The sequence below is a fragment of the Elaeis guineensis genome, chromosome 14 (genome assembly GCF_000442705.2).
Source record: "Elaeis guineensis isolate ETL-2024a chromosome 14, EG11, whole genome shotgun sequence".
NCBI classification, from domain to species: domain Eukaryota; kingdom Viridiplantae; phylum Streptophyta; class Magnoliopsida; order Arecales; family Arecaceae; genus Elaeis; species Elaeis guineensis.
This window is the reverse complement of record NC_026006.2, coordinates 54863424-54935512: the sequence shown is the minus strand read 5'-3', so window position 1 is coordinate 54935512 and position 72089 is coordinate 54863424. Positions and strand designations below refer to the sequence as shown.

Here is a 72089-nt window from a genome sequence, read left to right as displayed (position 1 = left end):
TTGTGTTTATTACGAGAAGAAGGAAAATGCCTGTCCAACCATTAATACAAAGGGACAAACCACTTTCCATCCTCCTACAATAAACACAAGCTGTGTAAGATAAGGTAGAATAAACACAAATCCCTTTAAAATAAACACAAATGCACAAACAAATTTAGAATAAATAAAAATAAAATAAACAAAAAAATTTTAAAATAAATACAAACTCTATCAGATAAATAGAAACACTCTAAAATAAATACAAAATCAATCCCATCCTATCTACATTAATGAGTTATTTTTTATATTTTTTAATCACAAATGAATAAAAAAATAACCATTAATTTTTATTTTACTACATAAAATCCATATGAATTGAAGATATCGGACGATAAAAAAACTCGATTGGATTTTGCTAGAAGTCCGATCGATCAAATGCACGTGTGTGTATGTATGTGTGTACGTATGTACATACGTATGTGTATATGTATGTACGTATGTATGTATATATATGTATGTACGATGTACGTATGTGTGTGTGTCTATATATGTATATATGTTATGTATGTAATGTATGTAACATATGTAATTAATGTATGTATGTATTTGCTTGTATGTATGTATGTATGTACTTGCTTGAATGCTGAACTTATAAATTTCTTTCCTGTCTTACATTATTACCTCATCAGCACCCATATTAATCTTCTATAGTTCTAATCACTTGTAACCATTAAGGTAGTCCTCTATTCATAATTTTCAAAAGATATTATTCATACTCAATTCACCTTTGTTTTTTAAAATGGTTACAAATATTATAATTTTATGCATTTCAACTCATGAAGGCTCACAAAAGTTGACCATCAGGGTTGCAATGGAGATTATACACATACATATGATTCTTCTTGAATTATTAAGCAGTCACTCAGTTTTCAACGAGAATGAAGCTCGTTGCATATAAATTACCCCTTACAGCACTAACTTGTACATTTACCTCCTACTTGAAAATAAACAAATATACTCTTTTCATAATTGCAACAACATACACATGCAAAAGGAACATACTACATCTTTTTCGCATCAGGCGGGACCTTCACACCCATGAGTCCAAGCACGTTGGAAGCCGGTCCCGCAAGGCCTTGTTGTGAAGAAAATGAATCAAGAAAGCTCTTCACAAGGTTTACATCCACATCCACAGGGGTTAATTCCTCATCCGTGTCCTTGCCAGCATTTGACGGCCCCTGAAATTACAATATTACAATTTAATAAAATATGAACAATTGCGATAAAAACCTTCCATCCAATTTTGACACACAACCAACTGGTTAAGCTGGACTTGGTGAATTGCATTTAAATAAATAAAAGAAGAGGAAGTTGGACTTGGTGGCATGGAAGGTGTCGCTTATGATATGTGCAATTGAACCACATATGTAAACTCAGTTCCAGTACATTCTATACCATGTACAAGTAAATTTCCAGTAAGAGGTTAGCATTGTTTGAAGAAATAACTAGTGCATTGACTGAAATAAATTTTTAACAAGCCTCCGCCCATCAACTGTCAACAAGAATGCAAATCTAAGAAAGTAGGGCTTGAATGCTGGGGGCATCATATTTAGAGTCCATGTCATCTTTTTTTTTTTTTTTTTTCAAATTATATTTTATCGTACCTACTTCGAATTTCTAATCTCAACAACTTTAACTTGTATGCACATTACTGAGAAGATTGACACTGGTACTGACTGTTGAACAACTTTATATTTCATAACAGCACCTGTGCGCATGTGTTCATGTCATCAAAGAAAAAGAACAGTGTTTGTACCAAAGAAGAAAAGAAAAAGAACAGTGAAAAGTATGCTATATATACTAAATTCTTGAACAGACTGACAACCAAGAAGATGGATAATGCCGCCAAAAAACAATATGATGATTCTAGAAAAACAATTTCAATTTATTTTCATTCAAACAAACCAAATTTCCATTAAACAATTTAGTTCATCAAATAATAAGACATTCTTGGGGACTAAATGCAGCTTAAATATCATGCAAATTTGATGTTTAAAGCCCATCCAAATTGCACAAGACGATGTACACTTGAGGGAAAGAAATGTGTAATCAAATAAATGATAAAAAGATCCATACGCACTAACAAACATATATAATGCATATTTATGTCAGTAGGGGGAGTTCTCTCTCTCCAATAATTCAGGTATTTTTGCTTTTTGTTTCAAGCCAAAAAAGAACCCAACCATAAATAGAGGATATATTATCACAAAACATAGGGAAACCTACATAGTAAAAAGGCATAATATAAAAGAGAATCTATTTAAAGACATCCAAAGGACAAACTAGAAACAAGAGCACATAACTGCGATGTATCTGACACTACAATAAATATGAACTTCATGAATAAATATGTTGGAACTCAATCTCATTGTTTCTTCCATCCGTGATGAAAAATAACTCTCACATTTCTCCATCATACACAATGATACACCCATAAAGCCAGTGCGCCCATCAAGCATGTGAGATGCCCCTATGATCTCCAAAATTATGAACTCCCAACTTTGTCTTGTTTGACATAGAACATTAAAAAAAAAAAAAATAAATTAGAATTCTTTCTGTTTATCAGTATTTATTAATAAAAAACTCACAAAACCCTTACAGATCTTGAATTCATAATGAGTCCCTTACACATTGTTTATATTATATTAGTACAATTATATGCAGATACTAAAATTTGCAAACTGAAATATGATAAGATTAATCTTTCAAACTTTAATATTCATTTTGCTCCATCAGATCAGCAGTTGTGTTCAGTGCTTGTGTCAAAATCGGAGCACAAGACATGATCATGTGCAAGGATATGGTCAAATTTTCAGCAGACTTGCTAAACCCACAAGCCAAGGGCCCAAAACACTCTAACTTATATTCAATGGCGGCACTACAATCTATTCACTCTATAAATTTATGTTCCAGAAATGGGCCAATTTTCTTTGACAATTGCATAGAGATGACAAAACAGAACCAATCAATCAAGAAGAAATGTTTTTTTTTACGTTCTATAGACATATTAACCATCTGCAACATATGGAGCAGACAAGAATGTTAAAAAAGTCAAAAGGAATCTTCAAATTAGAAGGTAAAGAATAAGATCACCTCATTGCTATTGTTGGAGTGTTGTTGACTTGCACGAATGAAGCTTCTTTTCAGAGTAGTATCATTTAGTTCTTTGTTCAAAGCATCAGAATAGGACTGCATAAATGTATCCCCATTGCCATCTTCAGCAAGATCACCTTCATCTTCAGAACCGTCTGCAAAATCATATGGTGTTGAACACCATCCTAATTCTGATAAGAAACCAAACATTAAAGAATGGTTGGAAGAAAGACATTCATCAACCAGTACGACATGAAATGTGCAGAATGCAAGAGATGGATTTATAATTGATACCTCCAAACCTTAAAGCTAATGACCTTAAAAGTTCACTTAGCCTTCTTGACAAGCCAATGGCATGCTACCAGAATCTCCACAAACCCTTGATGTCACGACTATAACCATATTATCCAACCAACTTTTTTGGGAGAGTTATCAAGGCCACGCATCTCAGCTTGTACATGTCCTACACCATTCTTTGGTGCCTAACTATTAGCTCCCAATACTCTTCACAGTCCTGAAGATGGGGTACTAGAACTGTATGTTCCAGACTTACACTCATATCTAAATATCCTAATCACATTCTCTTCCTCAAATCTTTGACTCCATTTTTTGGAATCTGGAAAGCAAAAATAAAAAAATAAAAATAAAAAGAGCTCTGAAAGTTCAACTTTACTCCTGTGTATTTCCCTAGATCATTCCGTTGATTGGTAACTTTCAGCTCCAACATAACACAAAGGAATTTATGCTATCCATTAAAAATTCAATTTGATTTGATATCCCATTTTTGTGGTAGTGATGAAAGAATACAAGAAGAAACTTGTGTGTCAATTCAAAATGACAGTTCAACCAAAAAAGACGTGTGGATTTAAAGACCAATAACACTCGCCATTATATACTCAATCATAGCAGATTAATCAAGAAAACCAACCATGATATTAAAAACCATTGATCAACCATGTGACAGCACATTCACATCAGGTAATCTCAATCATTATTAACTTTACAAGTGGACCATAAAACACTTAAAGTGGTTGATGTTAAAGCCCTTTCAAATTAATAATTAGTAACAGGATGATATAATATTTCACTTGCAATATAACTTTCTTTCAATAGACAAACAATTCAAATATTATAACTTATAAAAAAGGATAAAGCAAAACACAAATATAAAACACAAAAAAAAAAAAAAGCAATGAAGAAAGTACCAAAATCCATATCAGATGATGAGGTATCTCCTTCAAAATCAGCATCACGGGCAATTTCTTCATGCGGTTCTTCTCCTATCACTGATCCCATGATTTTCATGAATTGATCAGCATCAAGTTCCACTGTTTTTGAGTTCCTTTCCAGAAAAAAAAAGAGAGAAATAAAGAAACAAGTTGGACACAGGCTGCCCAGAAGTTAAATGGAATTTCACAATGAAAAGCAACAAGTAAATGCAAAGCCCCAGCACTATTTGATTTGATGTTAGGCTGGTGCAAAATAATTAGGCTTTAAGCCATCTCTCAAAGAGAATATCATCACTATGATTGGCGCCAAGGTGAGACTAAATTAGCAGCAGACAGTGTTGCTGCCCTCATGTCTGAGGACTACTGCAAAATCTGCATGTAAGGATGAACAGTTCTCCTTACCCTATGGTGGCAGACCTCACTCACATTTGAATTTTGAATTGCACTCTCCTAAACCGTAAAGTTCCTAGATAGAAAATAATTTAGCATGGTCGCATAGCATATGCAAGGCTAGGTACCCTCTTGTTGGACGGATGCAATCAATCAAGCCAAAATCAGCATACACTCATGAAATCCATAATATTTAAGAATCTAGCAAAATCAAATCATAATTTTATGGAAAAACCTCCAAATACAGAATAGGCAGCTAACTTCAGATAAAATGAAGGATTTGATGATACTTTGCTCTATAGTGCTGCAGGACACATTTTTTATTAAATGCAGCAAGCACACAAGATAGCAAAAGTGAAAGTATGCAACTAAGGAATATGTCTAGAGTGTATTACGTCCCACAGTTAACAAACTAATCAAGTCAATTAGTCTAATAAACGACACATATCTACAAATAGATCTAGATAACTAATGAAGTCCCCAAAGAATATGGAAAAGAACCTGTTTGGCGGAACCTCTGCTCCTTCAAAGCTTGAAACTTTCTGCACAAATGCTTGCATAGATTCCACTATGTCTCCAAGATTGACATCATCTGAGAGTGAACTAGAACCATCAGCAATGTCTTTCTGCCGCTTATCCTTTCTGTGCTTCCTTTCAGCCTCGTAAATTTCCATCTCCTTCTGCCTCTCCAAAATGGCTGAGTTTAATTCATCTTCTCCATTATACAGCCAAGAATCATCATCATTTGGAGGAAGCTCGACACCCTCAAAATCATCAACAGAACAAGGCATCGAAAGAATTTCATCTATGCGCTGAACTGGAGCATTCATAATCTCCCTGCACCAAAATACATCATCATAGCCATCAATTTCTTCCCTGCTTCACACATCTATCTCTTATTGCATGACTACAAGTACATCTAGAAGAGGGTTTATGCTTTTTCTAAAACAAATATATGAGCGTGGGATGAAATCATGCAAAGCTTCTAGCTAGGTACTAGCATACTGGTGTTACCACAATTGTGTCAAATGGGCCATTTAACTAACCTTGATTAGCTGGTACTAAGCTTGTGCATATCTACGGAAGCTTATCAGGGTTTGGAAATAATCATGGGGAGAAAAAAAAATAAAAAAAAACTATTGCAGTAAGTCAGTACTCAACTAATACCAAAAGTTATAATTCAAATCTAGAAAAATATGTCAAATTAGCAATAAAAAGAGGGAAGAATGATGCCTTGTCCGAGAAGATAGAGAACTGTTCTTGTAATACTCCAACGCACTATCCATAATCCTCTGATACTCTTTTGATCCTGGAAGAAGGCCCTCAAAACACCCACTGTTCTCCAAACTCCGTTTGAAAGCCTCCCAAGTGGTCCCTTTTCCTTCTTTGCCAGCCCGACGCCTCTCCTGGTACATCATCTCAAATCCACAAGCTATCTTCATCCCCAATTCGACCTCCATGTAAGCCGCCGGCCCCTCCTCCCTCGATGGCATCGGATAGCACCTTGGAGCCTGGAAGTTCTGCTGCACCAATTGGGCATACATCGCTCTTGACATCCGGACTGAAATCCTAACCATCTCGATCCCTCCTCCGTTGCTTCTCAAGAACTTGTCCATCCGCGCTGCGTGCTTCATAGAATCCACATCACGGTCGTAGAACCCCTCCACCGCCAGCGAAATCAAGCAAGGCTCATGCTTTAAGACCTGGGCCACCGGCAACGGAACCCTAACCCTAACCCGGTGCGTGTTAGCCCGAGCTCTCTCCGGATAGCGGGAGATCCTCCGATTGATGGCGGCCTGGACCGCATCGGAGGCCCTGGTGTCGATGTCATCACTCCGGACCGCGTCGAGGGCGGCGGCGAGGGGCGGGTTCGAGGCGAACCGATCTCGGGGGACGATGTGGAGGTCGCCACGGCGGATGAAGACACGGTTGGTGCTGGTGTCGGGGTCCAGCCAGCGGGGGAGGGAGAAGGCAGCCTCGATGAGGAGGAATTCGCCGTCGGAGTCCCAGACGCGGGCGGAGAGGGAGGGGACGGCGCGGGAGGCCTCGAAAAGGAGGAAGACAACGAACCACTCGTCATCGAGGTTGTCGCCGAAACGGGTCTTACCGTGTAGGTGGGGGAGGGAAGGGGAACCGCAGAAGGAGCAGTGGCTGGAGGCGACCGAGGAAGAGGAGGGCAGAGAGAGGTGGAAGGGCTCGTGCTGCCAGATGTAGTCACGGAGGTGGGGGGCGAGGACGGACTGGATGAGGTGAAGGTGGAGGGAGCGGAGGGCAGCGGCGGCCTCAGCCGGCGGGAAGTCCGGCGGTAGATCCGGGTAGATGGCGTAAAAGACGGTGTCCTCGGGGATTCTCGGGTTCCGGCGAACTTCTTCCATGGAGTTCTCTCGCTCGCCAAGGGTTCCCGGGGTTTTGAGAAGGTTCTGGGTTCTGATGAACGCAAGGAGATGAAGCGGAGATTTGATGATTTATCACTCACCGTTCATTTAGGTCAGTCTCCTGTTTTCTCATGAATTTTGAACCGATGTCGGTGAAACAGCTGCAGATATTGCCTTGATGGACTTTGAACATATAGGGGCGCTAGATTCAGGTGGGTCCCACTCTTAGGCGGTGGGCGTTTCGAAGGTGACCGCTGAATCGCGGTGCTGGTAGCTTTACCAAGAAACGTGCCGTGTAAATAATACGCTAGACCATATGTAAAACCTGGACGTACACCACGCCAATCATGTAACGTCATCCATTATATATTTATTTTGATGATTAGCTCATTCAAATGAGATAAAATAAGTAATATAGTGCACATAATGTAGGATATAGTATATATGCTGCAGGGTATAATTTCTTGCCAGGGATAAACTCAACCACCCAACCTACATGATACGAGCTCGATTCCTATCAATAATATTTTTTTAAAAATAAAAATAGTATAGGAAAAAAGAGAGAAGAATTGTTAAATCTACACCGTCAAAGCCTGTTGGCAAATCTTATCATACAAAAATAATTGAATCCTTGGATCAAAGGGGCTTATATATTTCTTAGTCTAAGACTAAAATGGTATGTCTAACAAGGAATGGACTGATGCACCAATCCTGCAAATACTAGGAAACCAAATAAAATACATAATAGAAAATAAATAATAGGTTGGTTTGGATTGGGAATCTAATCTTTTATATATATATATATATATATATATATATATATATATGTGTGTGTGTGTGTGTTATATATAAAATAGTGGCATTTGTGTTGGTAGAGCTTCCATCTGCAACATATATATGGTATATTAAATAAAAATAACAAATAGCATTTAAGTATATACTTTAGAAGGATAAACAGTATTTTGTAAATATTAAGTAATATTTAGGAATGCATTTATGTCTATCTTTGCTTAAGAAATGTATTTAAAAATATATTATCATGTACTATAATTTCTACCATCATCTTATTTTTCTCTTTTTAGTTATATATTTATTTAATGCTTCCTTTGCTTTAAGTTTAGATACGGTTATGGCTGTCCATTAAGTGGGCCCATACTTCTAAGCCTTTTTCCACCCTTTGATTTACCAAATAATAGCTTTTGAGCCTTCTGTAATGTAATTTTTCTCAGATTCGATGCCATTTGATTATGATCAGACTGATGAAACCATATCTATTATCAAATTTTTATCATTGAATTAAGGTTATTGGAAAAGTCTTGTTGCGGCCAATCGCCTCGTCGCCCGATCGCCGGGGAGCGCGCACCTGCAAAAACGAGAAGTCCGCACTGACCGGAGTCGGCTCCGGCGGGGACCCTCCGACGGTCAAGTCAGGGAGGTGACTGAGCAACAGTGAAATGTAGACAGAGAGCTCGATCGAGAGAGAGAGAGGGAGAGAGGAGCGAGCCTGTGGTTTCGAAGTCGAAAAGTGGGAGTGATGGAGCGGATCCCTTGCACTGTTACCTTCCCCGATTTATATAGTGGAGCACGGTATGGCGCCGTCATTAATGGCGCAGACAAGTGAGGAACTGTCAACTCACTGTAGACTGTCAGAGCCACCGTGAAAGTGTCATGTCGCCGTGTGGCCGTCCAATCACCAGGATTGACAATGCCCTCGGCGGGACAATGCCCCTAGATAGCCGTGCCGCATGTCGCTGTCAGAGCTGACAAGGTCTGGCGGCTGTACGGCGATTGGAGGAGTCGTCCGACCCTAAGTCGGTGGCCAGCTGAGTGGCGTCGGGCCCCTCCGATGGTCGGAGAGTCTTACATGAGTCAGCAATCAGACCTCTGGGCTCAGTCGGTCGGAAAAGGTACGTCCGACATATCCTCAGTCGGTCGTGAGCCGATAATTAGCCGGTGATGGCATCCGTCAGTCGGTCGCCCCGATCGCCAATCGATCGGTCCGCCGTCGGTCGGTCGGTCGGGCCGTCAGTCGGTCGGGCCGTCAGTCGGGCAGGCGGGCCGTCGGTCGGTCGGTCCTTCCGGCAGTCGGTCGGTCGGTCGGTGGGTATCCCCCAACAGTTGCCCCCCTCCACTCCTAAGTCGGATGGTGAGCTGGCCGATGCTCTCACTCGGGCAGCAATCCCAGGCGACTAGGAGTGGGGTTGTCGTATGCACAGATCCGATCGTACCGCCGGCTGATCCGATGTCAGACGCCTCATAAAGGCCAAGCGATCTGGACGTCTAGTCGGTGTCAGAAGTCACGTCGGCGTCAGATGTCAGACGTCGCGTCTTGTCGTCGTCAGACGTTACGTCGGTGTCAGAAGATCGGGCGCCGGACGATACGGCGTCAGACGATCGGATATTCGACGCCGATCGCGGGAGTGTGGGGGCGCTGTCAGGCATCCCATCGGGAACGCGAATCGGCGCGGGCGCATAAATGCGGAACCGCATCCCCGCGTGCCACGTGTCGAAGGTGGTTGGCCGGCGCCCCCCGCATTTAATATGGACGGTGCGGCCGTCCCGGGACGGGGCGCGCCGAATCTTAAGCCACTCGGAGGTCGCCACGCGTCGCGCATCTATGGAGCTTCGGTCGGCGTGGAGTCATCTTGGCCGTCGGTCGGGCCTATATATATAGGACCTCTCGGACCCAAGACCCTACCATTGCCATTTTGCTGCCGAAACTCTGTCCGGGCGATTTCTCAGTCGTCGCGGGCAGAGCTTTCTTGCTTCCAGAAGAGCTCTCTGGTTTGTGGTCTCCTCGTCGTCCTCCTCACCTTCTTCTTCTCCTCCGTTTCTTCTTCTTCATTCGGTTCCGGTGTAATGGCCAGGAATCCGACTCAGGGAGCTCGGTCGGGGAACCCGACCGACGACTCCCGATCGACTCCGGAAGATGAGGCTTCCTCGCTTTCGGGGCCGAATGTTGATCGGCTTCGGGAGCAATACTGCATCCCGGAGCAGTTTCAACTGTCCGCCCCAAGGGCCAGCGGTCGGGTTAACAGCCCTCCGCCTGGTCAGCTGGCGCTCTATGTCGAGGACCTCCGCGCAGGTCTTCGGCTCCCGATTCCAGAGTTCGTCCGGAATCTTCTGAACTATTACGGACTCTGTCCGGCGCAACTAGCGCCGAACTCAGTCCGTCTCATCATCAGTTTTGCTTTGTTGTGTCAGCTTTTGCCGACCAACCCTCGTATTTCTCTCTTCCGGGCCTTCTTTGTGCTCCGACCCCACCCTAAAGCCCGAGGGTGGTGGCTCTTCAACCCCCGGAAGGGTCTTTCCTTTATCATCGGTCTTCCATCGTCCATTCATGGGTGGAAGAACCAATTCTTCTTTGTTTCTTCTTCATCTTCTTGGGGCTTTCCTTCTCACTGGGGCGTGCCCCGAACCGAAGCCAATGACAACAGTCGGGTGGAAGCGGACGACCGGGAGGACTTCCACCGACTGAAAGATATGTCGGTCCCGAAGCAGAGGGAGCTTGTTACCGAACAAGCTCTCTATGACGCCGGCTTAAGCTTGGTCCCCCGACTAGGTATCATCCGATTTTTCGGTCTCCTTTTCATCCGACCCTTAGTCCGGTTCTTTAGTTAACACCTTTGTCGGTATTGCAGGGACACCTCCAAGAATGCGGCCGACAGACGCGGAGATTCGGCAATTCGCGACGAGGAAGAGGCCAGCATCGGGGGCCGGACCTTCGCGCCCCCCGAAGAAGCCTGCTCCAGCGGCGCCGATCATCAAAGCATCGGTGACCGATCAATCCGAGCCCGTCATCGCGCTCGCGGCTCCGGTGACGCGTTCGGAGGAGAGGCCGATGGGTGAAGCGGCCGAAGGAACGTCGGTGGCATCACCGGAGGCGGTGGAGCCGGATGTAGTTCGGGAATCCAAACATCATCCGGCGGCGTCTGTGGCCGCAGCGGGGGGTGCTGGTTCTACTTCGAGCATCCCCTCTCTGTCGGTTTCGTCGGTCGGGGCGGTCGATCGAGGGAAAGCCCCGATGGACCCCGCAGACGAGACAAGGTCGGAGAGCCGATCCGTGCCGCCCAGCGCCCAGTATCCCGAAGGCGCGTCGGCGTTGGCCGACCACAACCTGGCGAGGAGGTTGTGCCAGGGGATTCTTCTTCCGGCCGACGTTGAGTCGCTGAGATCTCGGCAGATAACCGAGATGCTGTCCAGGTTCTATCCGACTATGGTCGAGGTAAGCTTCGCATCACCTTCTCCTTCCCTTAGAAATTTTTCTTGTTATGTGATCCTGACGAAGCATTTGCAATCGGCAGCTGATCTATACAATGTCGGAACTAGAGGCCGGGTACCGGAGGTTTGGCAATGTCCGGGCCGTTTATAAGGAGAGGTCGGCGGCGGCCGAAGCCGAGAGGGCGATGTTGGCCGACCACCTTCAGCAATCGGCCGACCGGGAGGCCAAGTTAGTAGACGAGGTCTCCCGGCTTGGGTCCGAGCTTAGGTCGGCCAAGAAGGAGGCCAGACATAAGGGTCGGGCCGTGCGTTGCCTTCGGCACGAACGGGACGACGCCACCGTCGAACTCCAAGGCGAGCACGAGCAGCTTCGGGTGAGCCTGGAGAAGCTCGCCAAGGCCGAAGAGGAGCTCTCGATCGCCCAAGCCAACGCCGACATAGCAAAGGCGGAGGCGGAGTCGGCGAAGGAATCGCTCGGCCGAGCGGAGGAAGAGGCAAGGTCGGCGAGGGAGGCGGCCGACCGGGCGGTTGAAGACTTCAGGGTCTCCGACCAATATCGGGAGGAGATGCTCGAGTCGGGTTTCGCCTCGTACCGGGTGGGGTACGAGGATGGTCGGGAGACAGTCCGGGCCTTGTATCCGGAGCTTGACCTTAGCAGCATCGTCCCACCGGAGGCCGAGGAGGAAGCCACCGAGGAGATGGCCGACCAGCCGTCGGGAGGCGCAGCTGCTGCGGAGGAAGTCATCCCGGAGGAAGCGGCGCCGACAGCCAGTCCCCCGCCGGCCGAAGGACCGGCTTCAGCCATCGACCCGGCTCCGCTCATGGCCGACACACCAATCATCCCCGATCTCCCATCGGTCGAGGAGATCGACTCAGATGGGTGATCGGGCCATACCGACTTTCTTTTACTTTTCTGTTTTTTGAAATACATGTAATCGGACTTCGACCCGACTTTGTACTTTGTGAATAAAAATTTTGAATGAAAATTTCTTCTGCTTTCCCTTTGTCTCCTTCTTCCAGTTGAATGCCTTAGTGAGTCATTAACTTGTGTAAGTTGCTAACTCATATAAGTCGGTAGGACGTTCGGCAACTCGTGCCGCTACGAAGGAAGGGTAAGTCCCGACTTTGGGTCGGCTTCTGATAGTCGAGCTCATCAGTCGGGCGCGTCTTGTTGAGTCGGGAGCCGACCGAACCTGGTAAAGGTTCGGTAGTCGGGCTTCCATAGGCGCGTTCAGTCGAATGTCGTCCGGCGCAGTGTCGGGGGAACGACAATAAGTCGGATCCCCATGCTCTTGCGTCGGGTATTCGTTCTGTATCTTTCGACATACGGTAGTAAGCCGAATATCGTCCAGCCGGCCGTAGGTCGGTCGGCAAGTCGTGGATGCGACTAAGGTCGCGTTGTGCGATAGACGGTGGCAAGCCGAATATCCCTCGACCGGCCGTGGCCTGGTCGGAAGTCGCGATGCCAGTCGCGTAGGCTCTTCGCCTCTCTTTGGTCGGGGCCCGATCGGCTTGTCGACCGATGGTTTGGCCCGAAAGTTCGACCATAGAAGGAGTGTCAACTCCCGTCCATGAGGGTGCATCGGTCCTTGTAAGGGTCCGACGTACCGTCGATCGTCGAAGGAGTGCCAACTCCCATTAATAAGGGTTCATCGGTCCTTGTAAGGGTCTGATGCGTCGTCGAAGGAGTGTCAACTCCCGTCAATGAGGGTGCATCGATCCTTGTAAGGGTCCGATGCATCGTCGAAGGAGTGTCAACTCCCGACCATGTGGATGAATCGGTCCTCGCAGGAGTCCGATGGATCCCCGGTGATAAGGCCGTTGGTTCCAGGAGGATACTAAGTCCACATCGTCATGTCGGGGCTTGAGCTTGATGAGCACCGATCATTAGTCGAAGAGTTAAAACTCCGAACTTTCAAACTGAATTTGTATTCCGACTATTGAATTACAAAATTCACTGGTAATACAGCTTCAAGTTGTCGGCGTTCCAAGTTTGGGGAATGGGTTTCCCCTCAAGGGTCTCCAGTCGGTAGGCTCTCGGTCCGTAGGTGTCTGCTACCTTGTAAGGTCCTTCCCAATTGGGAACCAGCTTCCCTTGGTCCAAGGGCTTCGACACTTCTGCCTTCCTCAAGAAAAGTTTCGGTCTGACCTTGGCGTTGTAGTACCGAGTGACCCTCTGTCGGTACGAAGCCATGCGAATTTGAGCCTCGTCTCGTAGTTCAGGGAGGAGGTCTAGGTCGGCCCTCCGACTCTCGGAGTTGTCCGGCTCTTGGTACCGCTCGATCCTTGAAGATGGCAGGCCAATCTCGAGCGGGATCATGGCCTCCGTTCCATAGGCCAAACTGAAAGGCGATTCCCCGGTCGGAACACGGGGTGTCGTTCGGTAAGCCCACAGAACGGAGCCCAGCTCGTCGACCCAGAGACCTTTGGCTTCGTTTAGTCGGGTCTTGAGTCCGTGGAGCAAGGTTCGGTTGGTCACCTCGACCTCGCCGTTGGACTGGGGGTGCCCGACCGAAGTCAGTCGGTGCCTGATGTGGAACCTGGCGCAGAAGTCTCTGAAGTCCTGGTTGTCGAATTACCGTCCGTTGTCGGTGATGATGGTGTGCGGCAATCCGAACCTGAAGATGACGGATTTCTGGATAAAGTCCTCCATCTTCCGCTCGGTGATCTGCGCCAATGGTTCGGCCTCCACCCACTTGGTGAAGTAGTCGATGGCGACGACAATGAACTTCCTCTGGCCCGATGCTGGTGGAAAAGGACCGAGAATGTCGACCCCCCATTGGGCGAAGGGCCACGAAGCGACAATAGGGGCAATTTGGCTGGCCGATTGGTGTGGATGTTGGCGTACTTTTGACATGGCTCGCACCTCCGGACCAACTCGGCCGCATCCTTCTTCATGGTAGGCCAGTAGTAGCCTTGTCGCAAGATCTTGTAGGCCAGGGACTTGCCCCCCAGGTGATTCCCACAAATTCCTTCGTGAACCTCTCAGAGAGCGTAGTCGGCATCGGTCGGTCCCAAACACCTAAGCAGGGGAAGGGAGAACGACCTCTTGTAGAGTCGGCCGTCCATGACGACATATTGTGAGGCCGACCATCGGAGTCGCTTGGCCTCCGTGGGATCTTCGGGACTGATCCCGTCGGTCAGATACCAGACGATCGGGTCCATCCAACTTGGTTCGGACGTTAGCTACCGTACTTCTTCGACCCGATCGATGCTCGGCTGCTCAAGGTTCTCCACGAACGTCCGACCCAAGGAGTCGAAGGCCGAAGTCGCCAGTCTGGAGAGTGCGTCGGCACGGGCGTTCTCCGACCTAGGGATGTGGGAAATTTTGAAATACTTGAGGCGCGCCACGAGGTCCTTCATTTTCTGAAGGTACTTGACCATGGTCGGATCTCGCGCCTCGAATTCGCCCTTGACCTGCCCTACGATCAGCTGAGAGTCGGAGAATGCCCGGAGGCTGTCGACGACCAGCTCCCTTGCCATCCTCAAGCCGGCTAGGAGTGCCTCATATTCGGCTTGGTTGTTGGAGGCCTTGAAGTCGAACCGGAGGGCGTACTCGGTGACCACCCCATCCGAATTCGTGAGCAGGAGCCCGGCCCCGCTTCCCTGAGCGTTTGAGGCTCCGTCGATGTGGAGTACCCAGGTGGAGATCGGGTCTGGCTCAGAGATCGCATCTCGCCCTGGGTCTTCAGCTCCCGACCCTTGGTCGGTTGTCGGGCATTCGGCGATGAAGTCGGCCAAGACCTGAGCTTTCAGGGCAGGCCTTGGTCGGTACTGAATGTCGAACTCACTGAGCTTCATCACCCACTTCGCGAGTCATCCAGATGTGTCGGGTCGGCGCAGTATCGCCCTCAGGGGCTGGTTGGTGAGCACCACTATGGCGTGGGCCTGGAAGTATGGATGGAGTCGTTGCACGGAGACGGTCAGGGCAAAAATCATCTTTTCCGTCTCCGAGTATCTGGCCTCTGCGCCGTGGAGCACCTTGCTGGTGTAGTAGATAGGCTGATGGGTTCGGCACTCGTTTTCTCGGACGAGCACCGAACTGATCGCCTCAGAAGATGTGGCCAAGTAGAGATACAAGGTCTCCCCGTCCTGCGGCTTTACGAGCAGCGGTGGGGAAGCCAAGTACTTCTTCGTCGATGGCCCTCTGCCTTTCTGGAGCGAAGGACCTTTTCTTCTGCCTCACCGATCTCACCGTCGGGTCGATGTTGAGTCGGTGGGTTATTGTTTCTGGGAGGATGCCCGACATATCTGCTGCCGACCAAGCAAATATGTCGGCATTGGCCGTCAGCAGCTCTGTCAGTCGGCGTCGTTCGGTGTCGGGCAATTGGGATCCGACCCAAACTTTTCTGTCGGGATTTTCTCCTATCGGGATCGCCTCGAGCTGCTCGGCCGGCGAACCTCGTTCTTCCTCCTCTCGTTGGTCCAGCTTGTCGATCGTCAGAGAACCCCTTGACTCGTCGCTTTGATCGAAGATTTGGAAGCATCGTCGGGCAAGCTGTTGATCTCCGCGCATCTCCCCGATTCTGTTTTTGGTCGGGAACCGAACAAGAAGATGGTACGTCGAGACGACCGCCTTGAGGGCGTTCAGTCCGGGTCGTCCAAGTATGGCGTTGTAAGCCGAAGGGACTTGGACAACCGCGAAAGTTAGGTGGACCGTGCTCTGCCGTGGTTCGATGCCGGCCGTCACGGGCAGGGTAATTTCTCCCTCTGTCGTGACGGCGTCTCCGGCAAAGCCGATCAAGGGCATGGAGACCCTCTTAAGTCGGTCGGTTGACAGTTGCATTCGGGAGAAGGTCGAGTAAAACAAAACATTCGTTGAACTTCCATTATCAACAAAAATTCGTTTTACATCATAATTTGCTATTGTCGCCGACACAACAACAGCATCGTCGTGGGGAGTTTGGATGCCCCGAACGTCGTCCTCCGTAAAGGTGACTATGTCGTCCGGGCGTGGCTTTTTCGTCGGCTCCCCTCCCGCAGACGTCCCCGGGCCAAGCCGCTTGGAGATCATGTTGATGACTCCGGCCGTCGGCTGATTGTTCGCCGCTTCTTCAGTCGGCTGGGGTCGTCGATCGGCAACTGGTTGGGTCGGCAGACCCTTCCGAAATTTGTTGAGATACCCCCGGCGGATGAAAGCTTCGATTTCATCCTTCAGCTGGATGCACTGCTTGGTGTCGTGACCGTGGCTTCGGTGAAATCGGCAGTACTTCCGACGGTCGAGGCCTTTTGCCTTCAGAGGCGGAGGCCGTCGCAGGTATTCTTCCCCCTCGATCTCCATTAGGATCTGCGCACGAGGAGCGAAGAGAGGAGTGTAGGAGTCATACCTGGGGCGTGCCGGCCTCGGAGTCTGTTGCCGGGGTGACTTTTGGATTCGTCGGGGTGGCGAGACCCGACTATCGGTCGGGGGCCTGCTAGATTCGGCAGGCTCCCGACCTTTCCTCCGCTTTTCTTTCGGGCCCCTGGGCTCGGCCAAGCGTCGGTCGGACGCTCCTTCGTCCGCGCGCATATACTTGTAGGCGCGCTCCAGTAGCTCGGCATATGTCCGGAGGAGGGTCTTGTCCAAAGAATAGGTGAATCGGGACGCCCTCAGGCCCCGCTTCATGGCTGAGACAGCCATGTCTTCGTTGAGGTCCCGGACCTCAAGCGTGGCCGTGTTGAATCGCGCCACGAAGTGTCGGAGCGTCTCATTTTCCCCCTGCTTGAGGGAGAAAAGGCTGTCCGACATTCGCGGCGACTTTCGACTGGTGCTGAAATGGGCCACGAACGAGTGCTCGAGCTGCCCAAAGGAGTGGATACTTCCCGATCGGAGACCGGAGTACCAGGCCCTGACAGCCTTGCGGAGCGTAGCGGGGAAGCCGATGCAAAAAAGAGCGTCGGTTGCCCCTTGAATCGTCATGAGAGCTTTATAGCCCTCGAGGTGGTCGACTGGGTCGGTGGAGCCGTCGTACGGCTCCACGTGCGGTATTTTGAACCGACTGGGAATCGGCTCGTCGAGGATCAGTCGGGAGAGAGGTTGGGCGGTCTGGAAGTCGACGTCGTTCGAAGACTTCTGGCCATCCATCTGCAACTGGGCGAGTCAGTGGTCGATCTCCTCGAACCGGCGCTCGTAGTCATCCGCTCGTCGGTGCTGGGAGACCCCGAGAGTGGAGTCTCCGGAAGATTCTGAGAGAGAGGCCGACGGCGTGCGCGGTCGTTTCTCCTTCCTTGCCCGTTCCAACGGGGAAGGAGAGGGCCGCTGGGACCGTCGGTCGTCGCGCCATGGTCGTCCCCCGTCTTCTCTGTGGGAGCGCTGTTGGGGGCGCTCGCATGGAGGCGACGGGGATCGGCGCGGTCGTCGGCGGCTGCTCCTGGAGGGCATCGGACGGGCCGCCGGTTGCTGCTGGAGGCTCTTGACTGCGTCCGTCAGTACGGTCATCTGCCGTACGATGGTCGCAATCTGCACCTCCGTGGTCACTGCAGGGCGCGGGGAGCTGGGCTCCGCCGCCGGTGGTGGCGGGGAGGCCTCTTCCCGGCGGGAAGAGTGCCTTGCCGATCCGGTGATCCTCGATCGTTGAGCTCTTGTCTTTGTCATGCTGTCCCCTACCTGGCGCGCCAATCTGTTGCGGCCAATCACCTCGTCGCCCGATCGCCGGGGAGCGCGCACCTGCAAAAACGAGAAGTCCGCACTGACCGGAGTCGGCTCCGACGGGGACCCTCTGACGGTCAAGTCAGGGAGGTGACTGAGCAACAGTGAAATGTAGACAGAGAGCTCGATCGAGAGAGAGAGAGGGAGAGAGGAGCGAGCCTGTGGTTTCGAAGTCGAGAAGTGGGAGTGATGGAGCGGATCCCTTGCACTGTTGCCTTCCCCGGTTTATATAGTGGAGCACGGTATGGCGCCGTCATTAATGGCGCAGACAAGTGAGGAACTGTCAACTCACTGTAGACTGTCAGAGCCGCCGTGAAAGTGTCATGTCGCCGTGTGGCCGTCCAATCACCAGGGTTGACAATGCCCTCGACGGGACAATGCCCCTAGATAGCCGTGCCGCATGTCGCTGTCAGAGCTGACAAGGTCTGACGGCTGTACGGCGATTGGAGGAGTCGTCCGACCCTAAGTCGGTGGCCAGCTGAGTGGCGTCGGGCCCCTCCGATGGTCGGGGAGTCTTACATGAGTCGGCAATCAGACCTCTGGGCTCAGTCGGTCGGAAAAGGTGCGTCCGACATATCCTCAGTCGGTCGTGAGCCGATAATTAGCCGGTGATGGCATCCGTCAGTCGGTCGCCCCGACCGTCAATCGGTCGGTCCACCGTCGGTCGGTCGGTCGGGCCGTCAGTCGGTCGGGCGGACCGTCGGTCGGTCGATCCTTCCGGCAGTCGGTTGGTCGGTCGGTGGGTATCCCCCAACAAGTCTCATGGACTTTTTAAAATAAAGGCCTCTGCATTAGTAGAGTCTCCAATCACCACACATATACATGGTATATTGGCAACATGTACATGAAAATGGCAAATAAAATTTAAATATATATTTTGAAAGGATAAATAGTATTTAATAAATATTAAATAGTATTTAGGAATGTATTAATGCCACATCTATATATGGAATATCTTTGCTTAAGAAATATACGTGGAAATATATTTCTATCGCTATCTTTTTTTTTTTGGTTATTTATTTATTTACTTTTTTTTTTGCTTTAGGATATATTCTTTTGTGGATAAATATCATAAAAAAGTTGGTTAATTTTTTCACTGACCAACTTATCCATATTCTTACGCTTTTCAAGATGGATAAATTATTTTTTTTATAAGTAGTATTTATCCATCAAATGAAAAAAAATCTTATCCACCAAGAAGGTGGCTAAGTCATTTTTTCATCAATCAAAAAATAACCTATTTAATTCATTCTTAATATATCCTTAACCTAATAATAATAATAATATAATATATTATTATATATAATAATATATTATATTATACTATATTATTATATATAATAATATAATATAATATATTACTATATACTATATTATTATAATATATTATAATAATAATATAATGATATAATATAATATAATATAATATATTATATTATTATATATAATAAAAGGTACTATAAGAAATATGGATAAATCTTAGTGATTTATCTAGGAAACTAGTAATGCAAAAAACACAGATAATAAATTTTTGAGTCATTTTCTAATGCATAAAAGAACATGAATAAATTATTTTTCTATCTAAATATTATTTAAAAAATATTTATTTAAAAAAATATAAATTTTTAATTAAATCTTTTATCCTCAAAAGAACATGTCCTTAAGATTAGACATGATTACGACTATCAATTGAGTGGACCCACACTCTTGAGCCTTCTTCCATGCTTTGATTCACTAAATAATAGCTCCCGAGCCTTTCCCTAACATAATATTTCACAAGTTCGATGCCGTTTGATCATGATCAAACCGACAAATTATATATATGTCAAATTTTCACCATTGAACCAAGGTTGTTGGAAAAATCTCATGATCTTTAATCATGAATAAATTTAGAAACAAGCTACAAAGCCTTCTTCATAAATATTTTTTATATTAAAAATTTTTTAAAATAATAAATAGCATTTTTTTCTTCATCGAATATTTAAAGCATGGTCATAGATAGCACAAATGTTTATGTTAAAGCTGTCTCAATTGTAAAGCCCTCCTTTTATCATGTTTATAAATAGTATATCGACCATGTGTATGTGAATTTTTTTTAAAAATGTTAGAATTTGATGTCTCGAGATTTGATCCACATTGAGCTCATAGTGAAGTCGATGATGAAAAATGGAGTCCAACGAGCTCAAGACCATCCTAAATGGAGTTCGGACGGAGAAGATACACACGATTGAAGCTGGCATGAAATTCAGAGCAGTAGAAGACCGGCAGCGGCGCGACCGCGGCCCAACGTGCAGTGCATGGCTCAGGCCCACGCGAGCCCGCACCTAGGAGCCTATAGCCCAATCCACCGTGGATCGGATGGTGTACAGAAAGGTCTGTGGACCGAGGGGGTATTTTTCTTCGATTTCTCGTGGTCCACCATGGATCGTGAGACATTTCACGCGCATTTCTCGCGATCTATGGGATTGTTTCGTAGACCATCGCTATCGGATGGCTCTGAGAGCTATCGGTCACAATTCGATGGCTCAGGAGAGTTTTTTTAGCTTCATTAGGAGTTCTTAACCTAATCTAATTGTGTTTTAAGCCTTTAAAAGGCCTGATCACGCAACAGAGAAGGTTGTGGACATGGTTTCATCAATGAAAAACCCTGATGCGAGAACAGTGGGTGTGCGGCTCGATTTTGATGATAGTGAACCATATAAAGAGAGAGAGATGTGTGATGCTGAGAGGAGGAGCAGAGAGGCTCCTGGACAGCGAACATCGGTCGCTTCAGAGGTTCAGGGAGGTATTCCTAAAGAGAGCTTTTGAGAAAGAGAACTTCCTGTGAAGAAGAAATTGGGTGTACGAAGGTTGAGAATGAGATCTTCTCTCGTAATATTTTTTTTTTCTCATAGTGAAGTTTGCATGCCCCATGGAGGCGAGCTTTTTTTTACAGATCCATGTATTTGATTATTTTTTATTTTATTTATTTTTTCTTGCTGCATCGTGCGGTATCAAAAAAATCTTGGGAGGTGGTGTCCTGGCTAGACATCTATTCAACAAGAAACATATTTAATACATATAAATATAAATGTGATATCTCGACATAATCATGGCTCTTTGCTATATTTATAAATAGTATATCCACTACATACATATAAAAATACATTCTTGAAAATGTATTGAATAAATGGTTGTTTAATTTCATATAGATATGGCTTCAATAATATAAATGCAAATGTGACATCATGAGAATAATTATGGCCCTTTGTCTCTCTTATATTTTCATAAATTTCTCTTTCTTTTCACTCTCCTTTCCTCCTTCAGTTGATCGCCCATAAATTTTAATATAAGAAAAATATATTTTTTTTAATTTCTAATCTATAAATTCTCTTACAAGCTATCGGTTAGGAGACCAGTTGATTCTTGATAGGAATCTCATAAAGCTACCTTTTATTATTGCTTCTTTTGCAAGAGATGAGAATGCAGCCACCAAAGATATCTTCTTGATTAAGTCCCGCATACTGATGTATCTCTATTTCTTTTGGAGTTCAAAAATGCCGCTGCCACATTGGAGGTAGTGATGATCCAATAAAAGAAGGTTCTTTCGATGAGTAGCATCATTAGCTTGGCCATTGAGAGAGTTAGAGGGTGCAAGAGAAGAGGATCGAAGGAGAAGAGATGAAGGTATTTAAAAATAATTTAAAAAATAAAAACAAATGAATGATTTAGGAGGGGGCTTCATGGAATTTGGACCATTATATATTCACAAGTTATGTTCAAATTTAGTAATATGCACCGTTAGAGTTTGATGTTTTTTTAATGTATTATTTTTTAAAAATATGATTAATAAAAAAATAATATTTGTGGCTGGTATATTTTTTAAATCAGAAAAAAAAATCCTGCGCGGATGATATGCTAGTTCCTTATGAAATTAGGAGCCGTATCACTCTTCTAAAAATCTAGTATTGTAGACTTGTATCGCCCATGCAATGCATTTGTAGCAGGGAAAGCGACATGAAATGAGGTTTCAACGCTCAAATGAATTCCTGCATCTAATAAACCGCAACACTTCCCAATATTCCCACTTAAAAACGGTAACAATTAGCCGCCTGCAGGATGGTAGACTGTGAAGTAGTATATCTATCAAATTTACACCAAACAATATAACCGATGAAAATTATAACTATTAATCAAATGCTCCACCCTCTTTATACGGACAGAAAATAACATCAAGAAATACAACTCTTTTTTTTAGGCTTATATCTCAGATCTACTGGATTAAATTGAATTTTTTTAAATAATTTTTAAATTATAAAAAATTAAAATTTAATTTTTAAATTATTTGAACTGATTTAATGTTGCCATCAAATACAATTTCAATAATTTTTTCTCATCAAAAATTTGATGCGACAATCTTTGATGCTAATGTAAAGTATTCTTTACTTTCGTGGCTCAATACTGACGTAATTTAAGATATTTTTAAAAAATTATTTCTGATACGGAAGAAATCTCTAATTTTAAAAACATCCTCATCTCCTCCGTCTTCTTCCCCGATTCTTCTAAATCCCAACAAATGTTTTCTCCATCTAACTCTCCTCTTCCCATCACTTTCTCTCCGATTCCAGGAACAAGTTTGGCGATAGCCTCCACGTGGTGCGTGAACAACCACAAGACCCGGACCCTCCCCTTGACCCACATTCGGGAATCCACCTCCATGGTGCCCCCGGCACCTCCTCCTATCTTTGAGTGGTGAGTGGTTGTGGGCTGGAATTTTTTTTTTATTCTACTGGTAGTGTCAGGTTATGTCTATCATTGATCTCTATGAATGGCCTTGGGGAGGACCATTTTTGTCTGTTTGAACGCTCATTTCGTCGGACCCCGAGTGTCGACGTGTTCAATGTGGTCGTCCTCCTTACAAGAGGGAAAGAGTCGACGGTAAAGCTAGTGGCCATGTGCTGGGTGCGGCTACTATTGATCTGGCCAGCGGATCGATGAACATGAAGTTGACGGTGCCATTGGCAGCGGAGAAGCCTGGTAACCAAACATCATCCATTTGGATTTTGGGGTCTCAGGGTCAAGACGAGGAAGACCGCCGTCAGTGCCACCACTATGAGGATTAGAAACACCGTCGCCACCGTGCCTTGTTGGTCTTAGTGGTTCTAGAGGAGTATAGAAGCATCATTGTGTCATTCTGACTCACCATCTCCCACTGGCACCTAAGATCATGCTCCATCACTATCAATTCCTCGATCATGTAGTGGATGCGGACATTATCGCTGGTGACCCAGTAGTCCTCGAAGAGGAAAAGCTAGGAAAATCATAGTTGTGGGAGAGTTTGCCGACAAAGGGATGGGCGGCAAAAGTGAGGATTGTCAGGAAGCAGCTTAAAGAGCTCCCCTTTAGCTCGCCGCTTTGAAGCCCACTGTCTTCTTTTGCCATCCGTAACACCATCGTTCGCTCAAAAAAAAGTCTAGCTCATCGGAGATTTAGGTGGGTTTTAGTTGAAGTATTGTTTAATTTGTCACAGGAGAGTTTGTCGACAAGAGGATGGGCGGCAAGAGCAGATCGGAGTTGGAGATTTGCTTGGAGATTTCTTGTGGGGTGTTTAGGAGGTTGGTGGTGGTGAGGATGGCAACGAGGGACATGACGGCAAGAAAGATGATGGGTAGTGGATAGAGTTAGGGGAGAGAAGGAGGACGGCCTAGCCCTGGCAGACAGAGAGGTGGGAGGAAAGAATGTTTTCTTAAAAAAGATGATGGTGTATTTTTTTTATTTTTAATTATTTTTAAATATTTTAAATTATGTCAGCATAAGTTAAGCCATTCGAGTAAAAAGGTACCATACGGGAGCATTGGAGGTTGCCGCATTGGATTTTTAATGAAAAAAATTATCGAACCATATCTGAGGATAATATTAAAATAATTTAAATAATTAAAAAATTAAATTTTAATTTTTTATAATTTAAAAATTATTTTAAAAAAAATTGATATAGTTTAGAGATTGAAAATATAATTTATCCAAAAAAAAAAAGGCTTTGTATCTTAGATAGATCCATAAAATAATTTTTTTTAAAAATTTGGAAAGTAAACAAAATTGAAGGCAAACAAAATTTTTCTAGGACATTTTTAGGTTTTTTTTTAAAAAAAATAAAAACAACCTCATGGGCTGCTAAATATTGTTAACTCCATTGGATTTGTAGATTTTTTTTTTTTTCGGTACAGAAAAGGGGTTGGGGGATCATAAGAAACAAGGGAAGCTAGAATCGTTACAAACCTTTTGTCCGAAAAAGTTGCCTGTCAAGTTTTTCTATCTCCGTATTGTGGGATAGACATCGGGAGCATCGAGCCCGAAAGTTCCATACCGGATATATTCAAGAGAGCCTACTGTTTATTAGTATGAGTTTCTCCTTTCCCACGTGAGGCACCTTTTACGGGACAAAATCGTGAGGGGCGGATGATACCGGGTCAGAAGTCCGGACTCCGCTCCGAAGCGGACAATACCTCACGATTGGGTGGAGGAGATGGTTCCGTACTAAGGGCAATAGATCTCAACAGATGGCGCCGTCCGTGGGAATCCGTCCCCTACCTGCAGCAGTACGCTCCCTTGCTGGGGGGGCTGTTGTGGGATGGGCATGGAGGGTATCGAGCCCGAAAGTCCCATACCGGATACATTCAAAAGAGCCTACTGCTTATTAGTATGAGTTCCCCCTCTCCCACGTGAGGCATCTTTTGCAGGACAAAACCGTGAGGGGCGGGTAATACCGGGTCAGAGGCCCGGACCCCGCTCCGAAGCGGACAATACCTCACGATTGGGTGGAGGAGATGGTTCCGTACTAAGGGCAGTAGATCTCAACAGATGGCGCCGTCTGTGGAAACTCATCCCCTACCTGTAGCAGTACGCTCCCTTGCTGGGAGGGCTGTTGTGGGATGGGCATCGGGGGCATCGAGTCCGAAAATTCCATACCGGATATATTCAAGAGAGCCTACTGCTTATTAGTATGAGTTCTCCCTCTCCCACGTGAGACGCATTTTGCGGGGCAAAACCGTGAGGGGCGGGTGATACTGGGTCAGAGACCCGGGTCCCGCTCCGAAGCGGACAATACCTCATGATTGGATGGAGGAGATGGTTCCATACTAAAGACAGTAGATCTCAACACTCCGTATTACTCGTACATTGGCGTCACAGTAAACAGTTTAATTAATTATCATCATTTAGAGAACTTCTTTCACCTTACTGATGTGGAAGCCATTTTGGTGAAGGGTCAAAACTGTTATTAGTGAACGAAGAATTCTCCGCTCTTTCGTCCAGCTTCAACTTACTGTACTTGTCAGATGGTGAGGTAATTTCAATCCTCCAATTGATCCAAGACACTAAAAAAAAAAAAAAAAGGGAACAAAGTTTTGAGACGATGACAACCTCCAAATATAACGGGCTAAACAGGGGAACTACTGCAATCAATTACCCAGAAAGCAGCTGAAAATTTTGGATAAAAAAGTGACATCTATGTCAGGCCAGATGCCAAGTGTGAATTTTCACTTGACATGCCAAAGAATTTTTATTGACAAATTTATGGTTCATAGGTAATAAAGTTGATGATGTCATATTTGAACCGGCAAATCAAAGTCTGAGTGCATGGCATGCTTCATTCTAGTGGTCAAGAAAGATGTTTAACCAAATTTTAACAGGCTGAATATGATAACCTATGTGCAACAAGAATCATGAGATTAAGATCAAAGGAGATCATGTCAGAAGAAAAAATGATGGACAAGTTAGAGTTGATGCGATGTAATCAAAATATATTTTCCAATATGGCAGAAGATAACTAATTCGATATCAATAGTTAACTAGGTATATAAAAATATATTAGTGTTGGTGTGAGATATCGGTTGACGTCGAAAATGGTGGAGACGGCTGAGATCGATACACCCGAGGGGAACCTACAAGAAAAAATCTCGATCGGAGGTGACTCCAGTGAAAATCCTTCAATGCTCAAGTCAGTATCTCGTTTAACAAAGAGAGGAGCATGAGAGGCAGAGTAATGTCTTACCTTAGGATCTCCTTTTTCGCCTTCTCTTATAGCTGAAGCCTGGAGGTTGTTAGGTTCCGATTCGTAGGCTGCCAGGTTAGACTTCCTGCCGTCTGTCCGCCATTCTGGTTGTTAGTCGTGGGTGTTTGCTTTGATGCATGGCTACGTCCTAGCGGCCTGTCAGGGTATTCTGTCCGCCACGTTTCGGAGGTTTGTTGGGATTCCGTTAGGAGGTCCTGCTCACCACGTTCTGAGAGTCTGTTGGAATCCTGTCAGGTCGCGTGCGGGTGGGTGATTCAAGTGATCTGCACGCCTGGGTCATAGAGATGAGTCCGAGGTCATGTTGGTGGTGTCAGGTGAGCCATTAGGAGCAGTCTGTAGATAGTTCTCCAGAAAGGAGGACACAAGGTGCGGGATTTGATTGGCATCGAGGACTGCTCAGCAAGAAACTTCAGCTCAAGAAGGGATGCTTCGTTGGCCTGTCCTTTGGTGGACATCCTTAGGAGTCAAATTATAGCAGATCGGGTGCCTGGGAGCCTACTATGACTCTGGAGAGAATCCATCAAGCTCTGCCGATAGGTCCTCAGTATCTGCCTCCTCCCTGACCTGGCCATCTAGGAGTCAGACATGGGCATAGAGGCCGACCATGAGCCAGGCCTGATTCTACGCTCTCCGAAATTAGGCCTAGCCATTCTAGGCCTTGGGACTCTTTACATTCGTGGGCTGTATGGATTTTCCGTCAACACATACCCTCTACTCTTGAATCCGAGCTCTGATCGGGCAGTGGGAGTATTGCTTATCCTTGGCACCAAAGATGTAGAGAGTCCGAGGCAGGGGTGCATAAGGTTGCAGGGGCTGATATGCGGAATTTTGGTAGGCAGCTACGGCTAAACTATGGAGCTTCAATTTTAAATTTCGAAGGATATATTCTTAGGCCGGGTGCATTAATTTTGTGCGACTGACAGTAGGAAGCCGATTGATGGGGAGAAGCCACATGTAGACTTTATGTTCGAGGGCTATGATTCGTGATCTTCTGGATCCATCTTTTCTCAGCTATAAAAAGGGGTGCTAGCTTTTCTTCCTTTGTATGCTATCTAGCGGTGTTTCTTTTCTTTTCGGCACTTTTCGATTCACCATTGCATCGAGTTCGCTCCGCTAAGGGTTTTTTCTTTTGATGGTATTCCTAAGGGCTGCATAGGAGTCGCTCTCATTGTTTCCTCCTTTCCTTCAGGTAGGTCTTCTTTAGCTACCCTCTTTCGCCTCTCTGGTCGAGAATATTTAGACCTTTTTTGCTCCCTTAGGTTTTGTCCTTCTTAATTTTATTGATGGCGGGGTCCATTGGTTCGGTCGAAGAATGGTCCACGTCTTCAGGAGCAGTTCTTGAGAATCCTGCCAAAAAATACGAGGGTTCCAAAGTCAATTTGGCTTTCGGGTCTGGTGATTTTGTTTCTATGCTAGGGCTGGAAGATCTGAATCAAATTCGGACCTCGTATAGAGTTCCATCGGAGTTCGATCTAGAGCTTCCTGAAATTATGGGTAGGGCAAACAATCCACCACCCATTCGATTGACTGTGTACGAGGAGGCATTTAATGCCAACTTTCGACTTCCTATCTTTTCCTTCATCCTTGACCTCTTTCGCTTTTACCGTATCTCCTTCTGCACCCTTGTTCCAAATTCTTTTCGCTTTATCATTAGGTTCTTGGTTGCTTGTGCTATGGCAAATGCGCGACCTTCTGTCTCCCTTTTTCGAGCTTTCTTCACCATCAAGAGGCACCCACATGTCAGAGACTGATGGTACCTTTCGACTCAGAGAGGCATTTCTCCTTTGATTAAAGGCACCCCAATCTCTGTTCATGCGTGGAAAGAGCATTTTCTTTTTATTTCTCGACCATCGCTCGATAGTTGGAGCTTGTCAAACTGGGGTCGATCAGGAGACTCGGTCAGCAATATTCCAAGATTAGAGATCAAGGAAGAAGACTACCTTAAAATTCTCAGGGACTTCAAGGTCCCCCCTTTAGGGAAGCTGCTATCCGAGGAGGCCCTGGTTAACACAGGACTTAGTTCGATCATCCTGAGGGTGAGTAGAAAATAGTGGCCTTTTCTTCATCTTCTTCTCGTACTTCTAATTTTTGCCATATTATTGTAGACATAGAGCCCGATGTCTTAGCAAGGCTGAAGAAGAATGCTCCCAAAAGAAGGATAGCTTCGGCCACTGAGGGTCCCTCGAAGAAAGCGAGGGCCATTGAATCCAATCAACAAGGGGCACCTACAGGGCAACTTATTATAGCTAAAGATGCCATTGAGGGTGTGACTCTTGATTGATCGAGTGCGTCTTGTCTGGATAAGGTTCCTATGACCTTCCCTCCAAGTTTTCCTCGTGTGGCACCTTCCTCCCTTGCATAGGGAGAGAAGAGACCTCCATCTCCGATGATCGGGCTCGTCGCACTAGCCTCCACGGAAGGACCGACCAATGGTAGGGTCCTATCGTCCAGTGTTTCTGAGGGTACTGCTTTCGATGATTGGAAGTTTGTTAGGCGTTTGATGGAAGGAATACTTATTCTTTTAGAGGAAGGGAGGTTTAGAAGATAAAGCTTTGTCAGTCTATGGAAGCGTGCCGTGACCTCCCTTCGTGACCTCCGTCCATGAGGTACTGCGATGATGCTTTAGTTTTCTGATTCTTCTCTCCTCCTCTTTCTTACATAGTTTCTGGACAAATGTTTCACCTTCTTATCGAACTGTCAAATCGTGCGGGCAAAACAAAACAAGTTCGCACCCGGACGGAGGTGGTGGAGGCAAAAGTTGGGTGCCTAAAGGAGTCATTGGATAGATCAAACTCTGCTCTCACTCTTAAAGAAGAGGAGCTACAAAAAGCCGAATCTCGAGCCATCGAGGTAGAGAAAAAGGTGAGAGTTGCTACAAAGGCCCTGAGAAAGGCAGAGACCTCCGAGCAAGAGTTGCGGTGGGAGATGGCTTTGAGAGTAATTGAGGTCGAGAAGAAGGCTGATGAGTGCATCGTGGAAGCTAGACATTTGGCTGTAGAAGCATTTAATACCTCCGACGAACTCAAGGATATGAAGGTTGTCTTCAGACAAACATCCTTTAATGTCAGTTGAGAGGTGGGATTTGAAGAATGTTGATGTTTGGTCACTGCTCAACTGCTCGTGGTGGATCTTTTCTTTTTGGATGGGGATGAGGAAGGGGTTGCACAAGAGCCCGTTCCTCCTGAACTCGAGATTGCGCGAGGACGGCTGAGAGGGGAACAAACGGTCATCGAGGTTTCCTCATCTCCAACCATTGACATCACCACCCTGATGTCGACTTCTCTAGTGACGGCACCTGCAAACCTATCGGAAGCTGCTCTGAGTTTGGTAGCCCCTTCCAGCGAGGTTGGCAGCTAGAATCCCTTGTAAATTTGCTTTGCCTTTTTTGGTTTCTTATGTAAAGAAAACTTTCATTAATGAAATGAGCTCTTGCTCTTTTTTAAAATCATACCGCTCTTTGCATATTCATCTAGTCTCGACAAGTCACCGACAGCTTTCCCATCCTTGATGTCGAGCCCTCACCGGCACCTATTGCGGTGCCATTCAGGGCCCGCAGCGACGAACTGGAGAGGAAGGTAAGAACATGGAGAAAAAGGACTTTGAGTTGGAAGAGGAAGCTTATTGAAGTTAGAAAGATGCTCAGGGAGGCTTCAGTGGAGGTCGAGTATCGCCAAGCGGCTATTTGGCCAAGGGACAAGACTCACATCGAGGAAAGGAACAAATTGACTGTCGAGTGCAAGAGATTATCGAAGATCGTCGAGGAGACAAGATGGGATGCAGCCACTAGGGTTCTCCGACATAGTCGTCAGCTTCAATGGGCTTGGGAGAGGATTTTGACATGGGAGTCACCGAAAGTGGTCAGAGAGGATAAGTGAAAATCAGCAGTATGTGTCGTGTAGCTCAAATGCGAGTTGCATGATGCCAGAGAGAAGATCTTGAGCCTTGAGTGAACCTCGAAGAGAGTTGAGCCCGATACTTAGGTGGGGTCCGATAATACAGTGGCTCCGATATTCATGCCGCAGGAAAGTCGTCCTGCGATGATAGGATCTTTGGCCATAACTGGACCTAGGCTGAGGGCTGGTCATCAGCAAATTTTAGTCGAGCCCTCATGGAGGAAAAATTTGCTTGTTTCGATGAGACCTTGGACTGGCAGAGAGCTCGGTGATTCTTCTTCTGGAGGTTCTGACAATGGGATCCGGTGCATGTTCAATTATGGCTTCGAGGCTGGCTTCGTGAGGTATTGGAATCGAGTCAGGATGTTATTCCCTAAGCTCGACCTCTCTGACTTTCCAAGAGATAGCCCTTAGCTTGCGGCATCCTGCAGTCTATCAAGCGAGGTGACGACCTGAGAGGTCATCTCAGAATAATTTTGATGAATAATCAGGATAGAGTCGGTCCTCCCATAGTCATTTGCATGCTCTTTTCCTTTTTGTATGGTGATTGTATCGATACCAAGCTTTTGCACTTGAGCAACTTCAAGGGAACGGTCCTCGACAATTGAGCGGTCTTCAGGATTCCTCTGGATCATGGTCCCATGCAATCATTATGGATAACCTGGTGCTTTTGGGAAATGGTACTTCAAAAGTCTTTGAGAAGTGACGGACCCCTTAATTATCGCTTCAGGTATCAGATACGGTGGCTGTCGCTCCCCCAAACGAAATTGGATTGAGGAAACTCCTCACGCTAATGAATAGCCTCTATGTGATGATGGCTAAATCCACGAAGAGTTGCTCTGAATTAACTTTTTTTAGGACTATAAAGGATGTGCTGCCTATCGCTCGATGGATCGTTAAGGCTTTTTTGATGATTAGGTTCTCGAGAATCGAAGTCTATATAAAGAAATCGATGGCTTTCAGGCATTATTATCCATGCCTTTCTGAAGCATTTGTGATCATTCGTTGTCTTAACCACAATAAGGCCCTCCAAAAGAGAAGTGAAGCTGACCGCTCAAGAGAAGCGGCTTACAGTGAGGAGGGGGGTTGCCTTGCTCGAAAGGGCAAAAAAAAAGAGGATCGAAACAATCCTTCAAAGTCGGCTCTGGTACATCATCTCCTGCTCCCACCCCCCAGCCCTGTCAGATGCAACCCGAACAAGCTCCGACCAGGAGGGGGCGACTGCAGCCTATAGGAGGGGTTCGCACCCCGGGCAACTTCTTGTGGATTTCGATGGCCATTCGAGATCAATGTGTCGAGAAATTTTGAACCTCGACTGCATTTGAGGAGGAGGTCACTAATGTTGCCGCCACTATTTTTATCCAGGGCCTTCAGAATTGTAAAATCCGACTTTGAAAGATGATGCCGCAGTTAGACCTTCATTATCTCCAGTCGGGCAACAGCGATGAGGAGTTGTTTGACTCCTCTTCTTCTGACGAGGAGTGAATCCTCGATTTTGTACTTGCCTTCTTCCTTCCCTCCTCTTTCTTCTTTCTTTTTTTCTTTCTTTTTTTTTACTATAAGAACCATCGTCTTTAATAAGAAAGACATGTTTATTTTGAATGCGTATGCCTTATATATGTCTGTGTCTGAATTTATGCTCTTGGTCGATGGAACATCATTCGACATAGGGTCAAACCTGACCTAGCGAGGCCAATTAAGAGTCAGGCTATCGATAATTGTCAATAATTGAGACTAACCCAAGGTCATACCGAATAGAGGTCATCTAGCATAGGGTCGATCAAAAATCATCAGGCTGACGTTGGTCGCCACCTTTATGCTGACTAGTTGAGGTCTCACCAACCATTCATGACACAGCCCTCAGCACATAGTTCAACATAGCCAAATGAGGATGCGTGGAAAGTCTCTCAAACGGTTTCACCCCAGGTGACTAACTCACCGTTGGCCTGCGAAAGGATTTTTCTCCAGTCGAACAAGTGAGCTCGTGGGTCAATTGAGGAAGGCTTTGGAACTCGGCTAACAATGTTCTGACTGTTCAATGAGTCAAATTTTGATTATGTGACAGCTGTATAATTATCAGTTGGAAGTAGCCGATGATAAGTCGAGAGTAATATGGAGCCATAGCATGCCATGCCTTCACCTCAGCATATCGTGACTCCAGGTGAAACTTCCTCGATATATGCCCCCTTGTTCTAGGGTCTGAGCTTGGGTCAGGCGGAGGGAGTAGTCCCACTTTGTACTAACAAGGAATGCGAAAGGATGGTGTATTCGTAGCGCATGCGTGTGATTTCTGTGATGCATCTGTGCTTTTGTGCCCATATTAAATATGACTTGCTGGTGCAGTCTGATAGAGGAAAATGAAGTGATGCAACTTTTCCATTGGTGCCCAAATTAAATGCACACCAGGCAGGGGCAGTGCCCATGGCCAATCTCTGTTTGATATTTATTGGGCGCAATTAGGACCTGCTCCTCTTTTTATAGAGGAACCTTCTTCCTACTCCGTCTTCCAACTCGCCATACCCCATCCCAGATCCATCCTCTGATTCTGGGCGAAAGTTCACCTTCTAGTAGCCATATCGTGGTGGAACAGCCTCTTCAAAGAAAATAAAAGCTGTGTTTTTGATCGGGGCTGTCGAGGCTCACTGTGTGGGTTTCAACTTGTCTTGGGAGGTTTTGAAAATAGCCATCCTACTTCACGACAGTAAGGATCCATTATCTCGGAGGTTCCCTCAGCTGCAATACCTGGAATGGGTGTGGCTTCGGCCATATCCTTTGGTGAGGGCTCCATGGAGGCTGTGCTTCTGAGAGGGATGGACACTGCACCGCGTGTCCGATTGCAGTAGAAGCCATGGCCTTCACCACCGAGAGGCAGCCTCTACGTGGCTCTCAGTGAACTGTTGAGATGATTCGGATGCATCCTCCATCCATCAGAGCTGACTTTCCATCGAATTTCCAACAAGATTTGGATTTCATGTCAGGGCGGTGGAGGATAGCGATTGTATTAAACTTCTGGGCGTGAAAGAACCTCTTTCTTCCTCTCGAGCCTCTGCTGGATGACCGACCTATCCCTCATGCTCCTATCATGATAGAGACGGTAGGCAGCCAGCATCCTTCAGCAGGAGACTGCGAGGATCTCATCCGGGGAGCGACAAGGGCCTCCCCTTGAAATCTGGGGCTGTGGTTTCTTCTAAGACAAAAGCTCGAGATGCCGAGGTCAAGTTGGGGAAAGAGCCTTCCAGACCAACTCCGGTGATTGATGGATTTTGAATCCAGAGAAAGACTCCCATGATCTCTGAATCGTCTGTATTCGAGTATGGGAGACTTTCCTTGGGCAAAGCTTTGTGCTCATTCCATCATGTATCATTGCTTCATTATCATCTATGTAATGCTTGATGTGTTGTCTTTGTGATAACTTCATCTTCGATTGAAAAAACAAATTTTTCCTTATGTATGCTTTGGTGTGCTCGATCGACTAAGGATTGTTAGTTCAAGTAAGGCCCATAGGTTAGGCATCTATAATCTACGTTAAGGGCTGGTCACAGGGCACATCAGTCAATGGCCATCTTGCATTGAGATCGATGATCGATCACACCGACTGGAAGCCAAACAAAGGATCCTTCGATGTTGGACCGATCAAAGGCCATTGATTGTTAAAACCGATCAAAGATTTTTTTCAAATGTTGGGCCAATCAAAGGCCAAGCCGATCAAAGATCGTTGATTGTTAAAGTCGATCAAAAGCTCCTTCAAATGTTGGGCTGATCAAAGGTCAGACTGATCAAAGACCGTTGATTGTTAAAGATGATCAAAGGCTCTTTCAAATGTTGGGCCGATCCAAGGCTATTGATTGTTAAAGCTAATCAAAGACTCCTTCAAATATTGAGTCGATGAAAGACCAGGTTGATCAAAAATCATTGATTGTTAAAGCCGATCAAAGACTCCTTCAAACATCGGGGCGATCAAAGATCGGACCGATCAAAGATCAGACCGATCAAAGATCGTTGATTGTTAAAACTGATCAAAGACTCCTTCAAACATTGGGCTGATCAAAAGCTCCTTCAAACACTAGACCAATCAGAGGTCGGGCCAATCAAAGGCCATTGATGACAAGTAGATGAAAACAAAAGGGGAAGGTAAATAGTAAGAAGAGTTCTATTAACAATAGTAGAGTAGCATGGTACATTACTGATAGTATATTCAAAATTTTTTTGAATTCCATGGCTGGGGAAGTAGAGCTCCATTCAGCTGCTTCAGGTAGTAGGTTTTCGACTTGACAATTTCATCTATTTGGTAGGAACCTTCCCAGTTTGACGCTAGCTTGCCCCACTCGCCTAGCTGAAAAACTTTTGCTCTGCATAAGACCAGATCACCAACCCTGAAGCACTTGCTTTTGATCTGAGAGTTATAATACCGGGCCATCCGATGTTGATAAGCAGCCATTCTGGCGTGAGTTTTTTCTCGAGCTTTTTCTAATAAATCCAAGTCTGCATGGAGTCTTTCCACATTAGTCTACTTGTCATAATTCTCGACTCACATTGATGAAACTCTGACCTCAACGAGGACCACTGCTTCAACCCCAAAGGCAAGGCGAAAAGGGATTTCCCTAGTTGGGATCCTGGGTGTCGTCCGATATGCTCAGAAAATATGGTAGAGTTTATCGGCCCATGCTCCTTTTGCTCTGTTCAGCTTTCATTTCAGACCCTGCAGTATGGTCCGATTGGTTACCTCTGCTTCTTCATTCGTCTGAGGGTATGCCACAGAGGTAAAATGATGCGAGATCTCATATTTCTCACAGAGTTGATCCAGCTTGGATCCCACGAACTGGTGCCCATTATTAATTATTAATACTCGAGAGAGCCTAAAATGGCATATTATGCTCTTCCAAACAAAATCTATAACTTTTGTCTCAGTGATGTAGGCCAACGGTTCTATCTCTACCCACTTGATGAAGTAGTCTACCACAACAAGTAAAAATTTTCTCTGAACTGATGCTGGGGAAAAAGATCAAGGATGTCCATTCCCCACTGTACAATAGCCAAGATGCACATATGGGGATGATCGGGACAGTCGATAAATATTGTATATTGGAATATCATTGGCATCAATCACATCGCACAACTAGGCTCTGGGCATCCCGCTGCATAACCGGCCAGTAATAACCTTATCAAAAAAACTTGTAAGCCAACATCCTCTTTCCAACATACTTCCACATGCACCTTCGTGCACCTCTTTTAGAGCATATTCAGCCTCTATCGATCGTAGACATTTTAAAAGTGACAAAAAAAATGATCTCTTGTAGAGTTTTCTCTCATGAAGCAGCTATCGGGGCGACTGGTACCTTATTTTTCAAGCTTTCTTCTGATCGGCTGGTAAAGTCCTGTCTTTGAGATAGCTGATTAGAGGGTCCATCTAGTAGGACTCTTCTTCCACCTGCATCACCATCGCAGGCTTCTCTATGCATGGCCTGTTCAGTACCTCAAAAAAAGCATCTCGCGACAACTCCAACGGCACTAACGTTGTCAATTTAGACAATAGATCTGCACGAGAGTTTTTCGATCTGAGAATCTGCTAAATCTTGAAGTCTACAAATTGAAAGATCAAATCTCTAATCTTCTGAAGGTATTTCATCATATTCTCTTCGCGAGCTTCAAATTGACCTTGGATGTGGCTGACAACTAATTAAGAATCACTGCAGACTTTCGACCTCGAATCCCCAACTCCCTGGCGATCCTGAGACCAATAGCTAGAGCTTCATATTCTGCCTCATTGTTGGTTGCTGCGAACTCGAAGCAAAGGGCGTATTTGATGACTATCCCATCCGGGCCTGAGAGAATCAACCCCACTCCCAATCTCGCAGAGCTGGATGGCCCATCGACATACAGCTCCCAGGCACCCGAGCCGAACCCAGGTTGGCCCTTTCAAGTCTATTCTCGGGATTCGACTTCTTCGATCGCTTCGAGCTCATTTGGGATGGTGCATTCCATTACGAAGTCGGCTAAAATCTGAGCCTTGATCGAGGATTAGGGTCGAAATTGAATATCAAACTCGGAGAGTTCTATTGCCCATTTGGTGAGTCATCCTAATGCGTCAGGGCAGTGGAAGATGCTCCTCAAAGGTTGGTTTATCAAGAGTATGATTGAATGGGCTTTGAAGTGTGGGCTGAGCTTCCGAGTAGTGATAAGGAGGGCATAGGCCAGCTTCTCGAGCCTTAAGTATCGGGTCTTTGCATCCCTCAAAGTCTGGCTGACATAATATATCGGCCTTTGGACCTTATTCCACTTTTAATCCAGTACTGCACTCATCGTTGTAGAAGAGACGGATAAATACAAAAATAATTTTTCATCCGGATCAGGCTTACTGAGCAATAGAGTGGAACTGAGGTAATTCTTTAAGTCAGCAAAGGTGCTCTGATACTCGTCCGTCCATTGAAAGTCTCGTCCGTCCATGGAAAGTCCTTCGATCATCTCAGTATCTAGTAGAAGGGTAGGCAGTGTTCAGCGGACCTTGAAATGAAATGATTCAAGGCAGCAATCCTCTTTGCTAGACTTTGTACCTCCTTAACTATTCTTGGAGGAGCCATCTCTTGCACAGCTCTAATTTTTTTTGGGTTAGCTTCAATTCCTCGATTGAAAACTATAAATTTGAGGAACTTGCTAGCAGTTATCCCAAAAGCACACTTTGTAGAATTGAGTTTCATCGGTACTTTTGGATGGTGATAAAGGTCTCTCTAAGATCTTCAATGTGGGCTCCAAAGGACTTACTTTTGACAAGCATGTCAACCACATACACTTCCATATTTTACCCAATTTGGTTTTTGAATATTTTATTTATGAGGCGCTGATAAGTCGCACATGCGTTCTTTAGACCAAAGGGCATAAGTCTGTAACAGAAAAGTCCCATGTCAGTAATGAAAGTTGTTTTTTCTTTATCCTTCGATATCATCTGGATTTGATTATAATCGGAGAAGGAGTCCATGAAGGTGAGAAGCTCATGCCCTGACGTGGCATCGACCAGCTGATCAATTCTCGATAAGGGATAGCTATCTTTCAGACAGACCTTGTTTAGATTGACAAAATCAATAAAAATATGCTACTTTTCATTCGTTTTCTTTATCAAGACCACGTTTGCGATCCACTAGGGATAAGTCATTTCTCTGATGAAGCCCGCTTGCAGCAGATTATCCACTTCCTCAACGATCGTTCTTTGCCTCAAGGGGGCAAAATTATGCTTCTTTTGCTCGAATGGATGATGCTGTGGGTTGACATTTAGTTGGTGCACTATCACTAAAGGATCAATGCTTGGCATATCCACTGGTGTTCAGGCGAAAATATCTGCATTCTCCTACAAAAAAAAAACTAACCGAGATCTCAATACCTGGTTGAGGCTGGATCCAATCTGAATAGTGTGCTCTAGATTTTCGTCGACTAAAGGGATAGATATGAGGTCCTCGGCCAGTGTCCCATGCTTCTCAGTTAACTCGTCATGAGTATCCAGTTCTTCAATGGGGTAGGACTCGGTAGGTTCGCCTCCTCGAAGGGCGATATTATAGCAATAATGTGCCAGGTCTTGGTCCCCACATACTTTTCTGACTATCTCCACCATTGAGAATTTTATCTTCAAATAATAAGTGGATACAATGGCAAAAAAGTGTGTTGAGACCTGATCACCCAAGAATCGTATTATATGTTGAAGGCACTCGAACGATCAAAAAATCAACCAGGATGATGGATTGGCATAGGTACTGACCAACCTTTACTGTCAAGGTAATGACCTCTTCTATCGAGATAGTGGCCCCGATAAATCCAACAAGTGGAGAGTTTGTTCTCCCCAGTTGAGTAGCAGACAATCCCAATTTCATAAAAGCATTGTAAACTAAGATATCGGAGGAACTTCCGTTATCGACCAAGATGCGGCGTACATCATAGTTTTTGAGATTAAGCGTTACAACTACCGCATCATTATGCAGGAACTAGACCCCTCGAGCATTCTTCTCGATAAAGATTATGAGGTCCTCAGTCCGCGGTCTCTTCACCATCTTTCTTTCTCCACTATCGTCACCACTGCTTTGTCCCCCTACGATGGTATTTATAACACCGAGTGGAGGTCAATCCTCCTATTGTTCTACCTGTGGAGGTCACCTCGCTGGCCGAGGCAACCTCGATTGTTCGTCGTGTCGCTTCCCCCCGACATCAAATAAATTAGTCAAGGCAGCCATGCTTGATGAGATTCTCAATTTTATCACGGAGTTGGATACAGTCCTCCATATCATGGTTATGATCCCAATGGTATAAAGAATACTTGTTCGGGTCTCTTCGAGCTAGATTTATCAGCAGCTTCTTCACCTCCAGTAGCTGTCTCTTAATTTTCATAAGTACCTAAGTCTTTGGTGCATTCAGCGGAGTGTAGTTATTGTAGCTCCTCGATAGTGATAAGGCTCATCGATTCCTCCTTTGGGGGCTTATGGGCCGATGGTTCCTCAGGGACCCATTCTTTTAATGATGAAAAAGTGATCTTGAATGCCGACATACTCCCGCCTCCTTCACGGGCAATGATTCCTTGCTCTGCATCCTATCTCTGCCTCTATCCATGGGATTGGCGGGAGTCTCATCCTCTGCAAAGGCCTCTTCCAAGTGGGCATTTTTCTCCGCCCTTACCAACAGATCAGAAAAGTCCCGAGGATAAGTTTTGGTTAACGATTTTTTCAAATCATTCTTCTGCAATCCGCTCATCATCGCGGACATCACGATCGAATGATGTAGGTCGCATACCTCAAGAGTAGCTGCATTAAAGAGGCCGATAAATGATCGGAGGGTCTCCCCCACCTTTTGCTTGATGGTGTGGAAGTAGTCTGACTGTTTCTGCTGCCCGTGATTGCTAATAAAATATCCGATGATGAACTGGCTCAACTGCTTGAAGGAGTGGATCGAGCCCGACTTCAAACTTGAATATCAGCACCTAGCCGCCCCCTTCAGTGTGGAGGAGAACATCCGGCACAAAATCCCATCGGTCACTCCTTGAAGAAGCATCACCATTTTGAAACATTCTAGGTGGTCGATGGGGTCTGCTGCTCTATCATAGCTCTTGAGTTGGAAAAACTTAAAATGGCGAGGCAAAGATTCCTGCATGATCCAAGGGCCGAAAGGCAGGCTGCCGCCAAACCTGTCATACGGCGTCGGCTCCTGGGGATAGATTGCGTTGATCCGTCGATACAAATTTTGAAAATGCCAATCATCATTGGGAACCCAGCCTGTGTAGGCTCCCGACTGATGAGGAGTTTGTCGATCGAGGGTTGAGTCATGCCCCGATCGGAGACTGGGAGGTCACCGCCATCCAAATTTCGAGTGTCGGGGATGGCTTTGGTAGGTCTATCATCCCCTAGGGCCCTAAGGAACATCTTCTGATCGGTCCGATAATGGAGCCACTGCTTGTGGCGCTGGGCCCGATGGTGGCACCATTGATGGCGGGGCTGGAGCAACCTGATGAGTTGGTGGTGCCATCGATGCAGGTGTCGGGGGGGCTTGAATCGACTGGACATAGTCATCAGAGTCTGGACTTGTCAGAATAGTAAGTCGAAGTGCTCCATTGTCACCACTATCGATTGCAGGAGTGGAGGATTTTCCGCAGTTGTCGATGAAGTAGCATGGTTAATTTGGCTTTTCATCGACTGCACGGTAGCATTGGTGTGGTGGGATGATGCTCTTCTTGATGCCATGGTCACCCTACTTCGATCTATACTCCTCCAAATTGGGGAAAAAAATTACGTCCCCTACCTAGTGCACCAAATCTGTTGGTGCGAGGTATCGACCGACATCAGAAAAGGTGGAGACGATTGAGATCGATACATTCAGGAGAAACCTGCAAGAAAAAGTTCTGATCAGAGGTGGCTCTGGTGGAGATCCTCCGATGCTCAAGTCAGTATCTTATTTAACAGAGGAAGGAGCATGAGAGGTAAAGTAATGACTTACCTTAAGATCTCCTTTTTTGCCTTCTCTTATAGCTGGAGCCTAGAGGTTGTTAGGTTCCGATTTGTAGGTTGCCAGGTTAGGCCTCCTACTGCCTATTCGCCATTCAGGTTGTTAGTCATGGGTGTCTGCCATGATGCATGGCCACATCCTAGTGGCCTGTCAGGGTATCCTATCCGTCATGTTCTGAGAGTTTATTGGGATTCTACTAGGGGGTTCTGCTCACCACGTTCTAGGAGTCTGTTGGAATCTTGTCAGGTCGTGTGCGGGTGATTCAAGTGATTTGCACGCTTGGGTCATCAAGATGAGTCCGAGATCATGTTGGTCGTGTCAGGTGAGCCATCAGGGGAGGTCTGTAGGTAGTCCTCCAGAAGGAAGGACACAAGGTGTAGAATCTGATTGGCATCAAGGACTGCTCGGCAAGAAACTTCAGCTCAAAAGAGGATGCTTCGTCGGCTTACCCTTTGACGAGCATCCTTAGGAGTTAGATTACGGCAGATCGGATGCCTGGGGGCCTGCTATGACTATGAAGAGAATCCATCAAGCTCTGCCGATGGGTCCTTGGTGTCCGCCTCCTCCTCGATCGGCCATCTAGGAGTCAGGCATGGGCATGGGGGCCGACCATGAGCCGAGTCTGGTTCTACACTCTCCAAAATTAGGCCTGATCATTTTGGGCCTTGGGCCTCTTCACATCCGTGGGCAGTACGAATTTTTTCTCAACAATTAAGATACATGAATTCTCATCATCTTAATTTAATGACATAAGGTATTTTGTTATAATGCATACCTAAGAAGATAACTAATTTGATGTCTCTCACAAGAGCCCTTACAAATATCAGAGCTACTTACGTTGTGATAGGGGATTTTCAGTTAGCAATAGGCCTTCCCATGATTTTTCCTTCCTGTTTTAGATATACTAATTGCTGAAATCTAAGAGAAGTCCACGTACATCATGCATCCTTCTTGCCTAATAGCATGGCTCTCTTCATTTTTTTTTGGGTACAAGTGGATGCTCATACCACTTTAGTATGAATACATCCTAAAAAATCAGAAAACAAAATATCTTACATGGCTCGCAGGATATCTGATCATGTTGTCAAATTCAATCACTGGTGTACTCAGCTACATAAGAAGCAACTCAATCAGTGACGATATTCGAGAGATATGTTGAATAGATATCGGGCGAAGTCAAAGAGGAAAGTTAAGATATCATGAAAAAATGGATGGATCTTCAACTATTTCATATTATCTTCGATCCAGCCAATAACAATGATAGAATCTTTCCTAACAAGGATCCTCTCCATCTGCAGTTTCTGTCTGGCACATATCATGCTTGCACAGGCTCCCTTCATGTTATCTTGAGTAGCATGGCTCCCTTCACTGGGCTTTCTTTTAAAAAAATATATTTTTTAAATTTAAATTATTTAATAAATTTCTCCAAAAATGCATGTAAAGTCCAAAAATATATTATAAAAAATAAAAAATAACGCCATTATTGTCTACTATAGTATTTCTCAATAATGATAACTATTATTTTAAAATTATTTTAATATTAAAAATTTTAAAGTTATAATTTTTAGATATATTATGATTATGATAATTTTTGTAATAGCCAATAATGATTTTGATGGCGGACCTTTATGAAAAAATAATGCTTTATAAGCGGTGGTGGGGCTCTATCTTGGGTTCTGTGCTTTCTTTGAGATATTTTATCAAACAAGTGGTATGGGCGTGTGGGATGGAAGGAAAGTCTAGAACAGGTGGTGAGAAGCCATCGGTGGGAGCTGAGCGAGGAGCCTCATCTTGGGTGAAGGTTGTAAGGAGAGGTTCTAGTCAGCCGCTGTGGACCTCGCATTGGATTTTGAAGGAGGAGATGGAGAAGCTCTAACATTACTTCACCAATGTTTTGGAGTTTTCGGAGGAGGAGATGGCAGTATCATAGAATGAATGGGAAAATATCTCGGTATTCACCTAGAGTCTTGGCCGTAGGTTGCCATTGGACTGGGTGGCGAAGAAAATTAAGGAGAAATGCAAATTAGGGTATGAGCCCGAGTCTTTTGCCATCGCAAAAGATCACTATCTTCTTTATTTCTAGGAGGTGGATTACGAAGTTGCCCTTTGGGAGGGGGCATGGTTTGTTGCTGGCCAGCTTCTGGCCATGGATCGTTGGATGCCAGACTTCATTTTGGGCCCAAATACAGTCCATCGGATGGTGGTCTGGTTACGGCTCTTGGGGTTGCCTATCAAAAATTGAAAACAAGAGAAGATATTAAGAGTTGCAGCGAAGGCCAGTGAACCGCTGGCCATGGATGGTTTCACTGACTAGCTGCAGAAGATGGGGTATGCTCAGATCTGAATGGCTATTGATGCTGGCGAGCCTCTGAAGCCGAGCATCTTGATCTAGGGAGCACAGGGCACATTTTGGCAACCATTCGTGTTTGAAAACATCTCTTTCGTTTGCTTTCTATGTGGTCGGCTGGGCCACTCCGAGGAGGCGTGCCGGTTCCTACAGATAGAGCCCAGCTCTGAAGGTAGCGATGGAGCTATTAAACCCAAGGGAAACGTGGAGGTGGAAGATCGAGGCAAAGTGCCAGCACCGATGATGGTGGAGACTAGGGCAAAGCCACCGGTTGACGACCCTATTGAATAGGTCCAAGTGACCAATGGTCGCCCTCGCTTGGGACTATGGATTGTGACGGCCTAGATTTGCCAACCAAGGGTGCCATGGGCATCGAAGATGAAGAAGGAGATCGAGTCATGATCAGGGTCGACGGGCCCTAACTCGTCTTCCTCTCGATCGAGTTTGCCCACGACTATCTCTGATGCTGCGGACTCACCGTCGGACTCGAACGGATGGCAGAAGCTAACAAAGGTGGCCCGACGATGTTCTTCGGATAAGAGTTCGATGAGTGGAAAACTTGGATGGGGTAGCTCAGATGACTCCGATCGAACTAGCAGGCCTTTCCAAGTTGTAATGGATATCGGCCCAGTGGATGCGGACTTGGGCCTGGATGGTGGGCTGAGTCCAACTGGCTCAATTATGATAGACGTAGGCTTTATGAAGCTCAAACGGGCCCGGAGCCCATTCAGAAGACTGGGTTGGTACGATAGAAGCCCAACCGCTGCAGATTCTATTGGCGGTCGAGGAGCGGCTACCCCAATGGCTTCTCTTGGCTCGAAAGGTGGATCCCTAGTAGGCACGATCGGAGGAAGCCCTTGTCGGTGCTCTGCCTAGCCAGAGGAGGGTGGAGGTCCCGAGGGGCAGATCAGATGGAGAGGTAGCTCATCCACTCGCCTGTAGACACCCCCCCATGCCACCCAGTGAGCAAGAGTTGTCTAGAGGTGCGGCGAGCGGTGGATTGGAAGCCAGCGGCTATGAGCGAGCTCGACGGCTGGTGCGAGGAGGATGGGGTGGTCCATTCATAGGAGGAAGGGAAGGATATTGACACGGGCACTGGTTCTTGAGCGGGTGGGGAATCACCTGATGGGGAGAAATAGGGTGGTGGATCTAGTGGGATGGACTGAGAGAAATCTGTTAACCATGCAGCGATCATCTCAAGACTGAAGGCAGCATCGGTGGAGGGAGGTTCGGATGCGGGGACCATGCAGCTACCAGATTCTACCGAGATCAGGGAGGAGGGGCCATGGATAGTGGTGCTCTGAACACCCACCAGTGAGTATTTAATGAAGATTCTTATATGGAACGCCAGGGGGGGCCGTAAGCCCTCATTTGCAACTACCTTCTGAAGGATGGTGCAGCAACATGATTTGGATCTCTGTATTTTACTGAAAACTTGTTTGTCTGGGGACAGTCTAGATAGAGTCAGGCACTGGCTCCCGATGTATTGGAGATTTTATGCTATTGAGTCCCATGGGCTTTTTGGGGGTATTATTGTGATTTGGTGGGAGGGTGGAGCTAGCATTGATGTTTTTCATAACTGCAACCAGCATGTTGTTCTTGTGATTTCTGAAAGTAATAGACCCACTTGGCTCTTATCTGGGATTTATGCTAGCATTGAGTACAGGGAGAGATGGAGGGTGTGGAATGAGATGGCTAAATTGGTGGACAAGCATATTCCTTCTCTGATAGTGAGAGATTTTAATTGTATTGATAGTGCCCAGCAGAAAAGAGGAGGAAGACCTTTGCTAACAACATTGAATCATGAGAGTTCTGAAATTTCATCCATAATACTGGATTGGTGGATCTAGGGTTCTCTGGACCTATATTCATCTGATGCAACAACAGACAGGGTGCCGTGAGAGTTTAGGAGCGAATCAATAGGGCTTTCTCTATGGCCAGCTGGATCCAGATGTTTCCAGAGTATCAGGTGCAGCATCTCCCCAGGATTGCTTCAGACCCTCATTGCCACTGAGATTGGGCGCTCCTACAGGAACCCCTTCTGGTTTGAAAATTTTTGGCTCTTTTATCCACACTCATGGGACATCGTGAAGGAGGCTTGAAGATTACTGGTTCAGGGCAATGCGATGTACAGGTCATGTGGAGGCTTGAGTTGATGAGGCACAAACTCCAAAGTTGGAATCAGAGAGAGGTTGGGGATATTTTTAGGAGATTGGAGGACATCAAGGCTGCTATTGTCGAGCTCCAATGGCATAAGGATCAGGACGGAGGTCTGGATAAGGAGGGTCTAGCTGAGCTCTGGAGCAGGTTGACCATGCACCACTCTCTGCTTCACTAGCAGGAGACCTTGTGAAGGCAGAAGTCCAGAGTTTAGTAGATCAGAGAAGGGGATAGAAACATCAGATTTTTCCATCAGATGACAGTCATCTCAAGATAGAGAAATCGGATCAAGATGCTTCGTGATGAGATGGGAGCCTGGGTGGAGGATGATGACAAGATTAGATAGCAGATCTTCCACTTCTTTCGGGGGTGATGGACTACTCGTATTAGTGGAGGTGATCTCTCAACTATCCCTGATCCTGTTGACAGGGTTTCCGCCCAGGAGAATGCTTTTTTGATAGGTCCGATCCTATTGGGAGAGGTGGAGAGAGTTGTGCGATCTATGGCAGAGGATAAAGCTCTTGGTCCTGAAGGCTTTCCATCGTTATTTTTTCAAAGATATTGGGCCATTGTGGGGGCAGAGGTGACCGAGGCCATCTAGCTCTTCTTCACATCTGGGTCAATGTCGCTGATGTGGAAGCAAATTTTTATTGTTCTTATTCCCAAGAAATAAGATACTTCAGAGCCAAATTATTTTAGGTCCATCAGCTTATGCACCACTATGTATAAGATCTGTGCGAAGCTCATGGTCGTGAGGTTGAAGCCCATTTTTCCCCAGTTGATCAGTGCTGAGCAAGGAGCTTTTATGGAAGGTCGTAGCATTTTTGATAATGTTCTGATAGCACAGGAGTTCTGGCATGATCTCTACCGCGCATCGGCTCGATATTGTCTCATAGCCATCAAGCTGGATATGGAGAGGATATATGATCGGATGAGTTGGTGCATCCTTATCTATACTCTGGAGCGATTTGGTTTCCATCCGAGTTGGATCAGATGAATCATGGGCCGTGAGGAGCCTCCATCCTTTGCTATTTTGGTCAATGGCACCTCGACGGAGTACTTTCAGTCAACTATGAGCTTGCATCAAGGTTGTTTCCTATCTCCATACCTTTTTATCTTGTGTATTGATGCTCTTTTCAAGGCCCTGCATCTTGCTACCCTACAACAGGTTTTGGATCCTTATGAGCTATCCCCAGATGCTAGGCTTCTGTCGCATCTCTTTTTTGCACATGATTGTCTACTGCTAGGACGGGCATATATTAAAAATGTTGACTCCTTCAGAAGAATCCTACAAAGATATTGTGCTATGATGGGGCAGAAGGTGAATTTATTCAAATCAACAGTTTACTTTAGCTCAAAAACTATGGCTCATTTGTGCCAGACTATTAGGAAGAGTTGGAGATCACTGAGCAGACTGGAGTATATCACTTTGGGGTGCCCATCATTGGTCGGAGGCCTCGGAGAGCTGATTGCTCTAGATCAGAGGAGTCCATTCATAGACATCTTGAGGTCTGGCAAATCAGATGCCTTTCTATGATGGGAAGGATCACCCTAGTCAGGTCGATGTTGAGCTCGGTTCCTGTCTATCTGATGTCTAGTACCATCGTTCTAAGGACAGTTGTGGCGAGGATTGAGCAGCTATTTAAGCACTTTCTTTAGAGTTCACACCTGGACGGAAGTGGAGTTCATTTGCTGGCATGGATGTGGTCTGTCAGTCGACTGGTGAGGGGGGCTTAGGCATCTAGTCCCTAGTAGTGAGACGGGAGGTCCTGATCGCTCGACATGCGACTGGATTCCTACTTCACCCAACCTGCATCTAGAGTGAAGTGATCAGAGCTAGATATCATGATTTTGACAATACTTCAGGCCAGAGGATCTCTTTCATTTGGAAGGAAATCAACCTACGTGCTCAGATAGTTCATGATCGGACTAGATGAATTGTGGGGGATGGGAGATTCATCTAGCTCATGATCCCTAGATTGCCAACATGCCAGTGGATCGTTGGCCAACCTATATCAGCGTCGACATTCCAGGTGCGATGAGGGTTGCCGGATCTCCTCCACCAAGGCGGGGGGGGGGGGGGGGTCGGCTGGCATGTTGAGGTGGTTTCTCAGATTTTTGGTCCGGCTCTAGCAGAGCGAGTCTTGGCCACTACTATCCCTATGTTCGGGGGTTCGAATGTCAGAGTCTGGAGCTCGGCTTGCACTCCGAGGGTTGTGGTGAGAGACTTTTACGATGTGTTTCAGGAGGCGTTGGTTAGGAGGATGGATGCTGCATGGATCTGGAGGCTTTGAGTACACCCGAGGGTTTAGCTATTTCTTTGGAAGGTTGCCTAGGGCCATCTCCGATGAGGTTGGTCCTGTGTGCTAGGGGCATGGACATCCCCTTGATCTATTTGAGTGGATGCACTGAGGAGGAATCCCTAGACCATGTTTTATTCCCATGCCTTAGGACCCCACAGGTTTGGAGTTTGGCGGGAATGTCTCGGATGGTGACTGACTCCTTGAAGCCAGTTCAGCACTTCCTAGGGGGTCTACGGCAGAGTTTGCAAACTGCCTCCTCCAGGGGTTTGGGGATTAAAGCAGTTTACATTGCTTATCATATTTGGCATGCCAAGAACCGAGGTACCTTCGGGTCATCTTGGCAGCCGGCGTGACTTACTTTGGAGAGAGCTATGGTGCAGGCTCGGGAGGTTATACATGTGATGTCGTCTGACTTGACCTCAATTACTAGGGACAATTGGGACTCTCCTGCTACTCAGACGGCTACCTGTGTGGTATTTATTACCTAAGAGCCCCCACCTCCGAGTTTCCTAAGGGTCAACTTTGATGACAGTATTCATGGTTCCAGGGGTGGTGCTGGATTTGTCATTCGGGGCCCTGGCTCTAAGTTTGTAGCGGCCGGTGGGAGCAACCTCCAGGATAGTATTGTCCCTGCAGTGAAGTTGCGAGCGGCATGGGCTGGTATATCGTTTGCGAGACAGTGACTACAAGTAGAACGGCTAGTAGTGGAGGGTGATTCAATGACAGTTATTGATTGGCTGAGGAAGGGACAGAGAGCTGGGACTGTCCACCCCTTACTCAGGAATGTCTGTTATCTTTTAAAGGGCTCCTCTTTGATCGTTATCAGATATATTTATAGGAAGATCAATAGTGCGGTCGACTGGATGGCCTCTTTTATGATTGAGTACACTGAAGATGTGGTTTGGATGGAGATTACTGAGGTACTATAAGCATTTTGGGATATATTTTTTTTAAATTTTTTTTGACTGTATTCATATTAGTGTTCTGTTGCTCCAAATAATAATAATAATAATAATAATAATAATAATAATAATAATAATAATAATAATAATAATATTTTATTCAAAATGTTTGTTATACCACTATCCAATCTTTTATTACACCAAAACCACGTATAAAAATAATTTTTGCTAATAAAACCCCACATCAAAACGCTCTTTTCCGCCCCCATTCTGGCCGAAGCCAACCGAACCCTCGCGTCGGCCGCCGAGAACTAGGGTTTTTATATACACTTGCACTTCCCAACTCCGAAATTTTCTGGGGTTTTAGCTCGCTCATTTTCTCCCTCTCCGTCTCGATCTCTTCTCCGCCTTCATGAATCTCTCCCGAGCATTCGCCTCCCTGCTCTCCTCCTCCTCCTCGTTCCAATACAAAAAATGGCTATCGATTCGTCCCATCGTAATTGCCGCCTTCCAGTCCTCCGCTCTTTTGTCCACCGCCGCCGCCGCCACCGCCGCCGTTGCCACCGCCGCACCGGCCAAGCGCACCCATAAGGGAAACTCGAAACCTAAGCCGGAACAGGACCGTCTAGGGATTTCGAATTCCGACTGGAATCCCTCGGGTCCGAAGGATCTGCCCAGGCCGAGTGAGGTCCCCTTCCAGCCCAGGGTTGCCAATTTGGTGCACCTCGTCGGGACTGTCGGCGTGCCCGTCCAGCTCCAGACCTTGCCCAACGGCATGTACGCCGCTGTGTCGGTCCTTGTTCAGGAAAATACTAAGAAGGGTTTGCCACAGTTCTGGTATGCTTAATTTGTTGCTGTATGTTCCTATTGTTGGTTACGTCTTGAATTCTATTAGAAAAAATGGCTGATTGGTTGTGGTGTTTCATGGCTGTCTGTTAGAACGTGATTCTTTGGTCTACTTGAGATATATCAGATGTTTCTGAGCTTCATGGTGGAGATGTTGCTATAAATACCTGACATTCTTTTTCTTTGGTTCCTATTACAGTCTCAGCTTCATTGATACGTCTATTCATTGTACAGAATTTGAGTAGTTACAAGTAGTGCCATGAGTTGGCTGGACATGGTTGGGTTCCATGAATGTCAAAATTCAAACTTTATAAGCTAATCGCTTTTACATTTGGATTTTGTGTTTTTTCATGGCTATTCTTTTGAAATTGATTTGAGTTAGGTTCGATTATTCGATCTAAAATAGATCTGCAAATATCTTCTTGAATAGATTATTTCTTGGATATATTTATTTCATTTGTACTTTCCCACAATATCTTCAATTTTTATCAAATATCACCTCCAAGTTCAAGGAACTTTATAGTGGTGAATTTATTTCGTAGTATGAATTTGTACATAAATAATGCTATTCTTGATTCATCAAGATTCTGACTATCTTTTATATGTGAACTTTTGACCCGTCCTTAACAGATTCAAGATCTGCTTGTGTTATATTTGATGGTTTAATGTTCTTATCAGTAGAGAATCCATTTATGTATATATGAATATAAAATGTTATTGGATTATTTATGTAAGTATCCTTTTGAATTTGGCCATACTTTGACTCTCTCTAATAGGCTGGTGGTTGTACATTTTGTGGTCCAAATCTATTCATTTTCTTATAATCTGGTTTGATTATTGGACTTTTGTAGCTTTTTATCCCTTTCTATCAGGGGGAGTGAGTATGGCATACACTGTGTCAAAATGCAAATGGCACTTAGGAGATTCTGTTTTTTGTTTGATTTGTGATGCACGGCTATGCCATCTACTATACTAACTTCTCCATGAATATCATGCTGTATTTAATTTCAACAACTTGACTAAGAATTAGCAAATTGGTATTCTTTGCTTGTTTCTCATTGAGCTATTATTATTTTATGGCATGTATACTAATTTTGTTTCACACTGATATACTGCATTAAAATTTGCTAACCATGCACTTATTTGAATCTTTGAAGAATTAATTCTTGGGTTTTCATTCTGGAAGCATTGGAACTTAGATTATTGTTTTTTTTTTTATGGTTCATGAAGGAACATAATGCCTTAAGTAATTTGTTCGTCTTCCTAAATCTTTTATTTCCTTTTCTTGCTCTTAATTTTGCTCAAATGGATAATGACTTTGCCTTTAATGTTTAGTATTTGATTATTTTATTATTTTTTTCAGCTGATATCATTTCCCGTAAAACAGATATTCTTATCTGGTCAAGGATCATTAAAAAATATCAGTGAAAACAGAATATCCATTTTGATTTCCCTTTTTAATCTTTGGATTTAGTTAAAAAAAAAAAGAAAACCATCTTACTATGATATTTGTATACCCCATCTCTCTTCCTCTAACTTTCTGAAACTAGCATAACTTTTATTTACTACATTAAGTTTCACTTCTTGTTTTTGTTTTTTCAGGATTCCAATTATTTTTCAAGGTGATTTGGCACAATGTGCTGCATGTTATTTGAAGGAAAATGACCTTATCTACATAACTGGACAATTAAGTGGAGATGCACCTCCATTCACAGTTAAAGATGCTCAAACTAAAATACAGGTATGATTTTTTTTTTTCCTTACAGAAGTGCCTCGCTTATCTTTTCAACATTACCTACTTTCCAATATAAACTAACTATGTCATAGCATATTTTTTTGCTGAGACTTTTAACCTTGGAATATTGATTATTAGATGGTGCTACCACTTTGTTGTAGGAAATATTTGGCTATAGAAGATAATGAGTGGCCTTGCTCTTGTCGAAGCAAAAAGCTTTGTGAACTTTTTTTTTAATTAATATATGAAGAAGGTCTCATTGGCATGCTTTTCCATGTCATTTTTTCTATGTAACTACCTAAATAACTGATTAATTGATCCAAGCTTGTCATCTTGACTCTAGGCCAGTGATATCTAGCTTGATGATCTGAATAATAATGACACAGTGGAAAGAACAAGCTAGCTTTGAAATATAATGGCATTGATGGATTGAACTTGCTGAACTTGAAGGAAGCCTCTCTGAAGCACGATGGCGTTGTTTGGTTGAGCATGCCTAGATGCTTGGTGTAGAGAAGAGTAGGGTGATTGATTCTCCAAGAAGTAGAGATCTGAAATTTAGAGCTTCTTCTAGTAACCTGAATCTTATTTCCTATTTTATGTAGAATTTTTTTGCTGGATCAAATTCATAGGTCCAGGCAGAATGCTCATGAAGCCTTGAGCCCCCAAAAAGAAGGTAGATAAAGATAAGCAAAATCTGAGGAATAAGATAAAACTTTCATTAATTTATCTTCAACCTGTTGGGGATGAACCGACCCCTACATATGTAGAAAATAAACCATAAGAAGCCTAGACTTGATCTAACCATTGATTTGGTTGAGACTTTAAACTAGGACTGAAAGTTGTTGGAGGAGGACTCTTACATCTCTAATTCCCATTAGAGCACTTTGGGGCCACGATAACTTCATGAACATGAATCCATTTAGTGCATCAGATACATGTAAGATATGTGATCCATATGCCCTAAATCATTTAAATTATAGGTGAAATGGATGCCGCATCTCAAGTTATGGCACTTAAATTTATTACCAAAATTGAACCCAGAATTTCATAATTCCTGGAGTTTTGAACTCATCCAGTGTTAAACCTCTTGGCAATGCTAAGCTATATGACAGTTGGCCTTAAGTTTGATTAAACATTACATAAAAGAAAATATTTAAAATTGATGAGAAGGGAGATAGGATGTGGGACTCTTCAACTTTAAAAAAAGTGAGGAGTAATCCACTCAAAGCTCTAAGGTTGATTCAACTAAGTGATAAATGTCAAACTTTTACAGCCATTTCATACTTAGATAAAGCTCGCAAGGAGGAAAAGTCAGAAACTCTAACCTATTTAAGTCATAAAAATGCAAATTCATCTAGTTCTACTTGACTCGGTTTTAAAAGCAACCTTAAATTACTTTGAATTTATCTCCAAACTATAAAAGCTGCAGCCTCAAACCTCGAATAGGACGACATTCTAGCACAAATAAGATAATATGACATGTTTCGGTGCCCAAAAACTGATTCCCAGATACATTCTGTGGCTGATATTTGCTATCATGATGTTAGTTTGGCATTGTGTGCCTTCCAGTATTTTGCAGTTTTTTTTTTTTTGTTGTTTGGACTCTTCGTTGGACCATTTCAAGTGTGTTTGCATTACTAAATCAGAGACTAGTATATTTGCATGTGCATTCACTTTGAGTTGTCGGTGCTGTTTATTTGGTGAAGTATTTCTTCAACTGTTGTTGGAGAAGGATGAGTGCATTGTTGTTGCTAGTTCTTCAATTGCAACTGTTGCTCTTGGATGGTGACTTACATCTGATGTTTGCTAAGTAGCATATGAAACACAAGTTATCTTTTCCTTCTAAGAATAGATCAAACATATAGCTAGTTACACTTTGAATTTTTTTTAGCTTGAAAATTGTGCACTATCAATTATTACATTATACAATCAAGAGTACCTTTAATGTATTTTCTGAGATATGCAAAAAAAAATGTCAGAAGATAAAAGATGATGAGAATACGTTTTTCTTAGCTGTATTTTCTCTTGATGCGTTTTTATAGAATGCTTAGATTATATTTATTGACAAAACATCACTTCATAAATTTTTACATAAACAGTAGTTGCTGGAAAAGATGTGTAAGCGCACCAGCTAAATGACAAAGTAATATAAAGAGATAATAGGAAGCCATCCGATCTATTATGCTTGGCAATGAGTAATTGTTTTCAAGTAAAATTCATTTTCAGAAATTCACTCCTTAACTGTCACTATTTTCTATTTTGAAAATTGATCTGAAAATATATTTTATATGCACACAAATCAACTAAATGGTGTCCTTAATTAATCTTTGGATTTCTCAGATATACCTTTCCTTATTAGTTTCACTAAATAACTGTTAACATAACCTACTGGTCTTGCCAACATATTTGGGGCTGGCCTTGTGAACACATTTTGCTTTTTGTTGCTACTATTATTTGTTTTCTCTTTTTTTTTTTTGTCTCGATTTATTGACGTTAATTTTGTATTATTAATTCTAGAATTGACACCTCAGTTTTGATTATTGTAGGTCTTAGCTCATAGCATAAGTTTTGTGCAAAAAGAATGTCCAGAAAAGGAAGGCCAGAAAGTGTCTGAAAAACATGAGGTGGCTTCAGATAGTTCAGGTTATTTCTTGTTTTATAACTAAAACCTTGTGTTTCCTTTTGTTGGTTATTTGAAGTTTTAATTTGAATCCATTATTTAATGATGTTGGTTTGGTGTTGCATTAGTTGGCATGCTTTGTGATTTAATCTCATTTGCAATCTTCCATTGCTTTTCATGCAAATTTTGTCCTTTAGCATAGCAAGTTCAGAGGAAAACACTTCATACATTGTAAATTAATGGATCCTTGCAGCTATCTACATGTTACTAAGAAATTAATATTCCAGAACCGTCTTTTGAGGAAAAAAAAATCTTACATTTTTTGTCGTTGCAATTTTCAATTTTCTCTTCAGATATATATATGTATATGTATAATGTATGTATGTAAATATGCATATATGCATGCGTGTATAATTATTAAAATGTTTCACCTTCCTACACATCACATTTTTCCTTGTTCTTCCATTCTTTTTAGCTTCCCTTTATAATGCTAGGTCTCATATTAAACAAAAAGTTCATCTATTATGGTGTTTCTCTGGTGATTAGTAATGATGACTAGAGCTAAGGAACTATCATTGGGTTAAAAGGATATTTACTTGTGTGAAGAACCATGCTGATTGCATCTCTCATCCATCAGTTGATGAAGTCCATAAGGTTTTGACGAAACATGTCTGCTAATTATATTTTCTTTTGCTTACAGAGTTTTCCTTCTGTAATATATCCATATCTTTCTACTTCAAATATCTATGTATTTCCATTCAACAATGTTGTAGTAAATATAATGTCTGGTGCAGGTTCGGACATATGCATTTCTTTGGAATCCGATTCTCTAGCTTGTCAAGACCATGATTGCTTAAAAGCCATGAAAATGCTTAGTCATTTTCCTGTTTGTTTTTTAACTTTTGACCTCAGCAATGAACACTTATGGGAATGTTTGACCTTGGTAAACATCTTTTCTGATGTTCCTTGCTGCGCCTGCATAGTTATCCTTTCTTTTTTTCTTTTTTTTTTTTCCTTCTTCTCCAGAAGTAGATGATCACGAGGGGCAAACTTTCTTTTCTTTGCTAGTGCTTACTATTAGGCTCATTGATTTTAGTGATTTTACTGTAGGTTTGAGACAATTATCAAAGTGAGTAATGTTGTTAATGTTAGTGGTTTATATTTTGAATGAATAATGTTCCTTCCTGCACAAGGGACTTTTGAACTATGAATCTGTGTGTGCAGCCTGGCTAGCAAAGAATCATAAAAGAGTCCAACCTCAACTTTGCACTCTTTCTTTCTCTTCACGTCTTTCCACTCCAATGCCCTTCTCTTGTATTAATTAAAACCTTGGTTACTAGAGCCAGGTGCAAGTGCAGGAGTAGAGAAGCGGGTCTCATTAAGGAAATGCTGAGGAAGGAGGTGCAGGGAATAATTTTTTCAGAGAGATTCTGATGTGTATGTGCCACCCTAAGTGGAAGTTTCCTGCCACTGCAATAAAAAGTGTTCAACAATCCTTTTTATTTTTGTTATCATGCAATTTGTGTCTCACTTAGGTCATGTTTCTCCATCAAGCTATCAATTCTTTGCTCATTTCTTAATGTAAATGTACTTGCCTTATGAGAGATAGTATATCCCTAAATAAAGGCATTTTCTCTTTTATCATATAAATCACCACAGACCTCCCTTGGATCAGTAATGCAAACGAACGTCACATGCCTATTGCTAGGATAACAGGCAAGCGGGACATTGTTTGTTCTATCCCTACCCATGATAGACATGATTTCTTATCAGAAATAATGTTGTTATTCAAATTTAGACAAGAGATGTATTAATGCCTTTCCATAGACACCCCAGAATAAACGTAGATGTATCTGTATTGGAGATGATGTGAGCATTGTAGCCTACCGAGTCAAAAAGAAAGTGTTCTAGTTAATCATGTTATCTTTCAGAAACTACAGTTCCATGTTGTTGGTATATACATTTGGAGCAGAAAATTAAGATCATTGGTGAGTCATTGAATGATTGGCAGGTATCCTTACTTTTGTGTGTCAAATAAAATGATATCACAGATAGCAGAGTTCTCTTCGCTTATGTACCAAATAAAGGTTTTTGTTTCATAAGGTTGGACTCAAGATCATAATGGATTTAGGGTATTCATCACATTGAGTCTCTTTTCTCATGATATTTTTCTGAATAGGAAACGAGGTTTTGTTTCATCAGAATCATGACTTTTGGATTGTATGCTTCTTCAAAAACCTATTGCAGTCATGATTCCTTCATACTTAAATATACCTTCTTTTTGGTGATGGTAACACTAATATTTTGTGGGTTTTATGGTAAGCCATCTTATACTGCAGTAATGATGTAGAGTTTTAATCTTGAGTCTTATTCACTATAGTTAACACTTCCAGGTTGTCCCACCTTTATGCGCTGGTGTACATGTTTGCTGCCATCATCTCTTTTCTGTGATGGTGTAGCAGCATGTTTTTATTATTTTTGTATATTGTCATGAAAATTATTTATGATTTTAGTTGAAGGTACCTAAAAATAAATCATTTATTCAAATCACTATTGTTTTTAACTCATGACTCTTAACTGACTATCCAAATCTGATCAGTGAGTCATCTCACATGCTCACCAAGTTAATGTTGCTCATTATAGCTGAGCTGGAGGAAAATTCATCCGTCCTGCACTTATGGAATGACCTTCTTGCAAACCCTCATGAATGGTGGGATAACAGATCAAGTCAGGTTAGATCCTAATTTTAGTGTCTTTTGATGTCTATTCACTGATGATGCTGTTGTTGTTTTGTTTTTCAATCATAATTGACCCTGTAAGTATGTATCCAGAGCTATCCGAAATCTGCAGCATTTAAACACAAGGAAAGTGGCCAATTACTTTGGATAGATGAGTCAACTCCAGAGTGGGTTTTATCAAAATTGGATGGTCTGTCATTCAAAAAGAGTGGTAAGTACTTTTGTCTTAAATTTAACTTTTCTACTAGGGAAGCAAGAAATATCTGTCATAGGATAATAAAACCAAGTATATTGTTGTTCAATCAAGTCATAATGCTGCATTATGTTTATCTTAGGCAACTTAAAGAAGCCAGAGAGTTCTATGAAATTATGGAACGATCTTGTTGTCAATCCACAACAGTGGTGGGATAATCGGATGGATAAAGTGAATGGATTGGTAATCATTTCTCTCATTTTGCATTCTTTTGGGATGGGAAATATGTCATCAACCATATCTGTACAATTTTCGATGCTATACAGAAAATTTCCAAGTACCCAGATTTTAAGCACAAGGATGATGGGAAAGGATTATGGCTTGCTAGTGCACCAGATTGGGTGTTACCGAAATTGGATGGCTTAGTGTTCGATGGAAGCAATAATACAGAAAATCAAGGGACAAAAAAGAATGTAATACAAGCTCAGAACACTGAAAATGGTACCTCTGAAATCTTTTACCTATTGAGTTGCATCTTTACAGATCTGATTGTTATTAAATTTGGGCAAATGCTGTTCAATTTGCAGGAATTGTTAGTGGGGAAATTCATAAATTTAACAAAGGAAAAAATTCTTCCGCGATATCTAAAAAGAAGAATAATGGTGGGTGTGACAGGATTGTCCTTCTGGTTTGTGCTTGGGTTATTTTGCCATTTAAATGTAGTGTACAGATTTTATAAGCATTTTGACCTTTTGCACCATTTAAATAGTCTACTTTTCCCCATTTTCTTTCTTGAAAGTTTCAAGTATGCCTGTAATAGATCATGATATGGTATCTACAACCAACCTCAATAGATAATAGTTTAAATACAGTATGTGGAGTTACATGGTTTTATTGGTATTCCACGAAAACATACAGGATTATGTTTTACTGTTGGTTATTTGGTAAAACTCTTGCTTTATTTGCCCTAATGTTTGAATTAGGAAATCATTTAGAGCTGCTTTACACTATGTTAACACTTTGCAATTTCCACTGATCAGAGGATTTATGGAGAAGTCTTGTGGAAAATCCAAGCAAATGGTGGGACAACCGAACAAATAAGGTGAACCCTTATGGCTCCACAAATATCTCTACATCATCTCCATGCAAAATTAAATATGAACCATCTTTATTTTCTATGTTTTATGTGCAGTTGAAACCGAACTCTCCTGATTTTAAACACAAGGATACTGGCGAAGCTTTGTGGCTTGGTTCTTATACACCTCAATGGGTTCTGCAAAAGTTGCCTCCATTGAATACTGAGAAAAAAGTTGTTGGCCATGATAAGGCCACCCTCGGATCAGCTACCCTGCCTTTCTGAGCTACACAAGCTGCTGTTTTGACTCTTACTCAGGTTCATGTTCTCTACCCTGCATGATTATCTGAGGCCTTTTTCAAGTCTCAATGAATGCGAGACAGCAATTGTGTTTCCTCAGCAGCAACAAGAAAAATGTCTATATGCCTTTGCATCCATTCATGTGTTGATTTGCTCCTGATGCAAGTGCAAGTGCTAACTGCATCCATGTCAAGTTGTGGTGCAAGTCGCATTCTCCTCAACATAATGAGCTAATGATCCAAAAGGTTCAGTAATCTGGCATAAAGAAATCTTCTTCTGATCTAGATTAGATTGACATGTACTAGTATTGATATCATGTATATCAAATATATATCAAATATGTGTTGTTACTGAGAAGAAAATCACCGATATCCCTGAGTTAAACTTAGACCTTTTTACTGAGCAATTCCCAACTGTTAGAATAGAGTTCTTGTACATGTCAGTTGTCTTGCTCTCCTTTTTGAACATTTTTTTATTGTTTCATGTAATTGGAACATTTGCAAGTTCAACTAGAGCAACAGCCCTTTTATTGTGTTGCTGTAAGTGCATGGTGATATGTAACCTCAACTTCAGTATACAGCTTCAATGCTGCAACTTGACCTATGGATTGCTTGAGTTTGCAGGGGCCGAGGGCAGCGGTAAAACATTGATTAGAATTATGCTCGAGTATTAAGTTGCAACTCCAGCTAGGGAGTAGCTTCAATTCTTGGCAAATGCTCTGTAAATGAGAACAATGAGAATTGCTGTTACCAGAATTTTCGTTATCCTGCAGTTACCCAATGGTTACAAGCATGTTTTAGGCAGAGACGGGGATGCATGCTGCTCATCCCCCCCTACCACGATTTTCATGGATGAGAAATTCTTTGTACACCGCCTGTCATGTAGAAAATCTGATGTCGAGTGCACCGCTTCATCTTATTAGATCATATAGTCATTGTTTTCTAACGTGTTTTTAATGTCTACAGTTTTACTTCTTTGTTTGAAATTTTGAATGATAAAAATATTTTTTTTTTCTAAAAAATTATGATATTCTATATCGATATTATGGGATCTTATATTAAAATTATGATTTTTTGTATAGAATGTTATAAAAAAAGAAGGATATTTTTGTCATTGAAAAATTTTTAATCAATGACGAAAATGTTTTTCACTCTTTATAACATCATGTAAAAAAATTATAACATTCTATACAGAAAGTCATAATTTTAACGTGAGATGTCTTAATATCGGTATAGGATGTCATAATTTTTTCGAAAGAAAAGAAGTATTTTTGTCATTTAAAATTTTAAACAAAAATAAAACTGTGGACATTAAATGGATATTAAATGCATATTGAAAAATGATGGTTACGTGATTCAATTGGACGAGACGGTGCATTTCACATTAGATTTTTTATACTGTAAGTGGTGTATAAAAAATTTTTCTTTCATGAATTTTTGGTGGGTCTGCATAAGTGCATAATTCCTGCACTGCTCAGCCAACTTACTTCAATCTGTTTAAAAAAGTGCCAGAGTTATCCAAAACACTGGCCTTTCATCAGTGATGGTGAGATGCAAGGATTAAAATATGGGGCAATGGCTATGACTTAACGAGCAGCAAATATCTTTTGTTAGAAAGTGAGGATTCAGATTCTAATAGAATGTCTTGCGGTATGTTGGGATAGGATACTATCTCTGATGTCGGGATAGGATCATCTTATTACGATCCTAACATCCCGATCGGTATGTCTTAGTATTGGAATGAGACGACGGCAATATATTCCATCCTATAGAAAAAGTGGGACGGTCTCATTTTATAAGATTTAAAATTTTGTTAGAACGAACTCTTCACGATTCTGTTGCACCAATAGCATTGCTCCACAGGACTTGTTGGCTCGACTTGAGGGGACACTCCGACAAGGTTCCAAGCAAATAACAAGCAAAAATTGCTTCAGCACTCATAATAAGTGAGATCATATGGATATAACATTGATATTTCTCTTACATTGTACTACTTGTCTCCTTTCATGCCATTCTTTTTAACAAATAAGCAATATAAATTAAAAGAAAGTTGAAGAGACCCATATCCATCAAGGATATGGTTAATTTATTAAGCCCTTCAGATTCTAAACTATAGGAGAAGAGGCACTCTGACATAGAATCTAAGACGAGTAATTCTAATACAATAAAAAGGACAAAGAAAAGGAATTTAGGGGTAGGCGCGTAAATAGAATGAGACAGAAAAAAATAAATAAAATGGAGAAAAGCATATGACAACTCCTGAATATATTTTGCTTCTTTTACTTTATGATCTTTCCTGTTTCACTCTCTTTTTAATATGTTTTATTTTCTTTTGTAATGAACCGTCTGACCTTCTTTGTCACTCAAATCAAGTCTTGACTGGCCTATATATATGGTTTATTGCTCTATTACCCCAACCATAATAAAAGGTTAGCTTTTTGAGTTTGTGTGACCCATGGTGATCCCTTAAATTGGGGGTTGTTGGTGCAAAAATCCACCTACACCGGAGAAACTGGAGTCGAGGGAGCCGCGGTCGCCGCCGGGACCTGCAAAAGAAATCTAAACCGGAGGTGGGGTTGCTCCGGCAAGATCTTCTGACGCTCAAGTCAGTTTTCTGCCTCAACAAGAATGGAGTGCTCGAACGAAAATTTTAGCAGAGTTTTGGGATAGAAAAGTAGAGCTTAGAGAATAACGTATTTAGGGCCCCCTTTTTATAGGCGAAAAGGGGGCAGCAGACTGATAGCGATATCTGTAACCGTCTGGCAGTGGGCTGCCCAGAGTTAGGTGGAGTTTGTTGCGAAGAGTAGTGGAATGAGATCGTGGCCACCACCGAGACGTGCCACGTGGAGTCTGTTGCGGGTAGTGGAACGACGTCCGTTGTCGCGACTTGCCAGGAGGTGGGAGGAATCGCGCGGTATCCGTCGCAGGGAGTGGAGCAGAATCGTGGTCATTATGGTGATCTGCCAGGGAGTGATGGAGCCGCGCGAAATCCGTCGCAGGAGGTGGAGCAGTGTCGTGGCCGTCACTGCGGCCTGCCAGGGAGTGATGGAGCCGCGCGAAATCCGTCGCAGGAGGTGGAGCAGTGTCGTGGCCATCACTGCGGCCTGTCAGGGAGTGATGGAGCCGTGCGAAATCCGTCGCAGGAGGTGGAGCAGTGTCGTGGCCGTCACTGCGGCCTGCCAGGGGGCCTAGGCCTGTCGGCCGAAGTTCGGCTGGAGTGTCTGGCGGGGAGAGGTGGCTAGCCACCCGTCTGAGAGGAGCTCGGAGTCCGGCTCCCGTAGGAGTCCGGATGAGGTCTTCTTGCAGCCGGAGTTGGGGACGAGACCCGGTTCCCGTAGGAGTCCGGGTAGAGTCTTCCTACAATTTAAGTCAGGTGTGAAGTCCGGCTCCCGTAGGAGTCCGGACGGAGTCTACCTGCAAGTGAGGTCGTGGGCGGAGCTCGGCTCCCGTAGGAGTCTGGGCGAAGCCTTCCCGCAGTCGAGGTCGAGGACGGAGCCCGGCTCCCATGGGAGTCTGGGCGAAACCTTCCAGCAGTTGAGGTTGGGGACGAAGTCCAGCTCCCGTAGGAGTCCGGACTAAGTCTGCCTGTAGCTAGAGTCGGAGACGAGATCTGGCTCCCGTAGGAGTTCGGTCGAAGTCCACCTGCAATCAAGGCCAGGGACGAAGTCCGGCTCCCGTGGGAGTCCGGACGGAGTTTACCTGTAAGTGAAGTCGTGGGCGGAGCTCGGCTCCCGTAGGAGTCCGGGCGAAGCCTTCCCACAGTTGAGGTTGGGGACGAAGTCCGGCTCCCATAGGAGTCCGGACTAAGTCTGCCTGTAGTTGGAGTCGGAGACGAGATCTGGCTCCCGTAGGAGTCCGATCGAAGTCCACCTGCAATCAAGGCCAGGGACGAAGTCCGACTCCCGTAGGAGTCCGAACGGAGTTTACCTGTAAGTGAAGTCGTGGGCGGAGCTCGGCTCCCGTAGGAGTCCGGGCGAAGCCTTCCCGCAGTTGAGGTTGGGGACGAAGTCCGGCTCCCGTAGGAGTCCGGACTAAGTCTGCCTGTAGCTGAGTCGGAGACGAGATCTGGCTCCCTAGGAGTCCGATCGAAGTCCACCTGCAATCAAGGCCAGGGACGAAGTCCGGCTCCCGTAGGAGTCCGGACGGAGTTTACCTGTAAGTGAAGTCATGGGCGGAGCTCGGCTCCCGTAGGAGTCCGGGCGAAGCCTTCCCGCAGTTGAGGTTGGGGACGAAGTTCGGCTCCCGTAGGAGTCCGGACTAAGTCTGCCTGTAGCTGGAGTCGGAGATGAGATCTGTCTCCCATAGGAGTCCGATCGAAGTCCACCTGCAATCAAGGCCAGGGATGAAGTCCGGCTCTCGTAGGAGTCCGGGCAAAGCCTTCCCGCAGTTGAGGTTGGGGACGAAGTCCGGCTCCCGTAGGAGTCCGGACTAAGTCTGCCTGTAGCTGGAGTTGGAGATGAGATCTGACTCCCGTAGGAGTCCGATCGAAGTCCACCTGCAATCAAAGCCAGGGACGAAGTCTGGCTCCCGTAGGAGTCCGAACGGAGTTTACCTGTAAGTGAAGTCGTGGGCGGAGCTCAGCTCCCGTAGGAGTCCGGACGAAGCCTTCCCGTAGTTGAGGTTGGGGACGAAGTCCGACTCCCGTAGGAGTCCGGTCGAAGCTCGTCAGCTGGATCCCCGGAGGGTCACCCCCGTCACGAACTTCGGCTGGGGGGTATTTTATATCCAATACCAGTCCTCCTACTTTCGAGTTTGAATTTCGAATGAAGGAAGTACAGAAAAATTTTCGCAGCCGAAGTTATCCCCTTGAATCCTATGCACGATCGTCCCCAGATATTTTGGCATTAAATGCGCGCATGCTGGAGTCTTTTCGAATTGGGACGATTCGAAGGGACCCTTCGGAATCCCCGCCGGTACGTTGGCCCAGATACGGCGTAATAATGGCTCCGTCAGCTATCAGCCGCTTTTAGCCGCCTGCCGTGGCGAGTGGGACACGTGTCGAGCGCGGGTCGGTCTGGGAGGATTCGCGATCATTATGGCGCCGGATCCCAGGGTCTATTTAAACATGTCCATCCGCCTGAAAGTTCTATCGGTATCCGTCTTTTCTTCGAGAGCCCTGACCCTCCTTGGTGTCTTCTTTGGCCCTAGGCGTCCTTCGAGTCATCCCTGTCCTCGCCCCTCTGCATCCTCCAGAGCGATCTAGGTTAGTCCCAGAACCTTCGTTTTTCTTCTTGCCACTTAGGAGCCTTTTCTCCTCCATTTTCTTCTGTCGTATTCCCCCGATTTGGTCTCCCGCAACCTCTCGTCCTTTGTCCCGTCTGATTTCTCTGGGATCTTTAGGGCCTTCATTTGAAGTCATTTGAAATGTCTTCCGGCACCTCCGCCTCTAGCGGTTCCGGGAGTTCTTCCGCCTCAGCCCCCCAGGACCCCCATTCTGTAGACGAACCCACATTTGGGATTGGACTTCGCCCGATTTTTACGCCGAGTGCCATTCCCTGCTCCCTGACTCCGGATGAACTCCTATTGATAAGGGTTCAGTATGGAGTTCCTCCAGAGTATGACCTGGAGCTTCCTGGCCCCTCCGACTGGGCTAGCACTCCCCCACCCGATCATTTTTGCCTGTATCAGGAGGCGTTCCGTGCCGGACTCCGGCTTTCACTTTCGTCCTTTGTTGTCGCCCTTTTCCGCTTCTTAGATATCTCTTTGGCTTCAGTTGCTCCGAATTTTTTTAGGTTTTTTATAGGGTTTCTTTCCCTTTGCCACGTAGTCGAAGTTCAGCCATCCCTTTCTTTGTTTAGGCATTTCTACACTTTCAAGCGTCACCCTTCGATGAAGGACTGGTGGTATTTTTCCCCCCAGTTTGGCAAGAAGGGGTTGCTGAAAGGTGCTCCCTCTTCAATCCACAACTGGAAAGGGAAATACCTCTTCGTTCACTGCCCGACCTTGAGGCTGGGCCTGCCCCCTTGGGGCTCTCTGAGGGACTCTGTCCATCGGGCTCCCAGCCTGGGGGAGGACGACCTTCAGGCCTCCCGGAAGCTTCTTGACTATTCCGCTCCTTCCCTTCCCAACCTTCTAAGGGAGCAACTTTTGTTCAACATCGGCTTGAGCCCCCAGGATCCTGCGAGTACTTCATCTTTTCTTTTCTTTTTTCTTCTTTTCTTCCGTCCTTCTTCTTTTTCTTTCTTTCCCCCTCCCCTTTTTTTTTTGCGCATCACTTCTTCCTTTTTCATCCCATTGTTGATTTTTTTTTTTAGGAATGGACGTCGAAGCAGCACAGATGCTCGCCAGGGGCCTCAAGGCCCACAAGAGAAAAGGTGCCGCGACCTCCGGATCAGTAAAGAAGGCTAGAGTGGAGGAGACGAGCTCGGCCGTGCCTGTCTAGACGGCTCCCGCGATCGACGTTCCTTCGGACGTCGAACCACCGACCCCTCGAGCCTCTTCAAGGAGTCCGCCGACTGGGGCTCCCGTTTCGGGGGTTCGTTCCACGGAGGCGCCCGGAGTCGAGAGGGGGATGAGAAGAAAATCGGTGGCCCGCAGGGGGAGTAGTCGTCGAGCCGCCATTGAAGAGTCCCTTGATTCCGAAGAAGAGCCGAAGAATCCCTTCAATGACAGGGACTTGATCAAGCGACTGATCGACGGCTACATTCTGTCTGAAGTCATCGAGAGGATCAACCACGCCGATCTGGAGCAACAGATTTGGGACTCCCTAGGGTCCTTTCTCGAGGTAAACAAATCTTCATTTAATTGGCTTTTCAACCCTTGTTCTGACCCCCTTGCCGCCCTTGTAGATTGGGCACCAGCTTCTTGCCAACATCGAGGTGATGAACCGGGTGAGGAGGAACGCCATCCAAGCAGAGGAGCATCGTCGGACCGAAGTCGCCCGCCTTACAGAAAAGGCCGCCGAAGTAGTCACCCTCCAAGAGACCCTGGAGAAAGAAAAGCAGGCCCGGGAGGAAGAGAAGCAGACCTCAGTGGAGGCGATGAGAAAGGCGGAGGCCGAGGTCATCAATTTGGCGGAGCAGATTTCAGTCCTGGTCTCGGAGGCTAGGATTCTTGCGGTAGAGGAGTTCAAGGCCTCCGCGGAGATGAGGGACCTGAACGTCCGATTCGGCCAGGAAGCATTCATCAAGGGGTTCGAGCTCTACCAGGAGAAGGTGGCCAGAAAATTTCCCGAGCTTGACTTCAGCTTCTTGGGTGAGGAGTCTGAAGATGAGGCCGGTCCCTCTCCTGCCGCTACTGCTGCCGCAGCCCCTCTTCCAGGGACACCGAGCTCCCCCACCCCTACCGCAGAGGTCTAAGACCTCCGACCTTGTATTTTTCTTTTATTATAATTTTTTTTTTTGTCTTTAAGAAATATTCAATCAATAAAGTTGAATTTCTCATCGTGGATGGCTTCTCCTTTCTTCCTTCCCCCTTTTTGTTTTTCTTTCTGCGATGAGATGTGCCTTGACGCTTTTATCTCCCGATGGCAGTATCCTGCCGAAGCACTTCTTCTGTCCCTGGGGATTCCGCTGAAGTCCACGATCCAGCGGCTGAAGAAGGAAGTTCTTCAGGAGCCCAAACTTAAAAAGTTATTTATAATCAGACTTGTTTTTAGGCAATGCAAACTCGATCCAATTATGAAAAGATCCATTTTCTTTCAGCTGGATTCAAACCAAGTCCATGCCAGAATTTGACACCCCTAGTTTAGCCATCGATATGGGAGGGTTTTAACATTGCAACCACTTGTGGTATATATTGAGTCATATCCAATCCTGTTATTCACTGATGTAAGTTTGCTGCAATGTATGTTCTATCGTGTTCTACTGCACATTCATCAAAGCACCTTTGGATTGATGATATATCTTAGCAATATGTGCTGTATTATTTTCCAATACTCATCAACCACATCAAAGGATGGATCCTCTGCCATGGATTGTCTCATAAATTGCTAGTCTCTCCCATATCTAAGAATTGATCTTCCAGTGGGCCTCTTACTCTAACAAAATCTATTGGTTTGATTAGCTTTGGAGCCATGCACATTAGTGTAATAACATGAGTCAAGTCAGAATTAGATTGATCAAATTTGAACTCAGATCCGATCAGATTAGATCAAAACTCTATAATAAGAGTTCTACATCAGTGATCCAAGCCGTTGAATATAATCTAGTATCTCAAAACTGCTTATATACAAAAAAATCATATGATTTAGAGATAGCTAGTCTATGCATCAAGTAGTCAAAAATTAGATATCTAAATAAAATAAAATTAAATATATTTTTTGATCACTTGATGCATACATTAGGAGTCTTAAATTATATGATGGTATGCTAACAGTTTTGAGATAGTAGATCATATCCAATGATTTGAATCATTGATATAAGATCTTCATTATTCAATTTTGATCTGATCGGATCTCAGTCTAAATCCGATTGATCTTATCTAAATTTGCCCTCGAATAGCATTAGTGGGTGATTCCTTTATGTGTCAATTACAAATTTTAGAGAATTGAATGCCTTGTAAACTTTTTCACTGGTTCTGGGTTACAAATTTTTTGGCCCGACCTTGAATAATCTTTGAGATTCATTAGCTATGTGAGCCTCTCTATATATTTCTCAAAGGAAAAATTATCTATTAGTCTGTAAATAGATTCGAAATTACTTTTCAGTCTCTAGACTTTTCAAGTTAAATAAAAAATCTCTGAAATTTTAAAAAATTATTTCTAGGTTCCTGCCGTCCACACAGATTAGCTACATAGGTACATATTCAAATTACACAAATTTATCTTTGGTTACACAGGTTTATGTTATCTTCAGTTACACAGGTTTATATTCAGGATATGCAGGTTACACATGTTATCTAGTTTCAATGTCTGGTTATACATATTCATGTGTATGTACCTTGATTACACAGAAATAATTCTTTAGCATTTCAGAGATTTTTTATTTTACTTGAAAAGTCTAAGACTTTAAAAGTAATTTTGAGTCCATCTAGAGATCTATAGATAATTTTCTTTTCTCAAATACCTCGTACTCTCGTCAGTGTCTGAAATAAATATGGTACACTATAGTGTTTCACTTGAAACTTTAAACTTTATACAATATGTCTGCATGCATTTAATGGTTCTACTGTGCTTTGAAATAAGAGCACGGCTTGTTAGTAGGATAATTTTATAGCCCAAATTTGCTTATCCTTCTTTTATAATCTACTGTTGAGTTTTGACACCTCGAATTCGACCTACAGCAACAAAACCTACCGCAGCGAAGTTCGGATGTGGAGAAGTCCACAGATGCAGGCCCAAGATGGACAGGCTTGGAGGCACGGCCCAGTGGAGCCTGCAACGCATGCGGCCCAGCGGAGCCTGCAGCGCATGCGGCATAGTGTGGGCATGTAGACACATGCGGCCTAAGATGCGCACGGCTTGTGCACGCGTGGATTTGTGTAATGCGGTCCACAATGGACCGCGGGAGGAGATGCGGTCCTCACATCCTTCGTGGACCACCGCGGTCCAAGAGCCATTTATCACAGCTCATGTTTGCGTGGACGAGCGTGCGACACACAGCGCACGTGGGATAGTTCTAGTTCATGTCAAGGGAGGTCCACGTGCGATCCAGGGAGGTTTTATGCGTGACCTTGCATGATCAGGTGGTCAGAAAAATGTGCGGGAGTGATCGGACGGTCAGGGATGTTGTTGAGTCCTGATAAAATTTTATTTTCGATTCAGACTTAGTTTTGGGCCTACAAAAGAGGGTATACGAGCCTGAGAACTGAGGGAAAGCAGCTTGACATGAGTAGCTATGGCATCAACAGCAGTCGAGAGCATGCTCGATCATCCGTGGGAGCGATCTTGAGTATAGAGACAGAGGCTAAGGCATGATGTAGCAGCTGAGAGCATCATAGGAAACATCCTGTGACATCGAGGACCCTAACATAGCAGGCCTGTGAGAGGGTCTTTTTGAAAAATTTTGTGAGAGCTTTTATGAGGATTGTGCTTCTTATTGAGAGAGAGAGGCTGGTTGTTGCCCAGCTATGCAACCCAAGAGGGGAGGGTGAATTGAATTTTTAAAATTTTAAAGTTAATTTAGAACTACAAGGATTAAGTAATAGTAAGCAAGTTATGTGTAGTAAGTGATTTAAGCTAGGTGTAGAAATGAGATACAAAAATACAAGAAAATAAGAAGATTTAGTTAGAGAGTAAGTAAGCACACCATAAATAATCAAGATTTATAGTGGTTCGGTGCCAACCTTGCACCTACATCCACTCTCCAAGCTCTTTTTGAAAATTTAAATCCACTAAAACGTATTCAACAAGAATACAACGTCGGTACCTCCGACTCTAGTTATTCCAAACTAGAACACTTGTTCTTCGGGTACAAGCCAACCCAATACAATCTGATTCAAGGTTCAGATCAACCTATCCAAGTTTTGAAACTCTTTTAAAACTAAAAAACAAGATAAAAAATAGAGTATGAGAGTTAATGACAAAGAAATACAAGTTTAGCTCCTTTAATGAGCAAATAAAATCTTAAATACACTTTACATAATAAAAAAGAAGCTTTTCTGATTTTTTTAAAAGTTGTTAAAGACTTGAATGAGCTCTTGAGAGGTTGGTGAACTTGAAATGAAAGCTTCTTTTGCTTAAAGAGAGCTTTTTGCTTTAGGCTGAAATGAATGCTTGAAAACCTTCTCTTTTTCCCTCCTTTAAGTGCTTTTATATCTTCAATAGATACTAAAGAGAGATCTGGACAGGATTAGAGCCGTTGAAGTGCATTAAATGAGCATTAAATACGGCTAAAATGAGCTGAAAAATTAGCCATTATGGAGATTTTCCGTCGCAAGGGTCGACTCATAGGGTCGACCTCTGCACAGGAGTCGACCCTATGGTCGACCTCTGTGGTGCAGAACAGAAAGTGATTGTTCTGTATCTTTGGCTTACACAGACAACAGATATCGACCCCTAGGATCGTCTCCTTTGGGTGTGTCAGTCAAAAATAGCGTGTCATTTAGCCCCTTTTGACAGGGGTCGACTCATAGGGTCGACCTCTGTGGCGCAGAACAGAAAGTGACTATTCTATATCTTTGGCTTGTACAGATAACAGAAGTCAACCCCTAGAGTCGTCCCCTTTAGATGTGCTAGCCAAAAATAGTGTGCCATTCAGCCCCTTTTAATAGAGGTCGACTCATAGGATCGATCTTTTTCTTTAAACTTGATTTTCTCTTAAAATATATATTCAAAAAATATGAAATTACCTTCAATAGATCATAAATCTTCTGTTCTTATTTTTTAGGCTTTCAAATCAGAACTTGATGGAATTATGATTCTACCCCTAAAATATAATAAATCTTTTTTCAAACCAAAATCATTAGTAACCCCCTCAAATATTTTGTAATCATCAAAATCAATTCATGGAGCAACACTGGTGTATAAGAATTAAGAGTGTGTGATCTTCTCTTGTACTTATTATTTGCTCTTATAGTGAAGCTTGCGTGCCCCATAGAGGTAAGTCTTGAATTGATCTACGTATTTGATTGTATTCTATTTTTATTTCTTCTTCTTTTCTATTTTGGTATCGACATCGTCATTTATGTTAACGATTCTGAATGAGGGATCCATATTCTGCACAAGTGAGGGATCCTTTCCAACAAGTGGTATCAGAGACCAGATTGTCCGGTTGCGATGGTGTTGATCAGGATTGAAAAAGATGGAGAAGTTAGACTCAATCAAGAGATTGATTGATGCTCTCTTATGCAAGAAGAAGCCGACTATCATAGAAAATACCAGTAGGAGCCCAATGCGAGGTGGAGCTCTAGAAGGAGGTAGATTGGACATGAGATGGGAGACTCGGAAGGATAATAAGCGATGTCGCCATGAGGCTATCTCTAGCAGATCTCAGGTTATATAGGATGGAGATGAGATCGAGCAGCTTGGCTCGACTCTCATATTTGTCCATTCAAAAGCTCTCAAAGTCAGGTGGAGGTTGAATGTTGAGTCGAGATGAAAATTATTGAATTTCGATGCTTCGAATTCGACCTACAGCAGCAAAACCCACTGCAATGAAGCCTAGATGCGGATAAGTCCACGGATGCAGGCCCAAGACGGACAGGCTAGGAAGCACGGCCCAGCGGGCCCTGCAGCACATAGTCCAGTACGGGTGCACGGATGTGTGCGGGTCAGTGTAATGCGGTCCACGATGGACTGCGGGAGGAGATGCGGTCCACACATCCTCCATGGACTGCCGCGGCCCAGGAGCTATTTATCGCAGCTCACGCATGTATGGACGAGCATGCGACATGCAGCGCATGTCGGATGGTTCTGGTTCATGCTAAGGGAGGTCCACGCACGGTCCAGGGAGGTTTTATGCACGATCTTGCTCGATCAGGTCGTCAGGGAAGCGTACGAGAGGATCGGACAATCAGGGATGTTGTTGAAACCTGATAAAATTTTATTTTCGATCCAAACTTGGTTTTGGATCGATAAAAGAGGATGCACAAGCCTAGGAGCCGAGGGGAAGTAGCTTGGCATGAGTAGCTGAGGCATCAACAGTAGTTGAGAGTATCTTGGAACGGCCGTGGGAGTGGCCATGAGTGTAGAGGCAGAGACTGAGGTATGATGTAGCGGTTGAGAGCATCACAGGAAGCATCCAGGGGCATCGAGGATCCCAGCATATCAGGCCTTTGTGAGGATTTTCTTGGAAGATTTTGTGAGAGCTTTTGTGAGGATTGTACTTCTTATTGAGAGAGAGATTGATGTATGAGAGTTGAAAGTGTGTAATCTCCTCTTGTACTTATTATTTTCTCTTATAGTGAAGCTTGCGTGTCTCATAGAGGTAAGCCTTAGACTGATCTATGTATTTAATTGCATCTTTTTTTTTTCTTCTTTATTGCCGTATCGACTTCATCATCTGTATTAGTGATCCTGGGTGAAGGATCCGTATTTCACATTGATGAAAGATCCTTTCCAACATCTACATAGTGCTAAAAAGATCCTATTATTTCAGTCATTATATGATAGCATATTCCGATAATAGTATCTTGCTATCCTATCCTTTCCCCCTTACGTTTATATAATAATAGGAGTTCCATTTGAATTCCATTAAGCAAATAATTTAGTCTCATATGATGTTATTAGTCATTGTGTTGTTTACTTTAATGTATAATGCAAACTCTAATGTTTGTGTTGTTCGAGATTTTTGGAGAAATTATTGATTAGAATCATTTTATTGAACCATCCAATAAAAAATCATCATATTATCTATCGATGAAAAATGATTCACTTTCATCCAAATTTAAAAATTTTACCAAAATAATATTTATTTTTAAAGAAATTATCAAAATAATGCTTCTTTCAAATTTTTTATCAAAATACTGTCCAACAATAAGTCGCTCTATGATAGGATAACTTTCTATGCTGAGTCACCCTCCTCTTGCAATGTGGGTGAGTAGGTAGAAGGTCATGTGGGATAGTCACCTTATGGTAGGGTGCTTTAGTAAGTTGTCCAATAATAGAGCGATTATATGAGTCCCCCTATGATAGGGCAACTCACTAAACCTCTCTATAGCTCTTCTTCCTCCCTCGGCTTCTTCGCGCCATCTCTAACCATGACAGAGTTCCCTTCCAAGCTTCTTTCGCATCTAGGGTTCCAGCTGTCATGTTTGAGCTCCTCTCTCTCTCTCTCTCTCTCTCTCTCTCTCTTTTGTGCCCTTTCCATCTCTTGTCCGCAGTCATCAAGATAGAGCTCCTCTCACTCGGGGGAAGATCGGGGAAGTGGTAGGTGCAACAACAGACATGCAGAAAGGTAAGCTCGTTCGAGCCTTTAATTTTTTTTCACTTCTTATTCTTGTTATTTCATATGATTTTTGGAAGATATGTGGGGAAGGAGAGCACCTAAGGGAGATCAGAGGTCTTTATTAGGTTCTGGTTTGGGTTTTCTTGAGAAAGGAGAGCACTTGAGGCAGATCAGTTCTGATTTGGGTCTTTGTTTTTGTTTTGTTTTATTTTTTTTCAATCTTAAAGAGATCAGTTCCTGAGAAAGGAGAGCACCCGAGGGAGATCGATTTCAATTTGGGTCTTTGTTCTTGTTTTATTTTTTTTTGTTTTTTTTTTTGATCTCCAAGAGATTAGCTCTTAAGAAAGGAGAGCACCTGAGGGAGAGGTCTTTGTTTTGTTTTGTTATAAGGGGAGGTCTACAAGGCCTAACCCATCTCCATTAAACTGACAAATCCTATGTCCATGATTAGAAATAGGCCTAAGCCTGATTTTTCCTAAAATCATCAGGTCTAAGCCAGACTTGAAGATCGAAAAAAATTTTCAGGCCGGGCTCGAGCAGGGGTAGGGCTCGGCCCAACCCGGCACAGTTCCAACCCTAACTACAATGAAAATTTTGGATTGCTGATTTTCAATTAATGATATTTATTAAAATAGATATTGCATTTTAGTCTCTTTTTGCTTTTGCTTTGCTCTGCTTTATTTTCTATTTTTTCCTACTCAATCATTTATTTTTTAAAAAATTTATATTGCATAGAATCATAGATCCATCTTTTGATTAATGTACATATTCTAAGATATTCATATATTTATATATTTTTATACGGATGGAAGAATTATGTATATTGATCAATTGATTGTCCAGTTTGGATAGTTTAAAAATTATAATTAATTCTATAGATAATTACAGTAGTCAAACGATATGCAAAAAATTTAAAAAAAATTTTGGATAATATTTTCTTTAGTTCTCCTCACACATCTTCAGTCAGATGGAGAAAACTAAAAAAAAATACTGTCAAAATTTTTTTCGATCACTATTGCATATTGTTTCATTACTGTAAATTGATCTATAGAATTAATATAATTTCTGAATAGGATAGGATCTTCTGTATCTATTAGTTGATGATAGGATGTATTTATTATGTAAGTCATTTTAAATGTTAAGTATTTCCTTCTTGTAAACATATGTTCATATAGTTACTCACAAAAAATTTTCAATAAAATAGATCTAAGTCTT

General features: G+C 44.0%; 2 protein-coding genes across 2 annotated transcripts; one reads left to right on the top strand and one right to left on the bottom strand.

Moving 5' to 3' along the window:
• Positions 1-857: 857 nt before the first annotated feature.
• LOC105057649 (protein ecdysoneless homolog) lies at positions 858-7200 on the bottom strand. The gene is made up of 5 exons (XM_010940320.3): positions 5985-7200; positions 5253-5588; positions 4338-4474; positions 3133-3287; positions 858-1217 (listed from the first exon to the last, which is right to left on the bottom strand). Exons 1-5 carry the CDS (start codon positions 7124-7126, stop codon positions 1041-1043), a joined length of 1947 nt encoding a protein of 648 aa, XP_010938622.1. The 5' UTR covers positions 7127-7200; the 3' UTR covers positions 858-1040.
• Positions 7201-47859: 40659 nt separating this feature from the next.
• On the top strand, positions 47860-57641 carry LOC105057648 (protein OSB3, chloroplastic/mitochondrial). Its single transcript, XM_010940315.4, has 10 exons — positions 47860-48439; positions 50051-50189; positions 52730-52826; positions 55447-55535; positions 55635-55752; positions 55877-55977; positions 56061-56235; positions 56322-56396; positions 56775-56836; positions 56927-57641. Exons 1-10 carry the CDS (start codon positions 48015-48017, stop codon positions 57092-57094), a joined length of 1449 nt encoding a protein of 482 aa, XP_010938617.1. The 5' UTR covers positions 47860-48014; the 3' UTR covers positions 57095-57641.
• The last annotated feature ends 14448 nt before the right edge of the window (positions 57642-72089 follow it).

Coding starts and splice junctions, on each gene's coding strand:
- LOC105057649 (XM_010940320.3), bottom strand. CDS start 7,126: ATGGAAGAAGTTCGCCGGAACCCGAGAATCCCCGAGGACACCGTCTTT. Junction 4,475..5,252: donor GCAGAGGTTCCGCCAAACAG/GTTCTTTTCCAT, acceptor TTTTCTGGAAAG/GAACTCAAAAACAGTGGAAC. Junction 3,288..4,337: donor ATCATCTGATATGGATTTTG/GTACTTTCTTCA, acceptor ATGATTTTGCAG/ACGGTTCTGAAGATGAAGGT.
- LOC105057648 (XM_010940315.4), top strand. CDS start 48,015: ATGAATCTCTCCCGAGCATTCGCCTCCCTGCTCTCCTCCTCCTCCTCG. Junction 48,440..50,050: donor AAGGGTTTGCCACAGTTCTG/GTATGCTTAATT, acceptor TTGTTTTTTCAG/GATTCCAATTATTTTTCAAG. Junction 52,827..55,446: donor GGTGGCTTCAGATAGTTCAG/GTTATTTCTTGT, acceptor TGCTCATTATAG/CTGAGCTGGAGGAAAATTCA.